Source organism: Loxodonta africana, chromosome 26 (assembly GCF_030014295.1).
Source record: "Loxodonta africana isolate mLoxAfr1 chromosome 26, mLoxAfr1.hap2, whole genome shotgun sequence".
NCBI lineage: Eukaryota > Metazoa > Chordata > Mammalia > Proboscidea > Elephantidae > Loxodonta > Loxodonta africana.
This window is the reverse complement of record NC_087367.1, coordinates 1,438,209-1,510,297: the sequence shown is the minus strand read 5'-3', so window position 1 is coordinate 1,510,297 and position 72,089 is coordinate 1,438,209. Positions and strand designations below refer to the sequence as shown.

General features: G+C 41.5%; 1 protein-coding gene across 4 annotated transcripts; it reads left to right on the top strand.

The window, feature by feature from the left end:
- The first annotated feature begins 23,821 nt into the window (after nucleotides 1-23,821).
- On the top strand, nucleotides 23,822-54,582 carry PAPOLG (poly(A) polymerase gamma). Of its 4 annotated transcripts, none has more exons than XM_064277012.1 (22): nucleotides 23,822-24,071; nucleotides 26,774-26,935; nucleotides 28,447-28,513; nucleotides 31,801-31,882; nucleotides 32,124-32,233; nucleotides 33,256-33,309; nucleotides 35,103-35,214; nucleotides 38,184-38,273; nucleotides 40,703-40,841; nucleotides 41,456-41,528; nucleotides 42,296-42,416; nucleotides 43,007-43,091; nucleotides 43,446-43,499; nucleotides 45,573-45,692; nucleotides 46,116-46,225; nucleotides 49,802-49,923; nucleotides 50,176-50,348; nucleotides 50,747-50,835; nucleotides 50,913-51,133; nucleotides 51,700-51,765; nucleotides 51,963-52,019; nucleotides 53,178-54,582. In XM_064277012.1, the coding sequence occupies exons 1-22, from the start codon at nucleotides 24,055-24,057 to the stop codon at nucleotides 53,274-53,276; spliced, it is 2,223 nt and encodes a 740-aa protein (XP_064133082.1). In that variant the 5' UTR covers nucleotides 23,822-24,054; the 3' UTR covers nucleotides 53,277-54,582. The 4 variants fall into 4 exon arrangements, with proteins under 4 accessions (XP_064133082.1, XP_064133081.1, XP_064133083.1 ...); XM_064277011.1 differs by having other exon boundaries at nucleotides 50,173-50,348; XM_064277013.1 differs by lacking the exon at nucleotides 43,446-43,499 and having other exon boundaries at nucleotides 50,173-50,348.
- Nucleotides 54,583-72,089: the final 17,507 nt, after the last annotated feature.

Here is a 72,089-nt window from a genome sequence, read left to right as displayed (position 1 = left end):
TAGTAGAAACACAATCTCCCAAATTGTTTCCTACAAGTGATTTATTTTTTTTAAGAGCCACCAATTCATTTTGAGGTAGCTTTATGAAAGGGAGATTAAATTGGAACCAACAATGATAAAAATCATTCCCTTTACCAGCAGGAATAACGACAGCTCAGAGTCACCTTAACAGGAAGGTTCTACAAGGCAGGCGAAGGAAGCAACAAAAACAACAGCCAAAAGAGAAGTCAGTTTCTACCTAGAACTCCGCAGTTTCCATGGTAATTGCTATCCATTCTACCCGTAAACTTCCTCAGAAAGCAGCAGACAGGGTTATACGCAGTCTCAGCTTGAAACTAATGAATTCATGACAAAGAAAACCACTAGAAAAATTAAGAGATTCTGCTTCAGGATGTTTGTATTGGATGTTAATGTCGAAGGTCAGACTCTGGGCGATGCCTTCGTCCAAATGGGACTGACAGGGAGATGGAGCACTTGGGTTGACACGGGGTCCAAATAAGAGGCTTCTGTTTACTCATTCTTAGGCTCCTTGCCCCACCTCTTCAGAACGTGTTCCAGTTGTTCTTCACCCATGAAGAAGACCAGGGAAAGCTGAGGGCAGCTGAGGGAGGAAAAAACAGTGCATGTATTCATCGATCCTCAGACAGAAACAAGGACTCTTATGGTTACGGCAATTTTTTAAATGCTATGCCCCCTTCTTATTTTAGCACAAGCCTTTACTTTCAAAGAAAAGACAGGCTCATAAAATGTCAATAGTCACAAAATCATGATACATGCCTGCAGTAGCAGAAATGCTTAGAACTTGCCTAAACAAAATTCTACAGTCCCTGTGCAGTTTGAGAGACCTGCAGCTCATAGATTGATTAGATTTTTTAAATGTATTGAGGCATGACACAAATACAGAAAAGTGCACTAATCATATGTGTGCTACTCAGTAAATAGTAAAAAGTTGACCACATCTATGTAACCAAGAAACAATCTTTCCTCAAAAAGTTGAACAGAGGATTACCTTTCCACTCCTAGGTATCTGCCCAATAGACTTAAATGTAGTGACTCAAACTGATATTTGTACACCAATATTCATTGTAGCATAATTCACAACAGCCAAAAGGTAGAAACAACCCAAGTGTCCATCGACAGGTGAATGGATAAACAAAATGTAGAATACCCATGCAATGGAATATTTTTCATCCATGAAGATAAATAAAGTTCTGATACATGCTATGACACGGATAAATCTTGAAAACTTTATGCTGAGGGCAATAAGTCAATCACAACAGAACAAATACTGTAGGGTCTCACTTATATGGAATATCTAGAATAGGCAAATGCACAGAGACAAAAGTTTATTCTTAGTGGTTACTAGAAGTTAGGGAGGGGGCAAATGGGTAGTTACCGCTTAAGGGGCACTCAGTTTCTGTTAAAAGTGCTGAAAGTTATTGGAAATAGTGGTGATGTTTGCACAACACGGTTAATGTAATTAGTGTCACTGAATCGTACACGTAAAAATGGTCGAAATCAAGAAAATGATACCATTTACAATAGCCCCCAAAGAGATAAAATACCTAGGAATAAACCTAACCAGGTGTGTAAAAGACTTCTACAATGAAAACTATAAAACACTAGTACAAAAGACTAAAACCTACATAAACTGAAGGACGTCCTGTATTCATGCATTAGAAGACTTAATCTTGTGAAAATGTCAATACTACCCACAGCCATCTGTAGATATAATGCAATCCCGATCCAAATTCCAATAACAGTCTTTACTGAAATGGAAAAATATATCGCCAACTTTACATGGTAAGGAAAGAGGTCCTGAATAGCCAAAGCAACATTAAAGAAAAACAAAGTAGAAGGCCTCACACTCCTCCATCTCAAAATATACCATAGAGCTAGCGTAATCAAAACAGCCTGGTATTGGTTCAACAACAGACACACAGACCAGTGCGACAGAACTGAGAACCCAGAAATCAATCCATCCATCTACAGACAACTGATTTTAGACAAGGAGTCAAAGTCCATTCAATAGGGAAGAGACACTCTCTTTGAACAAACTGTGCTGGCAAAATTGGATATTCACTTGCAGAAAAATGAAACGACCCATACTTCACACCATACACGAAAACTAACTAAAAGTGGATCAAAGACCTAAATGTTGAAGCTAAAACCAAAAAGTTCTTGAAGGAAAACATAAGGACAAAACTGTTGTTGTTGTTAGGTGCCATGGAGTCCGTTCGGACTCACGGTGACCCTACGTACCAGAGAACGAAACGCTGGCTGGTCCTGTGCCGTGCTTACAAAATCATTATTATGCTTGAGCCCGTTTTTGCAGCCACTGTGTCAATCCATCTCATTGAGGGTCTTCCTCTTCTTCGTTGACCCTGTACTTTACCAAGCATGATGTCCTTCTCCAGGGCCTCATCGCTCCTGACAACATGTCCAAAGTATGTAAGACATACTCTCATCATCCTTATTTCTAAGGAACTTTCTGGTTGTACTTCTTCCAAGACAGATTTGTTCGTTCTTTTGGCAGCCCATGGTATATTCAATATTCTTTTCCAACACCACAATTCAAGGTGTCAATTCTTCTTCAGTCTTCCTTATTCACTGTCCAGCTTTCACATGAATATGATGCAATTGAAAATATCATGGCTTGGGTGAGGAGCACCTTAGTCTTCAAGGTAACATCTTTGCTTTTCAACATTTTAAATAGGTCCTTCACAGCAAATTTGCCCAACACAAATGTGTCTGTTGATTCCTTGACTGCTGCTTCCATGGCCATTGATTGTAGACTCAAGTGAAATGAAATCCTTGACAACATCTGTCTTTTCTCTGTTTATCATGATGTTGCTCATTGGTCCAGTTCTGAGGATTTTTGTTTTCCTTATGTTGAGGTGTAATCCATACTGAAGGCTGTGGTCTTTAATCTTCATCAGTAAGTGCTTCAAGTCCTCTTCACATTCAGCAAGCAAGGTTATGTCATTGCATAATGTAGGTTGTTAATGAGTCTTCCTCCAAACCTGATGCCCTATTCTTCCTCATATAGTCCAGCTTCTTGGACTATTTGCTCAGCATACATATTGAATACTTATGGTGAAAGGATAAAACCCTGACTCACACCTTTCCTGACTTTAAACCCCGCAGTATCCCCTCGTTCTGTCTGAACAACTACCTCTTGATCTATGTACAGGTTTCTCATGAGCACAATTAAGTGTTCTGGAATTCCCATTCTTTGCAGTGTTATCCATAATTTGTTATGATCCACACAGTCGAACGCCTTTGCACAGTCAATAAAACCCAGGTAAACATCCTTCTGGTATTCTCTGCTTTCAGCCAGGATCCATCCGACATCAGCAATGATATCCCTGGTTCCACGTCCTCTTCTGAAACCGGCCTGAATTTCTGGCAGTTCCCTGTCCATATACTGCTGCAGCTATTTTTGAATGATCTTCAGCAAAATTTTACTTGCGTGTGGTATTAATGATATTGATCAATAATTTCCACGTTCGGTTGGATCACCGCTCTTGGGAATAGGCATAAATATGGATCTCTTCCAGTCAGTGGGCCAGGTAGCTGTCTTCCAAATTTCTTCGCATAGATGAGTGAGCTCTTCCAGCGCTGAAACATCTCAGTTAATATTCCGTCAATCCCTGGAGCCTTGTTTTTTGCCAGAGCCTTTAGTGCAGCTTGGACTTCTTCCTTCAGTACCATTGGCTCCTGATCATATGTTACCTCCTGAAACAGTTGAACATCGACTAGTTCTTTTTGGTATAATGACTCTGTGTATTCCTTCCATCTTCTTTTAATGCTTCCTGCGTTGTTTAATATTTTCCCCACGGAATCGTTCGCTATTGCAACTCAAGGCTTGAATTTCTTCTTCAGCTCTTTCAGCTTGAGAAATGCCAAGTGTATTCTTCCCTTTTGGTTTTCTATCTCCAGCTCTTTGCAGGTGTCATTATGATACTTTACTTTGTCTTCTTGAGCCGCCCTTTGAAATCTTCTCTTCAGCTCTTTTACGTCATCGTTTCTTCCTTTTGCTTTAGCTACTCGACATTCAATAGTGAGTTTCAGAGTCTCTTCTGACATCCATTTTGGTCTTTTTTCTTTCTTGTCTTTTTAATGACCTCTTGCTTTATTCATGAATGATGTCTTTGACGTCACCCCACAACTCATTTTGTTTTTGGTCATCAGTGTTCAATGCGTCAAATTTATTCTTGAGATGGCCTGTAAATTCAGGTGGGATATACACAAGGTTGTACTTTGGCTCTCATCGGCTTGTTCTAATTTTCTTCACTTGAACTTGCATGTGAGCAATAATGATCTGTTCCAAAGTGGCCTCTGGCCTTGTTCTGACTGGTGGTACTGAGCTTTTCCATCATCTCTTTCCACAGATGTAGTCGATTTGATTCCTGTGTATTCCATCTGGGAAGGTTCATGTGCATAGTCACTGTTTATGTTGGTGAAAAAAGGTACTTGCAATGAAGAAGTCTTTGGACTTGCAAAATTCTGTCATGCTATCTCCGGCATCCTTTCTATCACCAAGGCCATATTTTCCAAGTACAGATCCTTCTTTGTTTCCGCTTTTCACATTCCAGTCACCAGTAATTATTACTGCATCCTGATTGCATGTTCAATTAATTTCAGACTGCAGAAGCTGGTAAAAATCTTCAGTTTCCTCACCTGTAGCCTTAGTGGTTGGTGCATAAATTTGAATAATAGCCGTATTAACTGGTCTTCCTCATAGGCGTATGGATATTATCCTATCACTGACAGCGTTGTTCTTCAGGATAGATCTTGAAATGTTATTTTTGACGATGAATACAACACCATTCCTCTTCAAGTTGTCATTCCCGGGATAGTAGACCATAAGATTGTCTGATACGAAATGGCCAGTACCAGTCCATTTCAGCTCACTAATGCCTAGGATATCGATGTCTATGTGTTCCCTTTCATTTTTGATGATTTCCAATTTTCCTGGATTCATACTTTGTACATCCCAGGTTCCGATTATTAATGGATGCAGCTGTTTCTTCTCATTCTTAGTCCCCCACATCAGCAAATGAAGGTCCCAAAAGCTTGACTCCACCCACAGCATTAAGGTCGACTGTACTTTCAGGAGGCAGGTCTTCCTCAGTCCTCTTTTGAGTGCCTTCAAGCCTGGGAGGCTCATCTTCCAGCACTATATCAGGTAATGTTCTCCTGCTATTCATAAGGTTTTCATTGGCTAATTCTTTTCAGAAGTAGACTGCCAGGTCCTTCTTCCCAGTCTGTCTTAGTCTGGAAGCTCAGCTGAAACCTGTCCTCCATGGCTGACCCTGTTGGTATCTGAATACTGGTGGCATAGCTTCCAGCATCACAGCAACATGCAAGCCTCCACAATATGGCAAACTGACAGACACGTGGAGGAGGGACAAAACCATGGGACCCAATTTTTTAATTTTTTGTAGATTATCAAGCACAAATACACAAGCAGCAAAAGACAAATTAGATAACTGGGACCTCATAAAAATTAAATACGTATGCTCATCAAGAACCTTTATCAAAAGAGTAAAAAAAACAAACTACAGACTGGGGAAAAAAATCTTCAGGAATGACATATCCGGTAAGCATCTAATCTATAAAATATACAGAAAAACCTCAACAACTCAACAACAAAAAAATAAACAATCCAATTAAAAAATGAGCAAAGGACATAAGCAGATATTTCACCAAAGGGGACATTCAAGTGGCCAACAAACACCTGAAAAGTTGATGTCTGTGATCATCAGCCATTACAGAGATGTAAATCAAAACAACAATGAGATATCACCTCACCCCTTTTCAAATGGCGCTGATAAAAACAGAGAACAACAAATGCTGGAGAGGAAGTGGGGAGGTTAGAACCTTTATCCATTGCTGGTAGATTTGTAAAATGTTACAACCATAATGGAAAACAGTATGGCACTTTCTCAAAAAACTAGAAATAGAGCTACCTTGTGATCCAGCAATCCTACGCCTAGGTATATGCCTAGATATCTAATAGCAGTGACATGAATAGACATATGCACACACATATTCATTGCAGTATTATTCACAATAGCAAAAAGATGGAAACAACCTAAGTGTCCATGAACAGATGAATGGATAAACAAGATGTGGTACCTACATGCAATGGAATATTACACAGCTATAAAGAATAATGATGAGTACTCAAAACATGTTACAATGCAGATAAATTTGGAGGACTTATGCAGAGTGAAATAAGTCAATCACAAAAGTACAGATTTTTTAAAATTGTACTTTAGATGAAGGTTTACAGAACAAACCATCTTCTCATTAAACAGTTAGTACACATTTTTTTACACACATTGTTTTATGACATTGGTTAACAACCCCATGACATGTCAACACTCTCCCTTCTCAAGCTTGGGCTCCCCATTACCAGCTTTCTTGTCCCCTCCTGCCTTCTAGTCCTTGCCTTGGGGCTGGTATGCCCCTTTAGTCTCATTTTGTTTTATGGGCCTATCTAATCTTTGGCTGAAGGGTGAACTTCAGGAGTGACTTTGCTACTGAGCTAAAAGGGTGTCCAGGGGCCATGCTCTCAGGGTAGTACAGATGTTTTTTGATCTCACTTTTATAAAAAGGTAAGAGTAAGCATATATGCAGAGACTAGTATTCATTGGTGGTTACCAGAAATGGCGGTAGGGAGGAGAGGGGAAATCACTCTCTAGATAGTAGACACTTGTTATTTTTGGTGATGGGAAGAGCAACACTAAAAATGGATGAAATGTGCACAGCCTGACTGAGGCAAAAGATAATCACTAAGATACACACAGGAACATAAGGGATCTTTTGGTAATTGCTATGGCATCTATAATTTTGCAACAACAGCAACAACAACCAAAAAACATACGTGTGCCTATATGTATGCATGCATATATGTGTATAGGTATGTATGTGGGACGATGTATGTGGGTGTATACAGGTGTGTGTATATGTATATGCAGGTATGTGTGTGCATGCTTATATGTTCATGTCTATAATAAAGCAGATAGGGTGCACAGTCACAGACACACTTCACAGGTTTGGTTTTCTGGGCTTGAAGGCTTAGGTCCGTGGTCTCAGGGGACAACTTCTTTAACCCCACCCAGACACTGATGGCAGATGGGCCTGGTGATCATCCCTTCCCCTTTCTTTGTGCACATCCTTGTCATGGGCTCCCAAGTGGCTGGGAGTGCTCGACGTCGAGTGGCTTGAAGAATTCCACCAGAACCACACGGGCTGGGTCACCTCCTTCAGAACGGGCAGCACCTTGACTGTGCAGGTGCTCGCGTGTGACCTGTGGTAAAAGCGGGTGGTTATGGGAAGTCCTAGCTCTGTTGCTGTTGTTGTTATCCGTTGCCATTGAGTTGATGCTGACTCACGGCCACCCACCTCCAGTAACGTTTTGTGTTGTTGAAACATTAGATATTTAGACGCTGGGGAAATTTCCATTTGGGTTTTGAAATCATTCGGAGCATTTTAAAAACCAATCATTGTTAAAACTCTCCTTTGTCCCAAATTCTGTTTTCTAACCTGTTTTAATGCATCATCTATCATTATTATAAATATCTGTTTATTTAACATTTATGAATATTTTAAACGGATAATTATTTTAGAGAAAACAGCATACCTAACCAAACTCGTTGCCGTCGAGTCAACTCTGACTCCTGATGACCTTGTGTGTGACAGAGTAGAACTGCTTCACAGGGTTTTCTTGGCTGTGGTCTTTACAGGAGCAGATTACCGGGCCTTCCTTCCATGACGCTGCTGGGTGGGTGTGAACTGCCAACCTTTAGGTTAGTAGCCGAGCAGAAACTATTTGTTCCACCCAGAGACCTAGCAAGCAGTATAAAAGGCAAGTAACAATCTTATTTCAGTGTTCTAATGTTTCCAATTTATTGATCATAATATTTAAAAATCTATCTAAAAACAGCTTAGAAAGATTATTGACATAGCTAATGGGAAGGAATAATAATACATTCTAGTATTTTTCTAGTTAAACCTAGCCTCAGAGCAATCCATGAGACCAATTCTTATCTACCTGAAGATACTATACTAGAAAGTGGTTAAAAATATAATGTGTTATTGTGGCATACTATGGTTATATATTGGCATGGTCTAGTTCGTAAAGTTCATGTTCTACACCCTAGTCTGTGAGTAGTGTCTGGGGTCTTGAAAGCTTGTGAGCAGCCACCTAAAATACAGCTATTGGTCTCTACTTGTCCAGAGCAAAAGAGATAGAAAGAAACCCAAGACTCAGAGAAGAAACTAGTCTGCAAGACTGTCTACACAAACCAAGTCCTCATCTACCCTGAGACCAGCAGAACTAGATGGTGCCCAGCGACCACCACCTATCATTCTGATTAGGGCCAAAATAAACAGATCCTGACAGAATGGGAGAAAAAAGTGGAACAGAATCTCAAATTCTTAAAAAAAATCCAGAGTTACTGGACTGGTTGAGACTAGAGGACTCCCCGAGACTACTGCCCTGAGATACTCTTTAAACCTTGAACAGAAACTATCCCCTAAGGCCACCTTTTAGCTAAATAACAGATTGGCTCATAAAATAAAGAATGGTTATCCGTACAGCGATCCTATAAAAGATCATCTATGTAAGACCAAAAGGTCAACAATTGTTTAAAAAAGAAAAAACATGTAAGAAGGTAAAAGGGCAAGGAAACTAGAGTACTGGAAAAGGAGCATCCAGAAGGGAAACAATGAGAATGTGAAGCCTATAACCAATGTCACTGAACAAATCGGTGTAGAAATTGTTGAATGGGAACCTAATCTGCTGTGTAAACCTTCACCAAAAACACAGTAAAATGTTTTTCATAATGGTTGAGGATGTTTTGTTATATATATTCTACCACAGGGAGCCTGATGGGACGTTGAAAACGTTCCCTATCTAGATGCGGGTGACTGTTATCGTGAGTATTTACGTATGTAAAGATTAATCAATATGTACATTTAAGATGAGTGCATTTTGCTATATTTCAGATACAATTCAATTAACCTAACAATAAAAATTTTTAAAGGATTGGTTTTGCCTGGTTTTGGACTTTACAGAAGTGGAATCGTAGAGTTATCTGTTCTTTTGCATCTTGCTCAACAATGTTTGGAAAGTTCATCCATGTTGTCGTGTATAGTTTCAATGCCTTCATTTTTATTCCTGGTAGTGCTCCATATACCACAGCTTATTTAACCGTTCTACATTTGAGTTGTATCCAGTTTAGGACTAACATGAGTCATATTGCTGTGAACATTCCTGTACATGTCTTTTGGTGTATGTATGTATGCATTTCTGTAGCACATATGTTTAAGAGTGTAATGGCTAGGTTTTAGGGTGTGTGTAAGCTAGATTGGATTTGCTGCCAGATAGTTTTCCAAAGCAGTGGCATCAATTTGCATCCCCACCATGAATGTTTGAGCGTTCCACTCACTCTATTTCCTCTTCAATAATTGGTATTGAACATTTCTTAATTTTAGGCATTCTTGTAGGCATGTAATGGTATTTCACTGTTGTTTCAAGTTTAGCTTCCTTCGTTACTAACGCATCTGAATACTTTTTCATATGTTAGTAGTCATTTTGTGAAGTCTGTTCAACTTGCTTGGCCATTTTTCTAACAGCTTAGTGGTAAGTGTTTGGCCGCTAACCAAAAGGTCAGCAGTTTGAATCCACCAGCCGCTCCTTGGAAACCCTATGGAGCAGTTCTAATCTGTCCTTTAGGGTTGCTATGAGTCGGAATCGGCTCAGTGGTAAGAGGTTTTTTGTTTGTTTTTTGTCTGTATTTGTCTTACTGATTTATAAGAGCTCTTTCTTTATTCTGGATATAAATCTTTGGTTTGCTTTTTCACTCTCTTAATGGTATCTCTTGATGAACAGAAGTTGCTCGTGTTAGCTTAGTCCAATTTACCCATCTTTTCCTTCACGGTTAGTGCACTTTTGGTGTCCTGCTTAAGAAACCTTTTTTTCTTTTTACCTCAGGACCACGAAGAGGATCTCCTATGCTATTTTTGGAAGATTTATAAATTTAGATCTGCAATTTCCCAGAATTTAATTTTGTATGTGATACAGATACCAGGTTTCATTATTTTTCCACATGGGTTTCCAATTGTCCCAGCACTGTTTATTGAAAAGACCATCTTTCTCCACTGCTCTGAAGTGTCACTTTTGTCACAAATCAAATGTCCGTGTGTGTGTGAGCCCATTGCAGCCACTCTGTTCTATCCAATGGTCCATTTACTGATGTTTGCACCAGTATCATCCTGCCTTAGTAAGTGTAGGGTTATAACAAGTTTTGCTACCCAGAAGTGAATCCTTTTACTTTGTTCTTTTTTTCAAGATTGTCTTAATTATTCTTGGCTCTTTAGATTTCTATATACATTTTAAAATCAGTTTGTCAAAATCCACCAAAAAAAAAAAATCTTGAAAAGTTTTGTTGGGGCTGCATTGAACCTATAGATCAATTTAAGGAGAATTGTTTTCAGTCCATTAACATGCTGTTTTCTTCCATTTACACATTTCAGGGTAGATTGCAGACATGATGACACTTTAAATACTTCACTGAGTATTCTGTAAAAGCAAAGATATTCTCCAGATAACCACAGCACACTTATCAAAAACAGGAAATTAACGTTAATACAATATTATTACCTGATCTTCACACCTCATTCAAATTTGGATTATCTCAGTAACATCTTTTGTAGCAATAGGAAAAAAAAAGTGTTTTTTTTTTTCCTGAATCCAGGATCAAATATTTAGCTGTCTCTTTAGTCTCTTTGCAGGCAAAAGATGTGGCAGTCTGCTTCCGTAAAGACTTATAGCCTTGGAAACGCTATGGAGCAGATCTACGCTGTCCAATTGGACCGCTAACGAGTCAGAATCAACTCCACAGCAAAGTGTTTTTTTTGGGGGGGGGCAGGGTTCAGCCTCCTTTAATTTGGAACAGTCCCTCAGTCTTTCTTTATCTTACCTCACGAGCCACTCATTTCCTTTCTGTCTCCTTTGCTGGATCCCCACTCTCTGCTGGACTTCTACATTTTAGAGTGCCTCAGGGCTGTCTTGGGCCTTCCTCCTTCCTCAGCCACACTCTCTCCTTAGGTGATCATATTAAGTTCTACGGCCCCAAGTACCATCTGTACACTAGATTCTGACTTGACATCTAATAGGCATCCCAAACTTAAGATGCCCAAAATAGAAGTCTTGGTTTTATTCCCAGTATCTCTTCCTCACATAATCTTCTCTGTCTCAGTAAATGACTTTATCATCCACTCCATAGCTTAAAGAAAACATCTAGTTAACCCCCAACTTCAGCACTGTAGTGTACCCCTTCACTTCATCCTCCTTCCGGCACAGCCACACAGTGGAGTCCCACAAGCTTGTCTTCACACCAATCTCTCAGAGATCCTCTCTAGAGTTTTAAAAGATGAGGAAGAGCCCCAGTGGGCTTGAGAAGCGAGTGCCACTGAAGGTGAAGGTCCTCAGAAATGCCACTACCCGCTTGGGACAAGTGGACAGATCCCAGAAAGCATCTTCAGGCCAACGTGCCACGCTGAAGTTCTTTCCTCCAGGCCTCAAACATCTCCCCAGTGAGGGCCTCCTCTCAACCAGGACTGTGTGAGGGGCTGGTAGCACAGTAAGAAAGAAAGAAGGGGCCCTCCAGAAGGAGCTCGTAATGGAAATGCATCTGTACACTTGTCAGGACATCATCCAGAGGCTACAGAGAACATTCAAGGACTCTATGCCAAGAAGTGGAAACCCTGGTGGCGTAGTGGTTAAGTGCTACGGTTGCTAACCAAGAGCTCGGCAGTTCAAATCCGCCAGGCGCTCCTTGGAAACTCTATGGGGCTGTTCTACTCTGTCCTACAGGGTCGCTATGAGTTGGAATCGACTCAATGGCAGTGGGTTTGGTTTTTTGGTATACTAAGAGGTATCATGACCAGGTTTGCACTTTAGAAGGACCATGGCTATGTCAGAGCCATGCTATCCTCGTCCCTCACTGCCAAGAATAATGCCTACTCATTTGCAGTATGCTTACAGATTGTCTATTGCAATCTATTAGGCCGGAGCGGGGTTTCTTTGGTATGAAACCTACTTGAGCAAGAACCATCAGGGCCTGGCTTGTTTACATACATGCTTGTTTACGTACACGCTTGTTTACATACATGCTAGGAAGCACACACCGAAGGCAGCCTGCGGTGGAATGTTCCAGTCTCTTCCTCAGTCAGAAGACAGAATTAGAGATTGGAGTAGCAACGCTCTCATCTTATAAAGACCTTACTCCAAATTCTGAATTAATTTTCACCATTCCAACAGGCACTGGCTGTTTTGTTTCCCTTTGTTGTTGCCGTTGTGTGCCATTGAGTTGATTCCAAGTCATAGCGACCCTATAGGACAGTGTAGAACTGCTTCATAGGGTTTCCAAGGAGCCACTGGTGGATTTGAACTGCCAACCAAGGCTCCTAAAAAAAAAAAAAAAAAAGGCTCCTAGCTATGAAAAATGAGCATTGCAACATCCTTTGTAAAATACTCTGCAGTGTCTCTGACTTATTAAAAATGTCATTTGGCAACAAAATCCCCCTACGAAAATTCCTACCAAGGCGCTAAAGCATTTTCACTATCTCCTTTTGTGGACTCCAGACAGGCAGCAGTGCGCCTGGCAGGACGGTCTTTTCCAGCACCATCACCTAGATTGGTCAAAGAAACTGTACACCTGATTGACTCAGAAAAACAAAGCAATGGAACTGCCAGTGACAAGACAGCCAAGTGATTAGAAGAAGGCTGGTTGAAAATTTAAACACCCTTTTTACTCATTAATCTCCAACTGCTAAAGACAAACAAAATGCAAAGTTAGCATGATTGTAAACTAAGCATCTGTGCCTGTGGCTACCGTTTTGCCCTGCTGAGCGAGAATGAGTTGATCAAAGCAAGCGAGATGGGCGGGTGAGAACTGTGGGATTAATGAAGTGGCACAGCCAGAAGCCTTTACCTGGCCTGTTTCAGGAACAGGTGAATACCATAATTAATCTTGCCTTCAATTTGGAGTGAAGCGAGGAACCTACCTGCCCTGTCCACTGAGCTTCTGTGTTAATCCTTGAAGTCCTGGGGGAAAAGTTCTCAAATTGGCATAAGCACTGTTTCTGCCCTTCAGGATCTGAAGAGAAGAAACGGTTAGGAGGGGTTGCTGAGTTCCCTAGCTTTAGGCAGTTAAGACACCTCCCAGGAAAGCTGTGGAAAGCATCAAGCCTTGCTCAGTTTGACGCAGCTAAGCACACAGAGCAAAGGGGCTTCCAATGAAACTAGTGGGTTTTTAAATTCCGGAAAATTTTAAAGACCCAGGGAGACTCACCTCACAAGCACAAACCACGGAAATCCAGATACTTGGAACTAAAGGTTGCTCTCAGGGCAAATTCATCTCATCAACAGGCTCTTGATCACTTAAAGGATGCCCTGGGCTTTATATATTCTTCTAGGCACAGAAAAATGAATGAGCTCCTGGCTTGTCCCCTCCCTTGCACGAAATCCTCATTTGGAAACCACACGCACACAAACAAGAAATTGTACGAACAAAATATCTGCAACGAGCAATGGAAATTTCATATTAGAGACACTGAGGGCTTTATGATAAAATTCAGTGCTGATTGGACCAAGTAGCAAAATAAAACCAACCCACAGAAGGCAGTCCTTCCTTTGAGAAGGGACAGTAAATTGTGGGTGTAGGCAGAGACATTAGACGGGCCCTCTGACACCTTACCACAGACGGTATAGACCACTGTCCCCAACAAAGCTTCAAACCGGTTCGTTCCAGTTTGAACCCCTGCTGAGAATTTCCATCTCCACCCCAGATACACAGAATCAGGATCTACAGTCTAACGAGATCCCCAGGGGATTCTTATGTATAATAAACTTTGAGAACCACTGCCCTACTTGTGGTTCTCAGAATTGGTCCCTAACCAGCAGCGTTAGCATCCCCTGGGAACTTGTTAGAATTGCGAATTCTCAGCAGGGGTTTGAACCAGAAGAAACCCGTTCAAAGCCCTGGTCGCAGAAGGCTGAAAAGAAAAGCAGGTTAAGAGACCTGTTAGGATTTACAACACTTGAGTGGCCTTCTCCCTCTTCCAACCCCCTTAGTGGTAGGAGACCCCAAGACAGCTCAAACTGGCCTTCCAAGAACAAAACCTTAGAGGGTAGAGGTCCTTTTCCTAGAGAGCCTACCCACTTTGGTAGAGAAGTGACTTCAGCTATGACTCTATTTTTCCCACCTGTTCCTCCCCTACAATTTTATAATAATACATTACTATATTCCAAAGTGTCATTACCGCCAGCTCTTTTTTTCTCTTTCTTACTACTGCTAAAAATATCCTACTAAAAATTTGGTTGGGGGCCCTTATCAATTTCTGACGATATCCAACTCAACTTTAATTTGTTCAGAATCAACTGGGTAAGGCTGGGCATGAACCAGTGGAGAGCAAATTCAACCATGCAGTTTATTTTCTTTTTGTTGTTTAACGTGGGTGGGAAGTACCTTCATGACTCCACCTGCTGTGCAATGGGCTTGGGATGGGCGCCATAAGGTCAATCAGCTTGGGTTAAGAACCAGGCTTTAAGGGAGAAACTTACAAGCCAGGGTCAGCAAGAGCAGGTGGTGTGGTCCCAGGACCCCCACGTCATCCCAGAGAGAGGGGTATATGACCAGGTGCTGTGTGCTCCAGGGAGGGGAGTGTCCCCCAGCATGATACCTTCTTAGAGTACAAGTGTGGTGAAGCAGCCTTGTCACGATGTGGACAAAACCAAAAATCCCGTTGCCATCGAGTCAATTCCAACTCATAGCAACCCTATAGGACAAAGTAGAACTGGCCCAATGGATTTCCAAGGAGCAGCTGGTAAATTTGAACTGCCAACCTTTTGGTTAGCAGCCAAATTCTTAACCACTGTGCCACCAGGGCTCCAGAATATGGACAGAGAGACTATTTACAGCCAGGGAGACTGAGTTTAGGTGCCAGTTATTTATAAGAGTTGGCTGGGAAAGCCAGCTACCCAACACCTGGGGACCTCAGATGCCCCTAGGAAGTTTGAGCCCCTGTGGGAAGCCATCCTGTAGGAAGCTAAGTTTGGGCGTATCCCCTGCTGCTGGCAGAAGGGGGATCACAGGCCCAGTTAGCACAATGTACAGATAGGCTGCCCATCGTTAGCCCCCTGCCTGAGGCACCAATTCTACTTCACTCTTTAAAAAATGCTGGCCAGACTTATTGGTCTGAGGGTGGCAAATAGAGGAACTCCCAAGACTATGGCCCCCAGACACCCTGCTAATTCAGAACTGAAGCATTTCCCGACATCCACCTTTCAGCCAAAGGTTAGACAGTCCTATAAAACAATAACACAGGTAAGAAACATGCTTCTTAGTTCAGTCAAGTGTGTGAGACCAAATGGACAACACCCGCCCAAAAGCAAATGCAGGAGGGACAGGAAAACTGGACGAATGGACACTGAGAACCCAGGGTGGAAAGGGAAAGAGTGCTGACACATTGTGGGGATTGCAGTCCATACTGAAAAACAATCTGTGTTTAAATTTGTTGAATGGAAGATTAACTCACACTGTAAACTTTCACCTAAAACACAATAAAAATTTTTTTTTAGATAATGGCCATAACATACTCTATTCACCTGCTAACGACCACTGTGAACAACACTGCTACCATCTGTTCAGGAAAAAAGGAAATTCTCTAAATTAATGAAAGGTTGTCCAAAGATGAAAAAACACAGTTGACAAAATTTAAGTGAGGCAACTGTATAATTATCATGTTAGTGAAGACTATCAAATATACCGTGGACTGCTAGAAGAACAAACCAATCTGTCCTGGACGAAGTACAGCCAGAATGCTCCTTAGAAGTTAGGACAGTGAGAATTTGTCTCACATACTTTGGACATGTTATCAGAAGGGACCAGTCCCTAGAGAAGGACATCATGCTTGGTAAAGTAGAGGATCAGCAAAAGAGAGGAAGACCCTCAAAAAGATGGATTGACACAGTAGCTGTAACAATGGGCTCAGGCATAACAATGATCATGAGAATGGCACAGGACCAGGTAGCATTTCGTTCTGTTGTACATGGGGTCACTGTGAATTGACTCGATGGCACCTAACAACAACAACTGTATAACATTTAGCTGCATGAGAATATTAAGTTAGTGAGACAGGAAGCAAACTTGAGATCTACTATAAATTTTGAAAAGATGATGAGATCAAAAGAAGAGAGAAAATACAGTTGAAATAAATTCATCCAAAAAATATATATTGAATATCTGTGCTAAGCTCTGAGGATGAACTGTGAGCAAGATGGATATGGTCCCTGTCCTACAGACATGTAAACAGACAAGTAGATCTTTAAAAGATCTTAAAATAACGAGTTGCAAAGATGTTTTCCTGAATTGCTTGCACTAACATTTTAACTTTCAAGTTACAATTCTCTTTACCTGAGTTAATGCCAAAACAGAGAGAGAGGGAAAGAACAGACTGATGGAACAAAACATTAATAATTTTTAAAGCAGAAAAAAAGGTCTTATCCAATGTTGGAAAAAAAATAATAAAAAGTCAGAAAGAAATTTGAGAGTGTTTATTTTGTTCTAGACACATTTTAGAAAAGACTCGTTCAAAGGCCTCATGGGGTGGAGTTTTTAAACTTCAAAAACAAGAATCTCACAAGCATCTAAGCCTCGTCCTGTGATAAAAGAGCAACATCTAACAAGCTTTGAAGGAAATGCTATCACTTAGTAGAAGGACACTTTAAAATATGGCAGAATTTAGAAAATATACCCCTTCCAACCAACCTATTTTAAGCCATTCTAGAGCAGGAGATGAATCCAAAAAAAAGAATGAGAACAGGCGGGTTGTAGCTGGAAGGGCCTGGCAGTGATCACGGAAAGCGGTTCGCTCAGAAGGACACACCCTGATAATTGTGGTAAACACAGCTATACCAACAGAAAAATGGACAAAAGACATGAATAGGCAATCCATAGAGTACGAAATATAAATGGATGGTAAACTATGAAAGGTTATCACTTTAACCATTGATCAGGGAAATGTAAGTTAAAACCACAAAGATACACCAGTTTCAATCAGATTGATCTTTTTTTTTTCTTTAAAGATTGACAAAGGAACTGGCTTAAGAGAGGCACCCATTGGCCAAAGTCAGGGAAATTTTAGCATAAAAAGACTAATGATTGTAATTGAAACACACTGACTACATAAAAACCCATTAGGCCATGTGATACTTTTTAAAAAGCGGAAGAAATAAATCAAACAAGCAAATAAAAAAAACTTCTTTGGAGGCTGGTGTTACACCAAGTTTCAGCTCTGAAAGGGAAAGAATTGTTTTTCCTGTTTTGTAGGAACTGCATCGCAGGGTAATCAAATAGTCCCAGGTGATGGGGAAGAGCTCTTCTTTCCAAAAAAAAAAAAAAAAAACCGTCAGTTGTAAATGTAGACAGAATGATAAAATTGGAAAACCATGATATTTGACCCCTAAAGGAGCCCTACTGGTGCGGTGGTTAAGTGTTAGGCAACTAACCAGAAGGCTGGCAGTTCGAACCCACCAGCTGCTCCTATTTCTACTTTGTCCTGTAGGGTCACTGTGAGTTGGAATCGACTCGATGGCAAAGGGTTTGGCAACGGGTTTTGGAAAGGAAAGAATTATCAACCGATGCTGAAACCATTAGGAGAAAGGTCGGTGGGGTGCTGGATACGGACCTGGTGCCAAAGTTATCACCCCGAAGATTACTCCCTTGTTCCAAGATGACTGTCACCATTTAAACCTGTGATCAATCTTAGTGACAACGACCATGAGACAACTAGGGCTTCATCATATTCCTTCCGGTGTGATGCAACGTGAAGTATACAGCATCCTAGCAAGTGTTCTTGTCAAAACGCTTAGCCTGAGTCTAATCAAGCCTTTACATCCAACTTCCAATTCGAGAAAATATGGACGTTATTGTTCACTGACACTGCAAGGAAGTAGCCGGAAAAACACAGAATTTGGGACATTGTATGGAAAAGGTAGTCTAGTCTCTCCAAGTCAATGTTGTAGGAAAAATTAAAAAATTGGGGGCGAGGGAAGGAGATAGTTGAGACACAACCACCAAACACAATCATGGTTCTTGATTGGATCCTGTTGTTGTTGGTGTTAGGTGCCGTCGAGTCGGTTCCGACTCATAGCAACCCTATGTACAACAGAACGTAACACTGTGCTGTCCTGCACCATCCTTACAATCGTCGTTATGCTTGAGCTCATTGTTGCAGCCACTGTGTCAATCCACCTCGTTGAGGGTCTTCCTCTTTTCCACTGACCCTGTACTCTGCCAAGCATGACGTCCTTCTCCAGGGACTCATCCCTCCTGACGACATGTCCAAAGTAATGAAAGATGCAGTCTCGCCATCCTTGCCTCTAAGGAGCATTCTGGTTGCACTTCTTCCAAGACAGATTTGTTTGTTCTTTTGGCAGTCCATGGTATATTCAATATTCTTCACTAACACCACAATTCAAAGGCGTCAACTCTTCTTCAGTCTTCCTTATTCATTGTCCAGCTTTCACACGCATATGATGCGATTGAAAATACCATGGCTTGGGTCAGGCACACCTTAGTCTTCAGGGTGACATCTTTGCTCTTCAGCACTTTGAAGAGGTCCTTTGCAGCAGATTTGCCCAATGCAATGCATCTTTTGATTTCTTGACTGCTGCTTCCATGGCTGTTGCTTGTGGATCCAAGTAAAATGAAATCCTTGACAACTTCAATCTTTTCTCCGTTTATCATGATGTTGCTCATTGGTCCAGTTGTGAGGATTTCTGTTTTCTTTATGTTGAGGTGTAATCCATACTGAAGGCTGTGGTCTTTGATCTTCATTAGTAAGTGCTTCAAGTCCTCTTCACTTTCAGCAAGCGAGGTTGTGTCATCTGCATAATGCAGGTTGTTAATGAGTCTTCCTCCAGTCTTGATGCCCCGTTCTTCTTCATATAGTCCAGCTTCTCAGATTATTTGTTCAGCACACAGATTGAATAGGTATGGTGAAAGAATACAACCCTGACGCACACCTTTCCTGACTTTAAACCAATCAGTATCCCCTTGTTCTGTCCGAACAATTGCCTCTTGATCTATGTAAAGGTTCCTCATGAGCGCAATTAAGTGTCCTGGAATTCCCATTCTTTGCAGTGTTATCCATAGTTTGTTACGATCCACACAGTCGAATGCCTTTGCATAGTCAATAAAACCCAGTGCAAAAGACATTTTAGGAAAAATTGGGAATACTTGGCTGTGTTAATATTATCGTAGTCATGTAGGAAAATATCCTTATTTAGAGACGCATATCAAAATATTTAGGAGTGAAATGTTGTGATATATGCGTTTACTTTAAAAGACTTCAATAAAAAACAGGTGAAACATGACAAAATCCTAAAGATAATTAAATCTAGGTGTTTATCATACTATTCTCTATGCTTTTCTGTACATTTATATACTGTCATAATATAAAAAATATTGGTAACATCCAGCATTTGTGAGGGTGTGAAGAAACAGACCATCTCATACTGTTGGTTTAACGTGTAAATTCTACTAATTTACACATCTAAAACCAAAAAAACCGAAACCCGTTGCCTTCCAGTTGATTCCAACTCAAAGCCACCCTATAGGACATAGTAGAACCGCCCCTACGGTTTCCAAAGAGTGCCTGATGGATTCAACCGCCTGCCTTTTGGTTAGCAGCTGAGCTTTTAACCACTGCGCCACCACGGTTTCCAATTTACACATCTAAGAAGAGGATAATTCGGAATATATAGATTTTATTTTAAAACATGCACGCCCTTGGATGCAGTAGTTCCATCAGAAGGATGTGTGTGTATTTAACATATAAACAGATTTGAGACAATAGAGAAATGGATAAAAGAATTATGAAAATGCATATTTTATCTATGACAAAGAATGCAATATTGCTGTTAAAAAGAACAAAGTAGGTATGTAATTACTCACATGGAAAGATGCCCATGAATTACAGGCGGAGGCGGGAAGGGAGCAGAACAAGATGTATAGCATAATCCCGTTTTTCCAAAATTAGAAAATCGTATGAAACAAAAACTCCGGTACATGTTCACATGTAGTTTGGGGAATACTGAAAACATTCTGGAAAGATAGTAATGGTTCCCTTGGGAAACAATAGTGGAGTGGAAGATGGAAAGGAGACAGATCCCCACTCTTTTTATGAGCATGGGTTACTTTTGTAATTTGAAAAATTATTGCTTAAACAATACAGCTACAAGTATACTACACACACACACACACACACACACAAAATGTATCCTATTCTTCCTTGAAAGAAAGTGTCCATATTGAAATGTTACCGCAGGTAAACTTACAACTACAGGAAATTGGGAAGTTAATTAAAACAATGACAACCTATCAAATTACACAAGAGGGAATAAAAAGGTATTGTTCTGATATTGACTTTAATTAGGTAAACATAGGTTTAAGGCTGTCTTTCAAAGCCAAATCTTTAAGATTTCACTGAGCTAGTAGAATTAAAAGCAGAGTTTACCTTCCAAATTACTGCAGCAGATAATAGCAAACCAAGCATTGTGCACAGGTAAAATAAGAATGATGAAAGGAAGTATTTCTAAAATAAATGCTTAACAAAGAGAAGAAAGAAGATAACGTTCTAGCTATCAGTGTGAATCAGAGTTAAATTCTTGAGTCCTTTTTGTGCCCAGCACTGTGCTAAGTGCTCTACACTCTGCAGAAAACAGGATGGGCCTAAAGTCTTTCTGGATTTTGTGTCTGAAATAAGGCTAAGCCCTGAAAAGAACTCTGTGCAGCTAGCAACGAATGTATTGGTTAGAAACCTCAAGGAAAGGAAGCTTTCTGTCTCCCAGACTGGCAATATCCCCTAGGCTCTGAGGGAGATGGAGGCAGGGGATTAGAACTACTAACTACACTGGTGATGAGCAGAGAGGACCAGCTATTTAAAAAACAAAAAACAAACAAACAAAAACAGCTGCTGCCAAGTCAATTCTGACTGATAGTGACCCTATGAGACAAAGTAGAACTGCCACCTAGGGAGGGTTTCCAGGGAGCAGTTGGTGGATTCGAACCAACAACCTTTTGGTTAGCAGCCAAGCTTTTAACCACTGCACCACCAGGCCTCCAGAGTGGACCACCAACCAAAAAAACCCATTGCTGCTGAGCCAATTCCGACTCATAGGGACCCTATAAGACAGAATAGAACCGCCCCATATGGTTCCCAAGGAGCACCTGGTAGATTCGAACTGCCAACCTTTTGGTTAGCAGCCATAGCTCTTAACCACTACGCCACCATTTGAGAAAGATTCCTGAGCCCCAGGCATGGCTAGAAGGCAGCAGAGAACCAGATAAACACACTCTGCCCACACTGTCCCCAATGCCTAGGCACCTGCCCATGAATTAGGGGAGAAGGGAACCCAGGAAAATCAAGATCGTCTTGTCTACCAGCTCAGAAGAATGAGGGACTCAGTCAAAAAGTAAATTAAGTTTTAGGAGGCAAAGTGATCTTTTTTGCATGTCTTAATTTTTTGACTGAGAACCATACTGGCTATTCATACCCTTCTCATTTAATTCTCCTACAGTCTTACAATCCTCTTCATCTTACAGATGAGGAAAAAGGCTTTTTACGGTGCATTATCCCGAGGACACGGAACTATTACGTGGCATAACTAGAACTCAAGTTTGGGTCCACTTTGCAACAAAGCTGGTGCTAGCAAATACCTGCGCCACCTGGAATAGGTTCTGCCTTCTCCCCATCACTTGCACCTAAGTCTTGCTAATTTAGGCAACATCCCCTCTTCTAGGAAGTCACAATTGAGCCCCTCCCTGCAAATTTAGGTAACCCTCTTCTTATCTCCCACAATACCCTGACCATACTGTATCATACTGACCATTGTTGTTGTTGTTGTTTGGTGCCATTGAGTCGGTTCTGACACATAGCAACCCTATATACAACAGAACTAAACACTGCCTGGTCCTGCGCCATCCTGACAATCATTGTTATACTTGAGCTCATTGTTGTGGACACTTTCAATCCATCTCCTTAAGGGTCTTTCTCTTTTTTGCTGACCCTCTACTTAACCAAGCCTTCTCTAGGGATGGATCCCTCCAGATAACATGTGCGAAGTACATGAGATGAAGCCCCACCGTGCTTGCTTCTAAGGAGCATTCTGGCTGTACTTCTTCCAGGACAGATTGGTTCATTCTCTGGCAGTCCATGGTATATTCAATAGCCTTCACCAACACCATAATTCAAAGGCATTAACTCTTCTTCGGTCTTCCTCATTCATTGTCCAGCTTTCGTATGCTTATGAGGTGACTGAAAATGTCAGACCATGCTGTATCCTAATGGTCTATGTAATGTCCTTCTCCAGGTGGGCGGTTGGACCCCACCCAGAGGTGCCTGGGGAGATAGGCTTGGTGATCTGCTTCCAAAAGGTCACAGCCATTGAAAACCCTATGGAGCATTCTACCCTGCGCACGTGGGGTCGCCATGAGTTGGAACCCACTGGATGGCAACTAACAACAGCAAAGGAATATCTATTCTCCACCGAACTGCGATCTCTTGAGGGTGGGAATTTAGTACCTCCAGTGCGTTGCAGTCTGCCTGACACATAGTAGGTGAAGGATATCACTTATATTCATTGTCTCCCTACTAATCCCTGAACTTCCTAAGGTCAAAGAATACATCTGGCTTTGTGCATCATTGAATCCTTGGTGCCTAACAGTGCCTGACACCTCTCCGGTCTTCAATAAACACGTTTGAATTACTGAATAAGTCGGTAAGTAATTTTCTCCACTTACTGTGACTCTGAGTCACATTCCAAAATGAACCCGCTTCTCGACATCTTTTGACTTATAAAACGAGGAATTATTTCCACCCTTTAACATTTTCTAGATTCGTCTTTGTTTTCCCGTCTGTACCCTCACACTCGCAGGGCGCGATCTCCAGGAGGAAGCGTGAGAGGACTTCGAGCCAGCCTGGTGGGCTGGGGCCTCCCGCCGCAGGGGTCCCTCCGAACCTGCCCGCAGACCGGCCGCGGACAGCCAGGGGTCGGGGGCCCTGGAGGGTGAAGTGGACGCCCAGGCCCCAGCTGACAAGCCTGCTTCCCCTGGGATCGCTGGGTAAAAGCCGCAGGTCCCCGGCTACGACCCTCTCCCGAGAAGTCTCCGTAACGGGTGGGTGCGTTGCTTTGCACAGGGACGTGGGACTGCGGCTAACTGGGCCGAAGCGCCGGGCTAACGAAGGGCTAAAGCAGCTCGCGTCTGCTAGGCAAGGCTGCGATACTTCGTCGGACACGGGACAGGTGCCCTCATCAGGGGCACGACGCCGCAAGCCACCTCCCAGGCCGTCCGCCTACGGGGCGGGCCGGGCGCCGCCGGGTCGGGACTTCGCAGCCCCAGCCCGGGCCTGCTGGGCGCGGCCGCCGGGCCTCTGGGGAGCCGCGGGGCGGGGCCGACCTCGGGGCCGGGGCGGGGCCAGCGTCGGGGCGGGGCCAACGCCCGGCGGGGCCAAATTCGGGCGGGGCCAACCTAGGGGAGGGGCAGGGCCGACCTCGGGGCGGGGCGGAGCCAACGTCGGACGGGGCGGGGACAACCTCGGGGGCGGGGTCAGGCCAACCTAGGGAACGGGCGGGTACAACCTCGGGGCGGGGACAACCTCGGGCTGGGCCGGCCTCCGGGCGGGGCCAACTTCCGGGCGGGGCCGGGCCTCGGGGGCGGGGCCGCGGCGGGCGCGAGGCAGGCTGGGAAGCGGCGCCATATTGGCGTCGGCTGCGCTGTATTGTCACAAATAGACCGGTTCTGTGGTGTTTTCACTGCTCGGTTGGGTGCCTCGGCTGTAGGAAGCGAGGAAGCGAGCGAGCGAGCGAGCGAGCCACAGCGAGCGGAGGAGAGCGGACGGGGGAGAAGAAGGAGCAAGGAGAGGACTCCGCAGTGAGAGACCCTCCCGGAGGAGGAGACGCAGGAAGCGATGAAAGAGATGTCTGCGTGAGTGGCCGGGGTGCCGAGGGGGAGAGGAAGGCCGGCGTGCCGAGGGGGAGAGGAAGGCCGGGGTGCCGAGGGGGAGAGGCCCGGCGGCTCGGCCCGGTCCGCATTGGCGCAGACGCCGGGCCCTGACTCCCTCGGCGGCTGCGGGCTCCAGGGGGCGACCTGTCGGGCAGCTGGCCCCGAGGACGGCCGTGTCCGCCCCCTGTCCTCCTGTCCTCCTGCCCTCCTGCCCACTTGTCCACCTGTCCTCCTGCCCACCTGTCCTCCTGCCTCCCTGCCCTCCTGCCCACCTGCCCCCTGCTCCCCGCCCTCCTGCCCACCCGCTCTCCTGCCCCCTGTCCTCCTGCCCCCCGCCCCTCTGCACCCATGCCTCCCTGCCCCCCTGCCCACCTGCCCACCAGCCGCCAGCACCCACGACTCCCAGAGCAGAGCCGCACGGAGAGTGTGCAGATGGACGTGTCAGTTTGGAAAGGATTCGGTCGTCCCCCCGGCCTCCCAGGGCCTCCCCTCGCCTCCCAGGGCCTCCCCTCCTCAGCCCCTGGTCCCCTTCACCTCTGTCTGCAGTGGGCCCCACAGTCCTGAATTCCCTGTTTGTTATTGTCGCCTGTCTTCTCCTGTCATTGCTCCATGTGCAGATGGCCGTCAGTAACTTCGGCCTTGTTCCACTTGTGTCTGAACTTTGTGTACCTGTAAGTAGCACGCTTGTCATCCTGCTTCGTCTTTAGAGCATCAGGGTGTCTTTGCTTTGTCCATGTTAATGCTTTCAGCTCTAATTGCTATTAATTTATTCCGTTGTGTTCTCGTATAGGCACACACCCTAATTTGGTCCTTTTCCTGAGTATTTAAGGTTGTGTCTAACTTTTTAATGTTACAGTGTGACTGTGGACATTCTTGTATCTGTCTCCTTGTAAACGTGCACACACATGCTAGACTTTCTCCAGAGCATTTAACCTATAAGTGCAGTTGATGGGTTGAAGGGAATGTGGGATTCTGTTTTTTACTTCTTTTTTTTTCCCCCTGTCTATATGAGGAAGGTTCAGAACCCTAGATGTAGAATTTTAGGGCCAGTGGGGATCTAGATTGCCAACTTTTTCAGCATGTGGATGAGAAAGTGAGACCCGTGAGCTGTACAGTTAATGCCAGAATTAAGTAGTTACTGAAGGAGAATGGAGTAGTGGAAAGATCTTGAGTTTTGGAGTTCAGACTTTGTGTCTGCCTCTTGCCTGTTTGAACCTTGGGTGCGTATCTGTAAAACAGGACTTATTAAATACCTGGCTCACAGGGCTATTGTTGAGAGTAAATGAGTGATTATATATAGTGAATCAGGCGTTCTTATGCATTTACCTTATTCACATAAACATACACAATATCAAAACACCTCTGTAGCTTCCTTAGAGGTAAAAAACCAAGTCTTTTTAAAAAGAAGTTACAACTTCAAATACAACTTGAAGTTAAGTGTTTGTCCTACATTAAAATAAATGCCAGAAAGAAATTAAAGTTATTCTTTTTGATGTTTCACTTTTGTTTCTTTGAGTCATTCCGGAAGGCAGCATATAGGCTGGCTATTCTATCTGCCATTTGATTATTCCTCCTTACCTAATGAGTTCTTTAGCCAAAGAGCGTGCCTTGGGGGGTAGAATTAGTAGTGATAAGCTAACCGTATGACCAGTTAAAATTCAGAAACAGCTAAACAATCATTATTGTAATTTTGTGTGTTATTGTTTGCAAGGCTAATTTACTCACTTTAAAAAACTTCTCTTTATTCTGAAATTACGTTTTCACTGTTAGTGTTAACCCCCGTTCACTTTTGGATAGTGAAGAAGGTTGTAGGGTTGGTTGGTTTGTACGTTTGTTTTACTCTCTTAGCGAAATAAAAAGTCTTACAGACCCATGTTGGTCCCAAAATTTATTTTGAAATTAGTGATCTGTGAATACCCAAAGTCTCAGAAATTCTGTTGAACTTTGTTCAAGACAGTAATTTCCTATGGCTAGGGCCTTTGGCAAGTGGCTTGTATTGTATCCTATAAAAGGTTACCATTTAGCATAAATGATTTGATAATTATTCAGTGTGGAAATTTTACATGTTGCCTGATTCTGATGAAGAGAACAAGTATCTAAAGCCTTCAGAACGTAGAACTGTGCACGCCGATTCAAGCAAAGGATGCTAGTGTAAGTTTCTCAAGGTCAACTCTAGTTGTGATTTGTTTTTTAAAGCCAGAATATTTCACAAGGACCTTCTCATGGGATGTTTTTATTTCTATCTTGGTGGGGGAAAAAACCATTGTTCTTACTTAAAGGTTTCTTTCAAGTGGTTGACTGCTTTTCAGAGATGCTAGGATCTGGATGGTCCTTGACTTAAGGCTGCAGGGTGCAGCGGAGGTGGCCCTGGCACAGCTCCCATTCAGGCGTTGTGGATTTGAGCTGCGTGGTATTGGTACATTGCTGTCCATGTGCCAACACTTGCTGCTTTTGACTGGAAAAGACATCCTAACCATGAAAGCTGGAGTCAGTATGAATAGCCCCTCATAAACACAAACACAAAACACCCGTTGTTCTTTTTTAAGAAAGTGCCTGTCCCTGACTGCTGGTGCTAAGTAGGCTGTTAAGGTAGCTAAATTAGCACGCACTCAGTGGAGGGATTCCATGTGTTGGTTCCATAGGATACTTTTAAAGTTTTCTGCTATTTCATTTCTCTTGAACAGAAACACAGTGCTGGACAGCCAGCGTCAGCAGAAGCATTATGGAATCACCTCTCCAATTAGTCTGGCATGTCCTAAAGAAATCGATCATATTTACACAGAGAAATTAATTGATGCCATGAAACCGTTTGGAGTATTTGAAGACGAGGAAGAATTGAACCACAGGTATGTCACTTAAAACTAAAATATTTAGCAGTACATTATTTAATCATTATATCTACAAACATACTGAGTATCTACTGTGTACCAGTCCTGTTAGCTGCTGGGGTACAGAAGTGACAAGAAAGAAAAAAGTCTTGGCCCTTATAGAGCTTACATTTTACTTTCGGTAAAAGTATCTTTTGGATATTTTTGTATCTCAAAAGTGATTGACTCAAGATACAACCTAATGCTGTAGATTGGGTCCTGTGTCATTAACATAGCTGCTTCTAATCCTGCCTCATTAACATTATAGAGGATTTACAACATATAGGATAATCACATCAGATCACAAAAAAGTGAACAACCACACAATACTGGGAATCATGGCCTACCCGTATTGACCACATTTTGGGGGCACACAGTTCAATCCATAACAGCCTCTTTGAGTAGGTGACATTTGAAGGAAGATTTGAAGGTGAAAGAGAGACCATGTGGATATTTGAGAAAGAGCAGTCTGGCACAGGACTTGAGGTGGGCGTTTATCTGGTATGTTTGAGGACTATATAGCAAGGTAGCCTGGGTGTCTGGAGCAGAGTGTATGGGGGTGGGAGGTCAGGAGGTAATGGGCTTAAAGAAAGTGAGGGGAGAGGGACTTGGAAGGCAAGGTCACTGAGAATCTTGTAAGCCATTATAAAGGTTTTACTCTTGAGTGAAGTGGGAAGTGATTAGATGGCCTTGAGCAGAGAATTGACGTGATAAGACTCATGTTTTAACAGTTACTCTGCTGCTGTGTTAAGAATAGTCCAGAGAGGGGTGCACGTGCAGACACAGGGAGACCAGTTAGGAGTCTGTTACAATAACTCGGGGAGGGATGGTGGCTGGACAAGGGGCATGGCAGTGGAGGGGTTATACATAGTGGGAGTGTGGATATATTTTAAAGGTAAAGTTGCTAGAGTTTAGTCACTGGAATTTAAGAGAGAGAGGTGCCAAGGGTTTTGGTCTGAGCACCTCGAAGGATGGAGTTCTACTACCTGCGGAAGACTGAAGTAAAAGCAGGTTTGGACAGATCGGGAGTTCAGTTTTGGGTACTTAATCTTTGAGATGCCTGAACTAATTATTATTTTTTTTAATTTGGCTTTGGATAGGCCACTGACTACAAGTTTTGTTTTAATACCAAACTGGTTTATTAAAAATTACCTAATAATTTATCCATTTTAATTATCCAAAGGCCTATGACTAACGATGAGAGAACGCTAATCTCTATTACCATGCTGAATTGGTTTAATTCCGTAGTAAGGCCAAGAAAGTTTGACAAATCACCTGGCCTCTGCAACCTCATGCAAGATAATTTTATGGTTTTATTAGGCTTTTTGAGTTTTGAAGATAGCTCAGAGACCCCAGCATACCATCTGTTGACAGACGTGACCCCATTAGCTCATACAGTGTGCTTTCCCTAGGATGACACAGTGGCTGCAGGTGTGTTTGATTTTTTTTTTTTGACTAGTGTTTTTTTTTTTTTTTTTCCTTAATTATAGGCTGGTGGTTCTTGGTAAATTGAACAATTTAGTAAAAGAATGGATTTCTGATGTCAGTGAGAGTAAGGTAAGACACTAAATTAAACTACGTGGAATTCTTAGGTTCATTATGTCCTGGTCGTTAGTCCTGGCAGTAACATGGAAGACTTCAGAATAATCTGAAATATGTTAAAACTTGGCTGTCTTGATATGTTTGGAGGTGACTTGTTCTAGACAGTTGAGTTTCCAGATAGATGAGGATTTACCCCACAGGTAGCTAATGTCTAGCCATAAGACCACATTTGTGTCTTGTTTGAGCCACATGTGTTGGGCCAAAATTTAAATAACGGGCAATTTTTACTACAAAGCCAGATTTCAGACTTCCTGTGAAATACCAGACCTGATAACACCGGGCCTGCTTTTGTGCAGGGCAGGAAGAGGCTTGAATGGGATTGTCCTCCAGTGCCGCCTCCCTGTTCCCCTGACACAGCAGATGCTGTTGACCAGTTTCTGTCTCTCGTGTGTGTGTCTGCCTGGCCTGAGACCCAGAAGCTCACACATCCCGATTTATGCAGCTCTTCCCCTCCTGCAGCTTAACTGTTTTTCCTCTAAAGTTGATTACTTTTTTTTTTTTTTTTTTGCACTTTTAAGAGTATTTTGAAGGTAATCGAGTTTTCCGCATTATTTCAGAATCATCCTTTATGAATATTGTTTTACTGGCCGTCCTTGAGGGAGATAGAGCTTGTTCAGTTGGACAACACTGTTCGCATTTTCACGAAGTAGCCCAAACGATTTGAAGTTTTTAGTGTGTTTTTTTTATAGTTTTCCCATTTTTCTTAACAGCAAACAGTTGGGAGTTAATGTGTCACAGTTGTCAGTGTGTCTATAACAGCCCGCCCTCTTAATCTGCATAAGTTTAGAAGCTGGATAAACATCTGTTAGAATTTATTCTTTTACAGTTTTTATTTCTGTACAGTGATTTAATTAAAAAAAAATGAATTTTTTTAAGAATTTATTCTTTTACAGTTTTTATTTCTGTACCGTGATTTAGAACTATAGAATTCTGTATTTAGAATTATTTCTTTTAAATAATGGACTCCGAGGAAGGTTATGGGGGACTCTCCTAAGACGACAGTCATTGAGCTTGACTGTGTGGTCGCTCTGCTGTTCACTTTAGCTGCTCAAAGGCTTTCTGGCTCACTTCTAAGCTCTCAGCAGGGTTATCAATAGTTGAGGTTATTGGAGAAGTTGAATTTCGAGCAGTGAAATAATGCTAGTTGTGAGTAATTAAAAAATTAAGTTAGTTTTAACATTTTGTTGAGTGGATTAGGTAATTTGTCATTTTCTGACTGTGCCAATTATAATTCCTTTTCACCTATGTGTATTTTAATTTGGAAAATACAGTGAACTTATGAGAGCCGGAATTCGATGGAACTGCCTTGTTTTTCCAGGCCTCAAAAGTTTCCCACATTTGACAGGGTATAGTCTTGCCAATTTTCTGTCTCTCTTTTTAGTGGAAAGTATTTGCGTTTTCCTTCTCTGATGAGTTACTGCGTTATATAGGATCTGGTTTTTCACAAGTTTTACTGTAACTGAAGAATTTGAGTTCTATCAAAGATCATTTGCATATTCTACACACAGTTGGAATACTGAAACAATCTAGAACTCCAAATGAAATGATTTTAGTTAAATGCTGTGGTTTGTAGTGAAGGTGTTTTACCCTGTGACTGAGCATATCATTTTCTCATAAATATGTAAGAGTCATGCTTTTCAAAGTAGGAAGGTAAACTAAAAGATTTTTTAAGGTCCTGGGTTCTCTATCTTTCTGATTCATGTTAGTCATCAATAAATTTACAGACTCCCATCTAGCTGTAAAATTATATCTGTACTCTTGAAACATTCATAGCCATTAAAGAAAGCAAGTTACAAAATTTCCTGTTATAAGATACTTCTGTTCAATCAATCAGCAGATATTATTCTTTGGGACCTGGACTGGGCATTATGGGGAAATACAGAGAAGCGGTAGACCTAGTCCTCTCATCCTCATGGAATTTAAATACAGCTGAAGACATGAGACTTATATCCAAAAAAAAAAAAAGTCAATAAAGGGCACGGTATAAAAGATCTTAAAGATGATTATGGTAGAGGAACCCAGAGGGGTGATTACAGAAGGTTTCATGGAAGAGATAGAGCTTGAAGTGAACCTCGAAAAACAGATGATATTGAGATACCCAGAGAAGAGAAGCGGGCATTCCAGGCAGAGGCAGTGGCAAGTGCGATGGATAAAGTATGATGTTGGCAGTTGGAACTTCAGAAGGGAAGGTCAGGAGAAAGGAAGGACGACCCATAGGAGCATTTTCTGGAGATATTCTGTAGCAGGCCTGAAGGTCCTCATGTCGAGTCAGAAAAGAAGGCCTTGGCAGGCTGTGAGCAGAGAAATTATATGACAGAATAAGAACATGAGCTAGTGAACTTTGTACAAAATGGATTAAGAGAAAAGAAAGATTTAGGCAAGAAGTCAGCTTAGGATACTCCAAGTCTAGAATTAGGGAGGTGGTAGTTGAATAGAAAGGAGAAGACAGATGTGAGGGATATAAACTAAGAATTGGTAAGTCAGAAAGAATAATAATAATTATAAGTCTGGGCAGTAAGAAAAATGAGGAACAGAAAAAGGGAACTCAGGAGGGTTGCCTGGTTTTTAATGTAGGAAGAATTGTTCATTTGTTTCAGGCATGGATATTGAAGTGTATCAGGATGTCTCAGTAAAAATATCTGATGGACAGTTAGAATCAGCTCTGGAGAGAGGTGAAAAGTAGCATTGTAATTTTGGTACAATCAGAATGATGTTAATTAAAGCGGGTAGATTAACTCTCATCAGGAGATTATGGCAAGAATGACCCCGTTTAGGTTGACTGTGAATTTATACAGCAGAAAGGTTGTGGAGCTAGAATCAAGAAATGAAGCGTATCTGCCACAAAAACTAGAGGGGAGATGGGATTGGTTAAGAGTGTCGTGCTTGGGAGAGCCGGTAGCGTTTTGAGTTCGGTAGTTAAGGGTTTCTCGATGACTGCTGAGAGTGAGGAGCCAAAGACAAGCAGCTAGAGGGGAAAGGAGGGCTGGTGATTAAACACTGTCTCAGGCAGAAGATGCGTGTATAAAGAGTGGGCGTGGATTCTTCTGTCTTCCCTCTGGGAACAGCCTTGTTACTTCAGGTTGCAACAGAAGGACCCATGAAGTACTTGTACAAATCTCATCTTAACAAGGTTGATAAATGTGATATATACCATTTGCTCAATAAGAGGCAGTAAGCATCAAGGTGATTTTTATGCTAGATAGTTTGAATGATTGAATACCTTTTGCTTAATTTTTTTTTAGAATCTCCCACCTTCAGTTGTGGCTACTGTTGGTGGTAAAATTTTCACATTTGGATCCTATAGGCTTGGAGTACACACCAAAGGTAAGTGCTTTTTTACGTTCCAGCAGTAAGAACCTTCAAAACACCCTTATTTGTTTCCATAACTAGAAAATACAGAAGAAAAGCCCCACGATCTCACTCGTCAGAGCTAATGGTTGTTAACGTTTTTCCGATGCTCGTTTTAAATAGTTTCTTCTGTCTGTCCACTGTGTGTGTATACTTCGGCAGAATATAAATGCACACTCAGTGTTCTCCTCTTGACAGCATACACTTTGATTTGCAGGTGCTGACATTGATGCACTTTGTGTAGCTCCGAGACACGTGGAGAGATCAGATTTTTTTCAGTCTTTTTTTGAAAAATTGAAACATCAAGATGGAATTAGAAACTTAAGGGCAAGTATCCTGTGGTATTTAACGTTTTAGACTCAGTAACAAGTAGTTGTAAAAGCTAGAGCTTATGATTAGTGAAATACCTAAGAAGTTACTGTGTCTCGTTAAAAATAATGCATGCAATTAAGAATGAGGGCTTTATAGTTATACAGAACTGAGTTTGAACGTAGAATCCACCACGTATTTGCTTTTTGACCTTGGTCAGGTCGCCTGTTCTGTCTGAGCCTCAGTTTGCTCATCCGTAAAATGGAGATGGTGATAACTTTTTTATAAGGTTTTTTTGAGGATTGATGAGATAATTTACATAAAGCATGTCAAGTGATGGCAGCTATTAAATGCAGGGTTCAGTCAGGAACTCTTTAAATATGTAAGTCTAGCCATTCATTCAGCAGGTGAAATCTGAGCTCCGGTAATCCATCAGATACTGACCTTAGTCACAGAAAGACAGTAGTAAACAGGACATCCTACATGTGGTGGTGGGCGGGCTGGGGACCAGAGGGGGAACCTCATTGAATAAAAAATAGGAAGGTTTAATGCAATCTCAAGTGCTAGGATAAGGTTACGCTCAAAAGATCTGCAATATTTCAGAGAAGGCAGCTAAGAATTCATTAGGTTGGGAGATAAAGAGAAGCTCAAAAAGGTACTGTTTCTACTAAATTAATCCAAACTGTATTGAACGTATCATTAGATTATTTTTTCATAGGTTAGTCATGAGCTCTGGTTATTTTTTAGTTTCTAACACTAATGTTCTTTCTAAATAATCAGTTTTCGAGTTAGGCTCAAGAAATAGGAAGTACCTGAATGATAGCGGCTCTGCCCTGCAGTTTCTGATGCGTTTCCTTAGGTGTGTGTCTTAAATGGTACAAGTTGAGGGAAGTAGAAGTACTTGACTGTTAAGACCAAGAACATTGTTACTTTGTTCATTTAGACACAAGTTGGGAGCAAAGGTATTGACATTATTGCTGGTTAGAAAGGGTGAAGAAGGGATTACACGGATGAGTTATCATTGTTTTCCTCTCTTGTAGGCTGTAGAAGATGCCTTTGTACCTGTTATAAAATTTGAATTTGATGGTATTGAAGTAAGTGTTGTAAATTTTTTTTAATTTATAATTGAACTATTTAACCCATAGTTTTTTTTTAGTTTTTTTAGACTTAAATGTAGGTACAGATAGTCCCTGACCTTCCTCTCTCATCTGTTGACTTCTCATCATGGAAAATGAACCAGCCACCTTAAACTTGTACACACCCTTTTCATTCCCCTGGTCTCCTAAAATAACTACATCATATCGTAATTTTGGCTGGAGCAATATTCAGTGTTCACATTATAATCTTACAAATAGGCTTCAGAGCTGAGCACAAAATATACTAGATTACCATTCCTTGCTGTGTGACATTTTGTTTTCTCAAGAGTTAATAACTAATTGTTTTGGTTTTCTTGGTTTTCATACTTATGACTAACTCAAACCGGGTCTCTGTTAGTTGGCTAAATCACATCTAGATAGGTTTAGATCCATCAAGTATTCTGTCGTCATCATCCTGAGAAAACATCTCCAAGAGTCCCCTTACGCGTTCTGGTACGAGCTGACTGCTGCCCAGGACTGGTGTACAGCTGTGCCTGGCATCTTCCTTTACGATCATGCTAGGATTTCATTTTGCTTTCCTAGAATTTTATTCTTCTCTCTTGATGATCTCTAGTTTTAGTGGAGCTCACCCAATAGCTTCCTGAGAAAGAATGCAGCTTTTTGTGATCTTGCGTGTTTTAAAACGTCTTTGTTCTTTCCTCACACTCTCTTGATAGTTTCGCTGAGTGTGGAGTTCTAGGTAGGAAGTAGTTTTTCTTTGGAATTTTGAAGGTCGTGCTTCCTTGTCTTCTAGCTTCCTTGCTGTTGGAGAAGTGTGATGCCGTCTTGATTCCTCACTCTTTGTACGTAACCTGTTTTGTGTTTCTGGAAGCTTCTAAGATTTTTTTTTTTTCCTTCATAATTGTGAGATCCATGATAGCATACTTTAGTTATAGGGTCTTTTCAGCGGATATTCCGGGCACTCAGTAGTCCTTTCTCAATCTGGAAATTCATTTCCTACAGTTCTCGGAAATTTTATTGAATTCTATTTGATTTTCTGCTTTCATTTTCTCCTTTCTGTGACTCCTAACATTTGGATGTTGGACTGGTCTTTTTTTTTTTCTTCTTTTAGTCTCTTCCTTTTCACTTATTAACCATCCCTTCATCTTTTTTGTTCCGCTTTTGGGGTTTTCTTATCTTCCAAACTTTCTCTTGTTTCTCATTTCTGTTGTCATATTTTTAATTTCTGTGGATACTGTTCTAATTTTCCTTTTTCTTTGTGATGTATTTATTTGCAGCCTCCTGTCCTTAATTTCTGGATGCAGCGTTTCTCATCTCTGCTTTCTTAGATCTGCTGGGTCTGCTACCACTTGTTGCACAGCTTTCCAGCTGCCATGCTTTGTGCCTCTTGTTCTCCTTGCCCTAATGCATCACACCTTTAAAAACAGTAAAACTAGATCTAAAAAACTAAGCAAAGATTTACTGCTCCTGTAGCGAGGCTTTAAGGGGGAGTGAGTGTAGATGCGTGTGGGACCTGTCGTCTTCATCTGGAAACCCACCCACGGGGTTTTGATGTGTTTTCCCGTGTTTGGCGTATATGCTGAATTTCAAATGCTTTCCCTTAATATGAAAAGTTATTTACCTTAACAAAACTTTGCAGTGATTTTCCTATGTGGATTACCTACACAGTCATTTTGAAGTTTTGGTAAAACTTCTCAAACTAATAATTAGAACTTTTTACATTTTTGAGATGGGGAAGGATGGACTGGAAAAAAGTAATGTGTTTTCTCTTTTTCTGCATCTTTCCAAAGATCGATCTAGTCTTTGCAAGACTGGCAATACAGAGCATATCAGATAACTTAGATCTAAGAGATGACTCTCGTCTGAGAAGCCTTGATATAAGGTGTATTCGCAGCTTAAATGGTAAGCTCTTGAAAAGAAATCTCAAATACCTGCTTTGAAGACAATCAGACAAATAGAGATTTTTTGCAGAACTGACTGTTGTGGACCTTTTTTAGGAATTCAGACTAACTCAATTGAAAATGGTGCTCTAATTATCTTTATCCCAACAGCAGCCCCAGGTTATTTGGATCTACTAAGTGTTAACACATATGACTAACCTGTCTTTATCTGGCATCCCTGAAGGCTCAGGTCCACCCAGAGGGGCCTCAGAAGAAAGGCCTGTCGATCTGCTGCCAAAAAATCAGCTGCTGAAAACACTGGAGCGCAGCTCTGCTGTGAGGCACCTGGGCCACCCTGAGTCGACTTCATCGAAGCTGATTGAGTTTAACTATCTTTATACAGATAATTGGACCACATATAAGCATCTTAAGACCACATGTTTATATGAAAGGTTGTTTATGTTTATAGTAGTGGTTCTCAAGCTTATGGTCACAGGATCCCTTTACACTCTTAAAATTTATTGAGGGACCCCAAAGAGGTTTTGTTTCTGTGGGTTACATCTGTCGACAAGTTAGAAATAAAAACTGAGAAATTTTTGTTTTTTTATTTAGAAATAACAAAATAAACCCATTTTATATTTTTTTGTGTGAGAAGAATGGCACTTTTTTGCATTTTTACAAATCTTTTTAATGTTTGACTTAATGGAAGACAGCTGTACTTCCTGCTTCTATAGTCAGTCTCTTGTAATATGTTGCTTTGGTTGAAGTCTAGAAAAATCTGGCTTCCTTAGGAGGTGAAAAGCTTTTTCAGGTAATCGTGGATATTCTTTGATGCTATGCTTAAACTTAACCAGTGGCAACTTCTTTTTTCTTTCAAACACCTTTGTTGAGATATAAATACATACAATAAAATCCATCCATTCTGAGTATACATTTCAGTGGTTTTTAGCACACTCACAGCTGTACAACCATCACTATAATCCAATGTTAGAAATTTTCATCACCCCAAAAAGAGCCCTCATCCCCACTTGCAGTCATTCCCCCCTTCATATCCCAGCACCAGGCAACCACCAATCTGCTTTCTGTCTCCATAGGCATCGTAGACATTGAAGGCGTCTCTGTACGTGTCCTGGACAGCTGATACAATATGCCGACTTGTATGTCTGGCCTCTTTCACTTAGCATAATGTTTGTGAGCTTTACCATGTTTACAGCATGTCAGAGGTCCGTTTCTTTTTATTGCTGAATAATTAACAAAGGGATAGTTTCTTAAAGTTTAATTAGAATATGGCATCTGAAACTTACCAGTGAATTCTTATACTCTTATATTAAATCCCATTGGTCTGTCTTCTTCTTTGAATGTATTCTTTACTGTTTTGTGCTACTGTGCCTTGATCCTTTGGAAAATAGTGGTTCACTAAGTTATTTGTGGCACAAATAGTCACGTGCTCGACTACTAGCCAAAAGGTCGGTGGTTCAAACCTACCCATTGGCTCCACGGAAGAAAGACCCGGCTGTCTGCTTCCCCGAAGATTGTAGCCTAAAACACCTACCCATCGGCTCCGCGGAAGAAAGACCCGGCTGCCTGCTTCCCCAAAGATTGTAGCCTGGAACACCTACCCATCGGCTCCGCGGAAGAAAGACCCGGCTGTCTGCTTCCCCGAAGATTGTAGCCTGGAACACCTACCCATCGGCTCTGCGGAAGAAAGACCTGGCTGTCTGCTTCCTCGAAGATTGTAGCCTGGAACACCTACCCATCGGCTCCGCAGAAGAAAGACCCAGCTGCCTGCTTCCCCGAAGATTGTAGCCTGGAACACCTACCCATCGGCTCCGCGGAAGAAAGACCCGGCTGCCTGCTTCCCCGAAGATTGTAGCCTGGAAGACCGCATGGGACAGTTCTCCTGTCACATGGGGTAGCTGTGAGTCGAAAATGACAGTGCCCAACAACAAGTCATTTGGATCTCCCGAGTGTTAACACATTCCATTGTACAATATTAAAAAAAAAATTTTTTTTTTTTGTTATTATCACCACCAGCCCCATTAGAGAAGTCTTAACATATCAGGAAACTGTCAAACTCACAGTGGCGGATACAAGATTTCCTAAATTTAAGTTTTCACTTGAAAGCTTGAGTTTTATTGGCAGTTAATTTGTTTGTTTTCCTTGAATCGAGAGGCTCATTTTAGAAAATTCTACTGAAAACCCAAATATGAATCACCATGGCTTGTTTGTCAGTCGTTCTTGAAGTAAAACCGGTTTCCTTGAAAAAAGTAGCTCGTTCAGCTTACAACTCAAATAATCACACAACTTTTTTTCCTCAAGATATTTAAAGCAAAATTCTGTTTTTTAATGGCCAGCGTGTGACTCTGAAGAATGTATTGTCTACTTTGTTGCCGCTGCCTGATGAACGCATTGCTAAGACACCGAGAGTCCAATCCACACTGCGTTTGTACTCTCGGTGCAAATGTGAACACAGTGAAAAAGGCAAAAAAAAAAAATGCTTCAGTGTTATAAAAGCAGGTTTATCCTACAGATTCCCAGGGGTCCACAGCCCGTGCTTGGAGAACCACTGGTTTATAGAACCCTGTTTGACTTAATCCTTGAGTTTGCTGTGCTTCCGGATTACAACAGCGAGTCACACCGTTTCTATCTAAGGTTTCAGTAAAGCACTAAAAATTTTATAACTTGGCAGTATTTGATTAACAGTAAACTCACATGTGGAAGAAAGCTCAATAAAAAGATATTCAGACCCATCTGTTATTTTAATACTGGATTTTATCACCCATGTGCTTTTTAATTCTTTAAAAGTAAAGTGATTTCATATATATATGTATGTGTATGTATGTATATACATATGTATCTGTATGCTGAAATTCAAATACGTGGAATCCTGACTTCCATATTTTTAGCATTTGAGAATCTGGAAGTTAGTAAGGCATAATGAATTAACTGGGTTTTGTGCATAATGAAAATTGAATTCTTTGTCTTTTTCAGGATGTAGAGTTACTGATGAAATTTTGCACTTAGTGCCAAATAAAGAAACTTTTAGACTCACCCTGAGAGCAGTCAAGTTATGGGCAAAACGTGAGTACCCAAGCCTTGTGTTTTATGTCTGCATTACAGAACTATGATCCAGGTGCATGGGATAGAATCACAGAAACTCCGAGAGCTGTTCATAGTGTTGGGGATTGAGATTCACTACATTGGAGAAGCGGTTTTTTTTTCAGTTGCAGTGGTTATGGTTCTCTGCTGGGTGACTCAGGGCTTCGAACCCCTGCCGAGAACCTGCATTTCTGACAAGTTTCCAGGCTATGCTAATACTGTAGGTTAGGGACCAGTTCTGAGAACTACTAGTAGAGCAGTGGTTCTCAAAGTCTGTTATACATAAGAATCACCTAGGGACCTTGTTAAAATGTCACATTCTGATCCAGTGTGTCTGGGGTGGAAAGGCAAATTCTCCGCAGGGATTCAAACCAGAAGGAAGTGTTTTGAAGCCCTAGTTTGACTCTACTTCCTTTTGTCTTAGGTAAAAGCCCACTGACTTTCCATCCTAGGTTTCAGCCAGGCAGTCAGAATGAGGCAGACCCATTCCATAAAGTGAAGCCCTCTGGTCTCTGAGCTTCCTGTGGATAGGGCCATCTTAGTCCTCCTGCCTACACATCATCCGCAGAGAGTCTGGCTTCTAGTAGGTGTACAGTGAGCTTATTAACTAAAGAGTCCACAGGAGTAGTCTTTTTGTTTTTACCTTTCAACACTTCTAACAAAGCCTGGAACTGCACTCATTCACATCTATAGGGTATGGTTCATAAAAGTCTCATAGCTCAGTTTTGAGTTGGCAAAGAGTATTTTGTATTATTTGTGACTGTGTGTAAGCAGTGTTTGGCCTCTGGCGCCAGGTGTTGCTGTCCAGTAAACGTCTGTGATGACAGAGATGGTCTGTGCCTACGCTGTCCAGTACCGTAACCACAAGCCTCATTTGGCTGTTAAGTACTTGGAATATGCAACTGAGGAACTGAATTTTTCTATTTTATTTACCGTAAATAGTACCAAAGGGAAATGAAAGCATGTCCACACAAAAATTTGTACATATTTTCATAGCAGCATTACTCATAATAGCCAAAAAGCAGGAACAACTCAAAATGTCACCAGCTGATAAACGGAATATTATTTGAAATCATGTACAACAGACTCTTTGGTCATAAAAAGAAATAAAATGCTAATACATGCTACAACATGGATGAACCTTGAAAACATGCTAGGTCATAAAAGCCAGTCATATAAGACCACATAATACATTATTACATTTATATGAAATGTGCAGATTAGGCAAATCCACAGAGACAGAAAGTAGGTGAGTGGTTGTCAGGGCCTGGGGAGAGGGGAGAGTGACTGCCAAGGTGTAGGGTTTTTTTTGGGGTGATGAAAGTGTTCCAGAATTGGTTTTGGCAGTGGGTGCCCCACTCTGAGCACCCTGAAAACCACTGAATTGTATACTTTACATGGTGAATTTTACGGTATGTGAATTATATTTCAATAAAGCTGTTAAAGGAAATTAAGTCACCACATATGGCTTGTGGTTATTCCAGTGCAGGTCTGGGAGGTCCTTAAACAAGTAGAATGTGTCTTTGGGCTCAAGTGTCTCGTATAGTCCGGGTTGGCAGTGAAGGGGTGACCCCAACAACGTGTCTTTCCCCACAGATTAAATTAAATGCCATGTTTCGTCAAGTCTTAGACACATGTTTTTCACGTTTTAACATCTCTGAAATTGGTATCTTGTAGGTTTTTTCTCTTGCTTGCCTAGTGGGATGTTAAAATAATGCCGCATGACATAATTGAAGGCATCTTATTATTAGGTTTGATGAACTATGGTAGTTTTTTTTGTAGATTGCCGTAGAGGATAGGTATATGAGAAATGAATGATATCAGTGGTGTATTCTACTTCATGGAAAGGTATCCGAGGGAGAAAGATGTGGCAGTCTGCTTCCACAAAGATTTACAGCCTTGGAAACCTTGTGAGCAGTTCTGCCCTGTCCTGTAGGGTCACTGTGGACTTGACGGCAGTGGGTTGGTGGTTTTCTTTTTTTGTTATCCAAATTGTGCAAAATACTGAAGTTAGTTAGCTTTACACCTGTTTTTAGAATACCCGTGAATGTGATTGCTAACTAAAGTTCTCCTCCAAAATACCTTTCCTCCATCCTTTCATTTCTCTCTCAATTCCAAGTATTGAAAGGTGGGAAATTTCAGTGTAATGATATTGGTGGAGCCCAGGTGAGCAGTTGTAGCTGAGGCAGGGTTCTGTGTTGCCTGTATTGGAGGGCAAGGTAGGGGTGAGATGAGCAGCTTATGGTGGGACCAGCATGTAGGCCTGCCTGTCGATTTCAGTGTGGTTTCTATAGGGGAGAAAAGTTCTAAGCAACAACCTTAAGGAATGCAGTTATCTTGCTCTTGTGGTGGAGTGAGTGCTATGGGTAGTAGGCCCTAACAGTAACTAACAAATGCGTTAATTTTGCCAGGACGCGGTATTTATTCCAACATGCTGGGATTCCTTGGTGGTGTCTCCTGGGCAATGCTGGTCGCAAGAACTTGCCAATTATATCCAAATGCAGCGGCTTCCACTTTAGTTCATAAGTTCTTTTTAGTTTTTTCCAAGTGGTAAGTATTTATCTGCATACTTGCACTCTTTACTAACTTCTGCCTGCATATAAATTTGGTAATTTAAGACCTCTGCATATGCTTTTTCTGTTGTCTCACATACCGTTTTTAAGTTAAAAATTTAAAACCATGTCAAGTGTGAGGCGGTGGTGGGACATCCAGATGTGAGCTGTTCTCTTAGGGGCATGGTCACACAGGTCTGGCTCTGCTAGTTACTGACTGCGTAGTGGGTGGGTAAGTCATTTAACCAGTCCTCCTGTGTCAGGCGGCTGTGATATACGGTAATGGTAATCATCACGTGGATTTGTTAGTAGTGTTTTCAGTACCTGTTAGCTTTGCATCTGTTAGTAAATTATGGACGTTGAATCCATGAGCGCAACTGAGAAAAGATTCAGGTGTAATTACAGTTAACGGGCAAATCAGTCTTTGCCTTTTCACAGAACCCTGCTTTCAAATAAGCAGCCTTTTCCTTTACATACTTCCTTCCTTCCCCGTTTCTTTTTTTAAAATACCAGATAGCCAGAACATTTGCTCTGGCAGGTAGGAATGATGTAGCATTTCACAGAGTGCCAGCGGGGAGTCCTGCGTGAGTTAATGTGCCTCCTTCGTGTTAGGGAATGGCCAAACCCTGTGCTGCTGAAGCAACCAGAAGAAAGCAATTTGAACCTGCCGGTCTGGGATCCGCGGGTATGTGACTCTGCAGTTTGATTACACCTTTTAGGAAAAGGACATTTCTCTAAATTAGAGTCTAAGGAGAATCCCTCCTGCCCCACTCATCGTTCTTCTCTGTCCCTGCTGTAGGAGTCCTTTTCCTCCCTCTGCAGCTTTTCTGGTGCAGGTTTGTATCTCCAATCTGACCCAAATGTTATGTCATTAACAGTCCCCCAGGTAAAACCAGATGAGGCAGTATATCAACCAAGATGCCATAGTCTTACAAGTAGTTAGTTATTAATAACAGGTAAAGTCCTGAAGTGTATCGAGGATCTGCTTTGCAATGCGACTTAAAGCAGATTCAGGGTTCCTAGACAGCATAACTCCCCCTCTCTCTCCCCTTGCATTTTAAGTGAGTGAGTGTTCATTTCTCAGAGTGACCAAGGGGAGGTCATCTATTGAGTGGGTGCAGAAAAAGGATCAAGAACCTTTGACCAGAAAACGCTTTTTGCAGCTATGCTACTATATTTCCTTGATTCTAAAAGACCGCTGTTTAGAAGATGAGCCATCAATTTAACATCTTTTCAGGGGAAGATAAACTTCTGTAAAGCTTTCTGTGATTTGGACTGTCAGACACACCTGACTCCAGAAACACATTTAGTTGGGGAGGGGAAGTAATACATCTTAGAAATGAGGAAATGCAGTATTACGTTTATATTCATATTCTGCAGAGCTTTGGGGAAATGAAGTGAGAACAGCTGGAATAGGAACCTAGGTGAGTTATTCTCTTTCTCATTCCACAGGTCAACCCGGCAGACAGGTACCATCTCATGCCCATAATCACCCCTGCCTACCCGCAACAGAACTCTACGTATAATGTGTCCACGTCAACGCGAACAGTGATGGTGGAAGAATTTAAACAAGGTAAACGTGCTGGCCCCGTCCTTTACTTATCCCCACAAGTGTGTTTTTGACAGCAGTTTTACTCTCTATTACGTGTATGGATTGGCATTTAGAGTGTATATAACAGCCTGGTTCTAAAAATTCTTTCAAATGTGTATTTTTTCAGTAATTAGTTTTCCAAAGTATATGAGATTAAGGCCAAAAATGGAGCCAGCCCGGTCTGGTTAAGATTGATTTTTGTGTTCAAAGAAAACTATATAAATTTACTTTTTTTTTTTTTCACTCCAGAATTTGATGGGATTAGAGGTTTTGAGATACAGGGTGTTGCAGAAGTTAATAATAAACAAATAGAAAAACCCAAACCCACTGCTGTTGAGCCACTTCCAACTCAGAGTGACCCTACAGGACAGAGTAGAACTAACCCTCAGGGTTTCCGAGGCTATGAGTCTTTATGGGAGCAGACTGTCACACCTTTCTCCTGCTTGACGGGTTTGAACCACCCACCTTTCGGTTAACAGCCAAGCTCTTTAACCACTGTGCCACCAGGGCTCCTTGGAGCTAATAATACACTGGTCCATTTTCAAAATCTTTCTTTCTTTTTTTTGCTTTAGGTCTCGCAGTCACAGATGAAATTCTCCAAGGGAAATCAGATTGGTCCAAACTACTTGAGCCACCAAATTTTTTTCAAAAGTATAGGTATTTGAAATTTTGTAGTTTGTGTGTGCTTGTGTGTGTTTTAAGAAAAACTTATAAGTTAATATATATTAGGTGACAGCTGTCACTTCATATTTTCAAGTGGAGAACAGCGTGGAAGAAATCTCAAGTAACGAGACTTTCTGTATTCTAGTAGTACCTGATCCAGCGTTAGTGATTTTGTTTTAGTGAGCTTATTTTTAATTGCAGGGTCAGAACATGTTTTTATTTTCATAAACTGCCTGTATTAGCTCTTTTGCTCATGCGGGACGGGGAGGAAAAAGTAATGATAGAAAAGCAGAACCTAACAATGTTTGTGGCTTCTTTTTTCTGATTGTTGCTGAAAATTCTTAATAGACATTACATAGTCTTGACTGCCAGTGCGTCAACAGAAGAAAACCATCTAGAGTGGTAAGACTGATTATTTTAAGATCCCTACCTACTATGTAGTGATAACGGCATATTTATATGGTGCTTAGCCTTGAAAGGAGCCCTGGTGGCACAGTGGTTAAGCACTCAGCTGCTAACCAAAAAAGGTCAGCTGTTCGAGTCCACCAGCTGCTCCTGGAAGCCCTTTGGGGGGCAGTTCTGCTACGTCCCATGAGGGTACTGTGAGTCAGAATCAACTCGACGGCCACAGGTTTGGTTTTTTTTGGTTTAGCCTTGAAAACATACGGAGCAGAGTTCTACTCTGCACATCTGGGGTCACCATGAGTCGGAATCAACTTGATGGCAACAGATTTGGGTTTTTTTGTTTATAAGACACTTTCTCACTTGACTTTCAAAATTGCTAGATTGTGTTGGTGATTGTAGTACATTACCATGGAGCCATCAGTGTTTGAAGAAATACCATCAAATGTCTCAGATGCAGAGGTGACACGAGACAAGGATTTATGTACAGATCTTCCCGTTTGGTCATTTCTGAATCCGATTTAGGCAAAGCGAGGCAGTTGGAATGATTCTGATACCCAGCTTCTCCTTCCTGCGGTCTGCACCCTTGCTGTCGTGCGGTCCCCATCAAATATTTGGAGGGAGGAAAAATCTCCTTTTGATCCTTTAATTCAGGGGATGGTAACATGAAAGACTTCGGAAGTTTAGGCTTCTGTCAACAGATAGGAGTTATTTTTGGTCAAGGAGCAGCGAATCCTTTCTAGTGCACCTGAATTCACTCTTCTGCCTCCGGTGTATCCGTGTCTGTGGCTCCATCTGGCAGGAGCTGTTACGGCACCGGAGATGGTTTTGCTTTCCTCAGGTCCGACTTCTGGAAAAGTAAAACATGACAATACTGTCTTATTTTTGCTTCAAGGGATTAAAACTTATTGATACTGGGTTTTTTTTTTTTTTTTTAATTGAAAAGAACCTTTTCACTAAAAAAGTGTTTCATTTGTTAACCTGGATCAGGGGTCAGCAAACCATGGTCTGGCCTAAAGCTCTGCTGGAACACAGCCATGCTTATTTGTTTACGTATTTTCTGTGGCTGTTTTTTGTGCTAAATGGCAGAGTTGAGTAGGTGTAGCAGACATTACGTGGCCCAGAAAGCCTAAAATATTTACTCTCTGGGCCTTCCCATAAAAAGCTTCCTGTCCCTCACTTAGACAACACTGTGGAGTAATTCATTGTTTTGTATACCTGCTGTCACAGCACACACAATTAGAATAGCTTTTTCAAGTGTTTGAAAAATTAGAAAAAAATGTTTTTCTTATTGCATGTTGTCGAGCCAAATCCGACTCTCATGACCCTATAGCACAGAGTAAAACTGCCCCATAGGGTTTCCTAGGCTGTAATCCTTACGGGAACAGATCACCAGCTCTTTTCTCTCTTTAGAATCACTGGTGGGTTTGAACCACCAAGCTTTCGGTTAGCAGCCAAGGGCTTAACCATTTAAGTTAGTTCCTTCTGATTCATAAAGTCGTCAGTAAGTTGATGTGTGTGATGGCTGACAGTGGAGACGTTTCTAAGCTTAGTGAGGTAGAGAATAGGGTTGCAGAAATCGGACAAAACTTTCTGTATCTTAGTTGATTCGATTTTAATGAATCCTTTTTTAAAATGCAAGGTCTCGTATTAGTTTTGTGAAAATCAGAACTTGTTTGTTCTATAACTTACGTGCCAGTATTAGCTTTTTTGTTGATGCTGTTTAAACGTAGACGCGGGTTAAGTGGGAAACGATTCAGGACCAGATTAACCAGCAGGTTTTGTTCTTGCTCAAGGAAAGCTTATTTTATGGCCTTAACCCCAAAGCAAGGCATTTTAGACTCAGGAAAGTGTTAAATAAAACAGTTCTACTAAAAAAAGGAACAATAGACAAAAACTAAGTAACTTTTCGTTTACCTGAATGTATTTTAAACAGAGTCCTTAATATACTGAACTGAGTTTTTTCCAAAATGGCATATAAAGCATCATATGTTGTTTGATTTACTTGAGTATAGCTTCCAAATTTAATATGGACATAAAAAAAAAAAATCTTGTTCCATTCTTTTATTCTAGGGTTGGATTAGTAGAATCTAAAATCCGTGTCCTTGTTGGAAACTTAGAACGGAATGAATTTATCACTCTTGCTCACGTCAATCCCCAGTCATTTCCGGGAAATAAGGAACATCATAAAGAGTAAGTTAATGGCTTTTTAGTACTGTGTTTCTTAAATAATGTTGTTTGACACATGCATTGTTTAGGAGCAGTTATAAGATTGTCACTTTATAGGCGTTGATGAGGGTGGTACATTATGTGTTTGAGTATGAGTTGCCTGTTTGTTAAAACTACGTACGCACACTGTTTGGTAGCTCTCAGACTCCAGCAAAAACCTCATCGTAATAGTCAGGGCGTCTTTAAGTGCATATTCAGTAAGTCCTTTTCTAAGCCATTCTTTAGAACAACACAGGGTAACTGACCAGTGTTGTAGATTTCAGTTTTAAGGATTTGGCCAAACCACTGAGAACTGTATTTATGCTTACATAGCAACCAAGTTTTAATTACTGAGTAGCTTTTGTAAAATTGTAAAGTTAATGGAAATTCTTAAATTTTACCTTAAAGCAACAACTACGTATCAATGTGGTTCCTTGGAATAATTTTTCGGAGAGTGGAGAATGCAGAAAGTGTCAACATAGACTTGACGTATGATATCCAGTCATTTACTGATACAGGTAAGACTTTCTCAACCCTGACTGTAGCTCAGTACCATCTGCCTAAGATGTGGCCAGCTGTATTTTCTAAAGTTCCACAATTCGTTAAGTGGATACAGTACATCCATATTGTATAACCAAAGCATACTGTGCTGCCATTAAAAAAAGAAAAGACGTGAAGAAGCAATCCCTAAGATATTTAAATTCAAGAAAAAGTTTAAACACAGAAGAAAATACTCTTTGATGGTTACGAGGGTAGAGAGGGAGGGAGAGGGGTATTCACTAATTAGATAGTAAGAACAATTTTAAGCGAAGGGAAAGACAACACACAATACAGGGGAGGTCAGCACAACTGGACTAAACCAAAAGCAAAGAAGTTTCCTGAATTACAACCAAACACTTTGAAGGCCAGAGTAGCAGGGACGGGGGTCTGGGGACCATGGTTTTAGGGGACATCTCGATCAATTGGCATAACAAAACCTTTTAAAACATTCCGTATTCCACTTTGGAGAGTGGCGTCTGGGATATTAAACTCTAGCAAGTGGCCATCTAAGATGCACATATTGGTCTCAACCCACCTGGAGCAAAGGAGAATGAGGAACACCAAAAACACAAGATAAATATGAGCCGAAGAGACAGGAAGGGCCACATAAACCAGAGACAGTATCAGCCTGAGACTGGAAGAACTAGATGGTACCCAGCTACCACCGATGACTGCCCTGACAGGGAACACAACAGAGAATCCCTGATGGAGCAGGAGAGCAGTGGGATGCAGACCTCAAATTCTCATAAAAAGACAAGACTTAATGGTCTTAACTGAGACTAGAGGGACCCTGGAGGTCATGGTCCCTGGACCCTCTGTTAGCCCAAGACTGGAACCATTCCCAAAGCCAGCTCTTCAGACAGGGATTGGACTGGACTTTAAGACAGAAAATGATACTGGTGAGGAGTGAGCTTCTTGGCTCAAATAGACACATGAGACTATGTGGGCAGCTCCTGTCTGCAGGCGAGATGGGAAGGCAGAGGGGGTCAGGCTGGCTGAACGGACACAGGGAATACAGGGTGGAGAGGAGGAGTGTGCTGTCACTTCAGGGGGAGAGCAGCTAGGAGTACATATCAGGGTGTGTATAAATTTTTGTATGAGAGACCGCCTTGATTTGTGAACTTTCAGTTAAAGCACAATAAAAAAAGTTAAAAAAGTGATTTTCATTGAAAATGGAAAGGTGGCATTTTTTGCTTGCTAAAATTTATTAACTCGGCAAGTAATATACCACATCTGCTTTTGTGTACTGATTTTTCTCCATCTGCATTTGGAAAGAGTGGGGAGAGCCCAAAAAGAGCAACTTAAGCCATGAATGTAAAATTGCCTATCTTAAAAAACAACCGTAACGACAATATAGCATTTTCTATAAAAATCCTAGAACTATTTTCAACATGTCCTGTGTTGCGCAGAGAGGGCCCTGGTGGTCCAGTGGTAGAAGTCTCCCCCTCCATGCAGGAGACCGAGCTTGATTTCGGCCTGGGTACCTCATGCGAGCGACCGTCCATCTGTCAGTGGGGGCTTGCGTGTTACTGTGATGCTGAACAGGTTTCTGCGGGGCTTCCAGGCTAAGACAGACTAGGAAGGAAGGCCTGGTGATCTGCTTCTGAAAATCAGCCAGTGAAAACCCTGTGGATCACGATGGTCCGATCTAGTGGTAGGTGGGTCGCCATGAGTGGGGGTTGACTCCGTGGCTACTAACCACAAACGACAACATGTTACATAAAAGCTTGGGAGAAAGGAATTAAAGCAGCTGGACTGTGATTCATTTATCTCCCGAAGAGAGTAAAGTGTAAGTAAGGAAAGAAATAGGTGCATATACTGTCTCCAAATGGATACATAGCTAAATAAAGAAAAACACACAACTGCTTGCTTCTGGGTCAGGGAACCCCAGGTATCTGGGGAACAGGGGCGAGGAGACTTTGCTGGATACTCTTGGAATTCTGTACCATGTGGAATGTATCATCTGTGTTACAACAAGAAGAAAAGCCCCTCACCGGATTCCACAGGTGACTGCATGTACGGCCAGGGTTTGCCCACGGTCGTGAAGACGCCTGGCTCTGTATGTCTTCAGTAAGAATCACCGTTGGCGCGGGCTCGCTGACGTGTTTCGGTATCAGTGAGAAGAGTCTCTTGCGTATCTGGCCCCCTGTTAATATCTACCTGAAGTATCTTAGTATGTCTGTGGGATAATTTCTTAACAATCTACATTAGGGTACACTCATACTATGAATATTTTTGGTTTTGCTCATCTGAGTTTTTTTAATTCTTTTCAACAATCGCTCACATTTATTGTAAAAAATACAGATTCCTGAGCCATCTTCAAACCACTGAATCACATTATTAGGGGTGGAGCCAGGGAATCTGAGATTTTGAACAAGCGCCCAGAATGATAAAGCAGTCTGGAACAAAATCCAAAACCAAACCAAACCAAACCCTTTGCCATCGAGTCGATTCTGACTATAGCAGCCCTGCAGGACGGAGTAGAACTGCCCCATGGGGTTTCCAAGGAGTGGCTGATGGATTTGAACTGCTGACCTTTTGGTTAGTAGCCAAGCTCTTAACTGCTGTGCAACCAGGGCTCCTGGCATAAAAACAGATAAAAATTTTTCCATTTTAATTTGGACTTTTCAAAAAGGAGATGGATGCGAAGGTCTGTTTATTAAAGGTTCATAAAATGTGTCACAAATGGGGACAGTGAAGCTCACGATAGTCGCTGTGGAAGAGAACCCTCCAACATCTGTGTCTTCGTGGATTTATAACCTAATGGGGAATTCACCACTAAAATACATGAAGTAATTTGTGTGATTCACTAGAAAAGGACATCATGTTTGGTAAGTAGAGGGCCAACGAAAAAGAGGGAAGCCCTCAGTGAAATGGGCTGACACAATAGCCTGAACAGTGGGCCCAGCCGTACCAAGGGCGGTGAGGTGGTGGCGCAGGACTGGGCAGCAGTAGGCTCTGTAACACAGAGCACCACAGCGAGCTGGCGCTGACTCAGCACAGCTGACGACGACAGTTTGTACAGTAGTTACTAAAACGGATTTTCTTACAAAGTGTGAAAAGCACAAAGAGGGAGTTTAGAGGTGTGTGTATTTTGGCTCCTGGCAAGGTGTGCAGGGCTGCCGAACCTCATTTCCCCAGCCGTACAGCATGGTCGCGCTTCTAGATGGCTTCTGAAGTCTGCTGGTCTGTGATTGGTATGGGCTGCAGAAGTCAGAAGAAGCTTCACAGAGGAGCCAGAGCTTGAATTGCTTTTTGGAAATTTGGTGCCAGAAATTAGTTTTGGACAAGTACTTATGAGAAGATTGCCTTTTAGGAAAATAGCAGAAAAGAAGGTCTGAAAGAAATTTTTTTTCATACATTTATTTTGTTGAGTAGGTGGACATGGAAAAACTAAACAATTTTCTAACAGGATTGTGATGTGGAAATGTTTTAGAAATAGTCTGTAACGGTTGTGTGTGCACACTAGTGGGGAGATACTGAAAGTGCACGCATGAAATACAAACAGGCCTTGGTTCTGAAGAGCTTCCGTTAACGTGTTGATGTTGTTACAGTGTACAGACAGGCAAACAACATAAATATGCTAAAGGAAGGCATGAAGATTGAAGCCACGCACGTCAAGAAGAAGCAGCTTCATCACTACCTTCCATCAGAGACCCTTCAGAAGAAGAAGAAGGTCAGTTTGTAATCTTTCACTTTGCAGTATGGTTCCATTCAGATGAAAGATCCGGGGACCAAGTTTGTATTCTCACAGTTCCCAAACCTATGGAGAAGAGAGGGGGAAGGTACAGAAAGTTCAGTCTAGGACCAAAATCTTAACCTTCATTAATCACAGAAGATAATTTGCTTATAAGTACTTCAGAATTGATAGCATCTTCATACTCTCATTTGTGTCTTGAAATCCATGAGCTTTCCCTTCTTTCAGCAGAGTCTTTCTGATGTCAGTCGGAGTTCAGGGGGACTTCAGTCCAAGAGACCATCCCTGGATGGGAGCTGCTTGGATAGCTCCCGAGACACGGACAGCGGAACACCGCTCACCTCCCCAGTGTCTTCAGTCAAACCTTCCAAGCCCGACAGTCCTCCCATGGGAGAGACAGAAAGGTCTGCTTTTCAAAACTGTCCTTGCAGTCTTCTATTTAGTTTATTTGAGGATAATGTAAACTTTTCTATACTTTTGCTAAATGCCTTTTTTAACTGTTAAACGGTTGTACCAGCTGCTAGTTTCTTTCTTGCTTAGAAATCGTTGACAGTTTGTGATAATCCGTTGAGAGACAGCTTAGGTTTATGACACTTGGGACTAGCTAGTACACAGAAACGCACAGGTTTTCTGTTTAAGTTTTTATTTTACTTCTCACTAGATCATCTGCCTTGTTCTCCCCTTTTCCTTCAACAAAATGTAAAAATAGAGTGCTTTCAAGAAGTAATATTAAGTGCTAAAAGAATTTTTTAATGAATTGTACTTAAGTCACTTAATGACGACAGTTTAATACTTTTAACAGGAGCAGTGCTGAGCCTGCTGCTGTGGTGGTGGGGAAGCCATTGAGTGTCCCAGCAGCTCAAGGACTGTCTATTCCAGTCATCGGTGCGAGTAGGTATCTAAGCAGCTGTCATTAACAGTTCTACGACTGTGTGTTGGATGACTGAAACCTTTTTTTTCCCCTTCAGAAGCCGACTCCACAGTAAAAGCCGTGTCGCCCCCAGCCGTGTGCACCATTCCTACAGTGGTGGGGCGAAGCGTCATTCCCAGAGTCACCACACCCCACAACCCTGCCCAAGGGCAGCCTCACCTGAACGGAATGTCCAACGCAACTAAGAACGTTATACCCAAGAGATCCCATTCCCCCTCCGTGGATGGCTCTTCTAAGAGGTTGAAAGACATAGAAAAGGTATCAACAGCTTTAGTGGTGATTCAGTAGTGGATCTATAGAAAGTTAAATAACATGAAAAGGTAACTCAAAATAGTACTGAGGAAACTCTAGATTCTTGTAGCTATCTTAGCGTTCCATTAGGATTTGGGTGTTTAAAAGAAGGTTTACAAACAAAGCATATGAATATTACCCACACCCTAAAGGAACAGGACTAATTTTTCATCCTAAATTCAAATTACTAATGTGTCTGAAAACTTGAATGATTCATCTGAGTTTCTCCTTGATTTACACAGAAGTCTTAATTGATAACTAAATAATGGTATTGTGTGTTATGTGGATCTACTCTGCCTCCAGTAGGTGGTAGTAAAACTCTGTCTTATTTGTTAGAATCTGAATTGATTTAACCAAAAAGATCACTCAAACTACAGAAATAAAGGGTGCCAGTTGAATTCAATCTGATTTAAATTCTCTTCCCTGCTAACCCATGTTTGTAGTAGTGATAGCCTAATGACTAATCAGTCTCCCAGTTTAATAGATTTTTTGTAAATACGTGATAACAAGTCATTTTAATGTTTATTTTTTAGTTTATTCGACTTGAATCAACATTTAAGGACGCTCGTGCTGCTGAAGACAGAAAGAGAAAATCCGTGGTAACTATATTAGTGTGCTTCAAAATATTTACCTTTAAAGAGCCATGTGTAGAAACATACGCTGTTAGAAAGTAGGTCAAATTAGATCTACTGTCAAGTTTTGGTTATGTTTTATTTCACATAGGAATTGAGTTCTGGCCACAGCATTTGCATATAGGAAAGAAATTCTCACTTGTGTGTAATTCTTCTGCTCTTAGGACACCATTAGAGGAGAGTCTATGCCTATTCCAACAATTGATACATCACGCAAAAAGGTAATAATCCTATTCACAGGTAAAGTACAGTGCACTTACAATCTGCAGGTGCAATGCTTATTAAGAGCCTAGCTCTGGGCTGATTTTCACTTATGAAAACAAAGTGCTTCTCATGGCAGCCACCTGTTAACCTGCCAGGTTTCCCAGTGTGTACTGACCATTCTAAAACAAAACAGACGCAAATGGAAAGTGACCTCAAGAGCTATTAGTTGTAGAATTGGTAAAACTTGTCTTTTTTGACATAAGAGCGAGTTAACAAGAAATAAGAGTATATAATTACATTAGGATGGGAAACCCTGGTGGCGTAGTGGTTAAGTGCAACAGCTGCTAACCAAAGGGTTGGCAGTTTGAATCTGCCAGGTGCTCCTTGGAAACCCTGTGGGGCAGTTCTACTCTGTCCTATAGGGTCACTATGAGTCGGAATCGACTCGACAGCACTGGGTTTAATTATATTAGGAGTGATAATGGAAGAAAAAAGTTTTGAGATGTTTAATGAAATGACATAGCGTTAGATTTTGCGTTAAATATTTTAAGAATAAAAGTTAAAGGGGTAAACCAAACAAACAAAAAAAAAGGCGAAATTTTAATAGTGGCTGAGCCATGGTTATGCCATCATCAAGGTTACCTAGTCTGACTCAAAGCTGAGTTTTCCTGAAAACTTAAATATCTCCCAGGTTGAGTTAACAGCGTTCTTCTCTGTGAATGTTTTACAGACACCCCTGAGGGGTGTCATCTCGGACACACACACACACCTCTCCCCAGCCCTCCCCACTCCTTATGAGTCTCCTGTGTAGTGACCATGCTCTTGTATTTCTGTCACAGCTACCCAACTTGAAGGAGGACTGTTTTCTTTACACATTTCTCAGTGCAGAAGTGCAGCTAATTAACAAAAATCCTTTCCTGTACACACTCAGACTCTGCCTTCCCTCATTCCTCTGGTTTTCACCTCTGTCTTTAAAAAAAAAAAAAAAAAGTCCCCAAAGTAAGAAGTGGACACAGATACCACTCAGCACAGTCTTCAGTGTTTAGGGACTAAGGTATTTGGAGAAAACTTTGTGACTGATTGAGTAGTGGAATCTTTATTATGTGTGTGTGTGTATATATATATATATATATGTTTTTCCTTCTCTGTTTCTGTTTTGTTTTGTTTTTCACTAGAGATTACCCAGTAAAGAACTACCAGATTCTTCATCCCCAGTTCCAGCAAATAACATCCGTGTCATCAAAAATTCAATCCGACTGACCCTTAATCGGTAAAAGCAGCGCCTCCCCACTCTGGTGAATATGCAGTCATTTAGGGGCATAGAACCAGCCACTCTTTTTAAATAGAAGCGGCTGTCACACATCACCTGGTGAAAGCTGCAGTCGTCAGCCTCATGACCTGGAAACGGGTGTGAACCCTTACACTTTGACCTGCAGATGCTGTAGCGTTCTCTCACTGATACCACGTACCCGTCTCTGAGGGCCGCCCGCCTGCTGTCAGATCGTCGTCCACAGTATTACGGCTTTGCGTTTGGAGGTTACTGCCTTAACTCAATGCTTGCTTCTCTGTTATGGGAACCAGTTCTTGGCCACTTGGACACTGATAAAAGAAGTCCTGAACTCCTCGCTCGTTTTTTTTTTTTTTTTTTTAAGTCTTATGTTGTAATCATTGTATAGAGCTAAAAAAGTTAAAAAAAAAAAAAATTGTCTTGTAATTTTCCAAATGTTAACACATGTACTTTAGCATTGAAGCCACTTTGCAAAACCTGAGATGAATGAATGTGAGGTATCTTTTCTGCTTTCCTCATCCGTGTAGATGTACTTATTGTCTGTTCTGTCGATTTAAATTATTTTTTTCCAGATTGGCACAAAAGTGTTTAAACTTTCTCGGGTGTGTGCCTTTCTGTCCAGATGTTGCGTAGTTATCAGGGAGGTTAGTCCAGTGATTAGGTACAAGAGTGGGGCACCATGAATTCTTTATGCTTTGCCTCCCATGGAGGCCTCTGAAATGCATCTTTATTAAAAATCAAAATGTCACCAGGACACTGAGAGTCAGCGTGTAAACGGTGAGATTGCCACGTGTCCTATCTCATGCCATTCTTGCTAGTTGACTGGTATTTTTTACTGAGAAGCAGCTCATTCCAGCATCAACAATAATATAGCATTAAGTATGAGAAACTTGTATTTTTGAGGTATAAAATTAACCTGGCATGAAAATTCCTTACCATTACTCACCCACCACTTGACACCGTTTCTTCAGACTAGGCATGCAGAGATAAGCAGTGGGCTTTATTGAAACCTAGAGGCGTTTTTGAATGACATTGTTACCAACCATTAATTGGCTCAGGACCTTTGTAATTTTTATTTAACTATATGAGTTGTCTTTTTTTACACTGCTTTTTTCAGTGCATTTCTTAATATTTTTTAAGTTTCATGACCGCATGCTCAGTTTATTAAAATCCATAACCATGTAATTCTTGTAATGTTTGAGTGTTTTGTAAATGAAGTCGTATGTATTTTCAGAGTATTTTTGTATGTACTGTAAGATACCATCTTTTCAAAGAGAAAACTTTAAAACCTTTGTTGTCTCTCTTTAGTCTAATTTTTAAAATATGGATTATGCTTGAATTATTCTTAAAATGAAAATGTACAGATGGCACTGTTCAGAATGCCAATAGATGTTACCTTCAGCTTTCACTCAGCATTTACTAGGCCTAGTGGAAAAACCCAAGGTGGCACATTTGAACACTGGGTGGAAAACTCTCGCTTGTGTATTTTGTAGGGCTCGTGGGACACACCTCGCTGGTGGGTAGTAGCGGTCCATATTCTCTTGCAAGCCCCTTGCCGTGAAGTTGGAATCATTGAACCTTGGTTGTCACAGAGCAGGATCGTCTTGTTCCCCGGCCCCCGTGTCTCTAAAGTGGAAATTCTACTGTTTAACTTGTACAAAGGATAACATGAAAAAGCTTCTTAGAAGGGAAGAGAGCAAGGAAAAATAACGGTGGTCCACTTTTACATTGTTATTTACTTTTTACATAACAAAAGGCAAAAATGAAATAACCCAAGTTGTAGCTACCTTGGCAAAGCTGTTCTCTTAGCTTTTCCTTTATTCAAATATTTTGGGATTTGTTCTCCAAATACTCTACTTAAGCAAAAAAGGAATGGTTATGAAAGGATTGAATAAATGTCACCTGACTTCAAACTTTGAAAAATCCTGTAGTAAGGGATTTGCCTGAATTTTATATATTTGATGTGTTTGCATTTCTGTATTTTAATGTTGTAGCTATTTTCCCTGCTTTTAAAGCAGTCTTCACAGTCTCCAAGAATTTTCTGCATATTCAGGCTTTCCCTAGTACATAAAGCAGATTGTTTGGAGTAACTAGTGGAGTTTTTCTTTAGTAAGAAAGCAGTGACACCTCTGTTAGGATAGTCATTTCTCTTGGTTTAAGCATCCATTCAACCCAGGTTAGGACATAACCATGGTTCAGTGTTAGAATCCTCAAAAATAACATTCTTCAAGCTGTTTGGTAACTCAGCCATTGATTAAATGCTTTTGAGATAGTGGGTTTGGTCAGAAATGAAGTGTTTCCAGGACAACAGGCAGAAAATGTTCATTATATCTTGTCACCACAGTATGGGGACCTCCGCTGTACTGGCTGCAAGTAAGTACAAGGAGAAGGTATGGTTTGGGATTGCATGTTATGTACTGAGGTATAAAGTGCATGTGTTTGTATTCAAGTGTACCTAGAAATTTATAAAGTCACATTACCCGTTCTTCAAAGTGTAGATATGTGTTCATTTTCAAAAGCCTGTTACATTTAATCTGCTCGTTATTCACTGACTCGCTATGAAGAATAATACGTATCAAGGGAAAACAGTTCACTGTTAGTCTAAACTTTAAGGGCTTAACCGATTTGAAATACAGGGTACAACAGCTTAAAACCTTGTAAAATTAGGACAGGAGAATGAGTTTTAAAAGACTATGTTGGTGCTTAAAGTAACTTTGTCTTAGCATAACAAGAAACATTATTAAAATGCTTAATTTACTATAATGGCAATTAAGTGAAGATGGGTAATGTCAAAATGAGCTAAACTTACTTTCTGCAGCGTCTCACAGTTTGGAAATAGGAATTCCTAACTTGGGGATAACAGCCTTAGGGAACCCTTTGCAGTTGTAAATAGTAATGCTTTGTGTACATCCGCTTTTCTTGGGGGGAGTGTATACCTGTCATCAACTTCTGAAAGAGGTCCATGGCCCTATAAATGGCTCGGGACCACAGCTGTCCAGGACTGAATAATCATCAACTATTTGAAATATCTCCCAATGTGATGTTTCTGCAGTATATTTCTGAAAATGTACTGTGGCTCTTAACTAGTAAAACGGGCTCATGGGGGGCCCTGCAGCACTGAATTTTTCTCCAGGGTCCTTCATAGACTTCAGAAGGAAAACTAGTGCATCGCTATTGGAAATACGCTTACTATTGGATTTACAAATATCTTCATGTTAATTTAGATTCATTAACACGGTAAAACTTCACAACAAATTCAACCTCAAATGAGTAGAATAACTTAGAATGATCATTAGAAATGGTAGAAAATAGAATTAATCGTTCGAGACCTAAAACACTTTGAGTTCAGTGGTATCAAAATTCCCATTTATTCCTCCATGTTTGTGGGTCAGGCCGTAACACACTGAACGGACCAAGAAATAGAAGAGCTATAGTTCAAAAATAAATTTTTTGTATAAATAAAGTTGTGTGTGTTACAGAACTACCTGTTAAATTTTCCAAAGCTTGGACTTTACATCATGGTGAGAGTATTAAAAAACTGCAGGCGGTGGAAGGAAACACAGCTCAGTAATGGTAACTCCTTCCTTAGAGTTTTTTAAAAGAATTGTACATCCTTCCCAAATCCCTATTTTTTTCTGAAATAACTATTCTGACATAATTTTATACCAAAAATTAGTTGAACATAAGATTACCATCAAGCTTGCTATAATTTTTAAACTTTTGCTGCATTTTAGCAAAGATCCACGTAATTACCTTATCAAGTACTTAGGATCTCTCTGAGATAAATGGTGCTGTGTCACTCGACAGTGTTATGTAGATGATGCAGCCACTGTTCCCTTCTAGATAGATATGTAGTTCATCTTAATTTTCGCTGCCTTTTTGGATTGTCTTACCTCTTAGTTGTACACTTGAGCCTCATTATTTGTGTGGAATAAATAATCAAATAAACTTGGTTTAATAAATAGGTGTTGATGATTGAGTGATATTCTTTGGGAATAATTCAAAAATACCAGAAATCTGCAGTTATTTTTCAAACTGACAACCTGTTCAGCCATTTACAATTCAGACTCTTTAAGAGCCAGATAGCTGTATCCACTAATAGTCATTTACCATTGAGACTCTTTACCAGTCAGATAACTGGATCCACTAAGAGAAGCTGGCAAGTGTTAGCTGCTCCCCCACAATTTCAATACCTGCTTAATATGAAAGCGAAGCTCCCACTGTTTCGCCTCACCTGTTAGATGCTGTCCAGTAGGCTCTGACTCACAGCAGCCCTCTGCACGACAGAACGAAACACTGCCCAGTCCTGCGCCATTGCCACACTTGTTGCTATGCTTGAGCCCATTATTGCAGACGCTGTGTCAATCCATCTCCCTGAGGGCCTTCCTCTTTTTCCCTGACCCTCTACCAAGCCTGATGTCCTCCAGGGACTGATCCTTCTTGACAACATGTCCAAAGCAAATGAGACGAAGCCTCGCCATCCTCCCATCTAAGGAGCATTCTGGCTGTACTTCTTCCAAGACAGATTTTTTCCTTCTGGCAGCCCATGGTATATTCAATATTATTCAACACCACAATTCAAATGCATCATTCTTCAGTCTTCCTTATATTTTCTCATTTACCGTGATGTTGCTTACTGGTCCAGTTGTGAGGTTTTTTGTTTTCTTTATGTTAAGGTGTAATCCATGCCTCACCTAGAGTCACTTATTAAACAGTCACTGGCAGCAATAACAGTTGATGCAGCCTGCTTTCTAAGCTTAAAGGAGCCCCAGCTCTCTGTCCTGTCAGGTGATCTGACTACACCTGCATGAAAGGGTCACTCGAGGCAGACCGTGTTCTGGAGGTAAAGTTCTGTCAGGCTTGTAACCAGCATCAGCTGACCAGAATCCCCTACTAATGACTGGACACAGGTCTGCTAGCAATTAAGCCTCGGGCGCTATCCCTACAAGTACAGGTTACAGGGCTCGTTGCATCCTCACACTTCCTGTAAGAACGGTCAGTCGCTCATTTTTAGCCAATTTAACATCTAGCACTGACTTTACAAAGGAGAGCCTGCATCTCATCCATTAAAATAATTAAAAGCCACGTGCTCCACCTGCTATTTAACAAGGCAATTAGCAAAGCCTCCTGGGTTCCTGTACTGACTGGGCTGGGGCTTCTCGCAGTCACCTCTGAAGTGTGGGCTTCCTAACTGGACTGACTGCTGACCATGCCTGCAGCATGCATTCTGACGGGGCTACTGGCTGCTCCTAGGATGTAACTCACAGTAACACAGTAACACACTGTGCTGAAAAGGTTTCAAATAAACATTCTAACAGGTTCTTCGTGGACCCATCTTTGCACCATGCAACAATGAAGAAAAAAATTTAAAGGAAAAATCAGAAAAAAAAAAAAACAAGAATTGGGACATTTGGATGGTGTTCATTTTACTTTGTTTTTTTTCTTTTTTTGACTAATAATAGTATTGGTCAGTTGGCCTCAGTTAGCTAATGGACTTCAGCAATCGCTAGAAGCTGAAGTAGGGGTAAATGGAAGGATGACAGGGCATTTTAGCAACCAAGATTAGCTCAGGTGAGATTCATAAATTGCTAATTTAGAAAAATCTCTTGTACACAGCTCTCTTAGCAACATCCTAACATGGTCCAGGGACACAAAGACACTAAAGAAAATGGGCCCAATAGTAAAAGTATTACCACCTCCAGGGAGTTCTAGAGTGTAATTATAAACATATTTAATGTTTACTAAGCATTTATGATGTGTCCTTTAAAACATTATGGCACTTAATCTTTATAATGACCCTACAAGGTAGCACTATTATTCCTATTGTACAAATGAGGAAATCGAGGCTTAGCAATCATACAAGAACAGCTCCATATTGCATAACAAGTGGCAGACTCAGGAAGTATGATTCAACATCCAAGTGCTCTACCGTAGCTCCCATTTACGAAAGAAGCTAGATGGAGGTAAGACTCAAGTCCCCACCACCTTGCACCCTTCCGTGGGGTCTGGAACCTTGGAGGGGAGCCCGGCCAGCAGCAACGAGGGGCATCGGTGCTGGGCTGCAGGGGGCACTGTGGCATCCTGCAGAGAATCTAAGGCCGAGGGTCAGGAGACGAGTTCTAGCCTGGCTCTGCCACTCCGTCTGCGTAGCCTTAGCCGACGCTGAACCTCACTGCGCCTTGTTCTCTCCCCCCAAGCCTCACAGGGTAGCTGTGACGTGAAAGTTGTCCAAAAGATCACCAGGGCTGTACAAATTTGGATAGATAGATGAATGGACAGAGAGACAGACAGATAGTTAATCTCCCAGGATAACAGCTATGTACCAAGTCCTTAGTAATTAGTCCAGATTGGAGCAGGAAGACAGAGGGATCCAGGAGAAATATTTCCAAGAAAAAAAAAAAAATTCACCTGATATACTTGAGCACAGAAGATACTAACACTCTACCAGAGAGTTTAAGAATAATCAAGTTTCTTGAAATGACGTGTATTAAACTCTGGGGGAATCAAAAATTAAATACAAAGAAAATGTAACTACAGTATATTACATGGCTCAGCTGTGGATATTTATAATAATGTAAATAGGAAATATTGAACTAGCCCCAAACTGTAACTATATTGGGCAGGTTGGAGGAGAGAGAGTAGGAGCCTGGGTGGCACAGTGGTTAAAGTGCTTGGCTGCTAACCAAAAGGTCAGCAGTTTGAATCCACCAGCCACTCCTTGGAAACCCTATGGGGCAGTTATACTGTGTTCTATAGGGTTGCTATGAGTCGGAATCAACTTGACAGCAACAGGTTTGGTGGGGAAAGGAAGCGAGGGGGACAGATTGTAAGAGTGTGAAATCGTCATCTTCAGTGGTTAGTAAGCAGACGATCTCTAAAACTGAAAAATCTAGAAAAGTATGAGCATGTAATTTAGAAATATGAAGGTAAATAATAGTAGCAAATCTCAAAAAGTATAAAATGTTGTCTCTAGGGAACAGAAGGAGCCCTGGTGGCACAGTGATTAAGAGCTCAGCTGCTAACCAAAGGGTTCGGCAGTTCCAATCCACCAACCACTCCTTGGTTGCCCTATGGGGCAGTTCTACTCCGTCCTATAGGGTCGCTAGGAGTTGGAATTGACTTGACAGCAATGGATTTGGTTTTGGGGTTTAGGAAACAGAAATCAGGAATGGAGATAAGGAAGCGAAATGACATTTTCCTTTTGTTTCTTCTCTTTTTTAAAATAAGCCTTGTAGAGCTACTTGACTTTTAAAGAAGTGTATCAGCTGTCTAAGTAGTGTAGGGTAAGAGAATGTCACAGGCCTCAGGGCGGTTAGAGCTGTGTGGATGCCTCAGCTCCATGTCTTACGGCTCTTGGGGCCTCTTTGAGTTCAGTGACCACAGTTCACTCATCTGCAGAGGGGACGTCGACACCGGCTTCACGAGAGAAGCACAGTGAAGTGTTCAGGCAGCTCCGCAGTTGGACTGCCCTGACTCCGATTCCAGCTCTGGCACTTACTTACAGACTCTGAAAAACTGTAGAACCTGCTTAATCTCTCTGTGCGTCAGTTTTACCTTTTGGAAAATCTTGACTATAAAATAGAACCCGCCTCAAAGAGAAGGAGTCCTGGTGGCACAACAGTTAAACGCTCTGCTGCTAACTGAAAGGTTGGCGGTTTGAACCCACCAGCTGCGCCGTGGGAGAAAAGATCTGGTGATCTGCTCCCGTAAAGATCACAGCCTAGAAAACCCTATGGGGCAGCTCTACTCTGTCCTGTAGGGTCACTATGGGTCTGAATCAACAGCACCTCAGAGAGTTGTTACATGGATTAAAGGAAACAAAACCAAAAAGCCAAACCCGTGGCCATTGAGTCAATTCTGACTCATAGCGACCCTATAGGACAGAGTAGAACTGCCCCATAGGGTTTCCAAGGAGCAGCTGGTGGATTTGAACTGCTAACCTTTTGGTTAGCAGCCCTACCTCCTAACTACTGTGCCACCAGGGCTCCCTGGCACATAGCAGGGTTCAGTAAACAATGCTGAGGCACCACGAAGATCAAGTGCACTGTGCATAGTGCTTGACCCATAATGGGCATCCCGTCTCCTAAAATCCATCAGCAGAATCAGAAGGCCAGTGTCTCTATCCCCAGCCAACTGCAGTCACAGAATTCCACCTCCCACGCAACAGTGGGGAGATACGTGGCCCTGGCCTGCCACCAAGCCCCTCTCCAAACATATTCTCAGAAGAGTTGTTTTACTTGGGGAATTAGGTAAGACATTTAATTCTTACAGAGTTTCACTGGATTGTTGCTTAGTCTACTTCAGGATTACAAAGATCAGGCTGAGAACCATTCCCTTGATGATAAAGGAAGCTTATCAAATCCAGAGAACAGGTGATGACCAACGTGTCGTGGATACAATACAGCTTAAACAGGCACCCTCCAACTGCAGATCAGACGAGATCTGTAAAAATGACCACACGTGGACAAGTGGCTATGGGAACACTCTGAAGCCACACCCACACCCAGATGCACCTGTATTTCATTCCTCCCACCTCTCCTGGGAGTGAGGCAAGACTTTCTAACCCAGATCCCAAGTCACTTCCTGCCAGGGCTTCACAAACAGTTCAAAGAACTTCTAAGTGCAGGTTCTTTCCAAATAGTTTGGTTTCTTGAAACTCACAAGAAGTCAAACACCAGAAAAGAGGGGATTTCTGAAAGCCACCCACTAGGGTGGCAACTGGTTCTTGGCAGTTTCAAATATTAAGAAAAAAAAAAAATCAGCGTTGATTAGGCAGTATCTGATCTCCCTGAGCGCAGGAAGTGAAGGCGATCTAGTCCGATTTGCTGGAGGCTCCTGGGTTGCACAAAGCAGCCCCTCCTCCAGTAAGGCCCACTCACCGCCTGCTGAGAGGCCTGCTTGGCCTGTCTCCAACTGCGTGCCCCAGAGGGAAAGCACCATTAAATTCCCTGTGAGCTCTAGAGCCAATTAGCTGCACCAAGGCCACCAGGTGAAGGAGGTGGGGAATGAGGGAAGGAGGAAAGTAAGGATGAGGTCTGTCTGACAAGGCCAAGCTGATATGGCCAGCGAGAGATGGTAGCATTGAGCTAGACACCTAGGACACAAATAGGAATTAAACTTGTCCCTGCCCTGAAGGACTTCTCAGACTAGTGGGAAGTTGGCCAATAAACATTGAGGTTACACTTCGCTGTGGGAGCACAGCTGATAGATCCCTTAATTCTGGCTCAGTCAGGGAGGGTGCTGGGGAAGAGTAACACTGAGGTTGAATGTTGTAGGGCAGTTAGGAGTTTCCCAGGCAGACAAACATTTGGGGGAGATGGAAGGGTGGAAAGAAATGCAGAGAGAGAAAACCTCATGTGCAAAGGGAGGTGGTAATAGGGCCATGTGAAGGGGGTGTGGACGTGGTAATAGGGCTGTGTGAAGGGATATTGGATGCATTTGGGGAAGAGGTATGAGAAGGTGCTGGAAATGTAGGCAGAGTCCTGTGGATGGGAGAGGGAGAGAGAGGCAGGGGGCAGTGAGGTGCCCCCTGATGTGGTCCAGCTACAAGAAGGGAGAGCAAAGTAAGGAAGCAGAGGGGCACATTTTGAGCACTTTCCCAGGTGGAATAGATAGCTCCCACTGTCCTCAGTTTGGAAGGTGGATTATATTGTCATTAATCCATTTTGGAAACACAGGGGGTAATTTGGGGAAGAGGGTCCTGAGTTCAGATTTGGTGGCATTGGGTGTGAGCTGCCTGGAAGTTCATTCACACGGAGATGTGCAGGAGGCAACGGGAAATACTGGTCTGGAGTCCAGCTGGATGTCCAGATTGCCCCATGTGGCAGGACCACCTTTAAAGATACTAGTAGTTGAGCTTAGCTGCTAACCAAAAGGTCTGCAGTTCAAATCCACCAGGTGCTCCTTGGAAAACCTGTGGGGCAGTTCCACCCTGTCCTATAGGGTCTCTATGAGTTAGAATCAACTCGATGAAAATGGGTTTTGTTTGGTTAGTGACAAAAAGACAAATATTGTATGACCTCACATATAAAAAGAACAGAACAGGCAAATGTTTAAAGCCAACATTTCCTAGTGGTTACCAGGGTGGGGGGGAGGGGTTCTTGATTATGGAGTACTGGGTTTTAATTTATGGTGATGGGAAAATCACATCGATTAAGGTAGGGTTGCACAGCCACTTATTATAAATGCCATCATCAAGTTGTACACCTATAAAAAGTAGAATTGGCAAAAGTTCTGTGATAGATATACAGGCAGTCCCCGAGTTACAAACATCTGACTTACATACAACCCATAGTTACAAACCAATCCCCATTAAGCCTATTATATTAAAAATCTGAGGTACATAAAATGGTTCATAATAACAAATGGGAGCCACTTTGTGACATGCATCAAAATGTTATTATTATTACTGTATTATGCTAAAGATGTTTTAGTGTAAGAAATCAGAGAAAAGAATGAATAAAACCTAAGAATTATGTGGGACAAAATCAAGAGCAAAAAATTGCATATGATCAAAGTTCCAGAAAATGAAAAATAGAGAAGACTGTTGAATATTTGTTGGCAGAAAACTTGCCAAATATCATAAAAGACGAAAAGCTGACCATGCAAGAAGCTCAAGGAGCCCCATATACGGTAGACCCTCCAAAAAAGTCACCAACACCTATCATAATCACACTCGCCAAAACCAAAGACAAAGAACGAATCCCGAGAGCAGCTCGAGAAAAACGAAGTCATTTACAAAGGAGAAATGAGCTCTGATTACGCAGCAGAAACTATGCAGGCAAGAAGGCAATGGGATGACATATATAAAACCTTGAAATTGCCAACCAGGAGTAAGATATCCTACAAAACTCTCTCTCAGATACGATGGCAAAATTAGGACATTTCCAGATAAACAGAAATTAAGGGAATTTGTAAAAACCAAACCACATTTAGAAGAAATATTAAAGGCAGTACTTTGGTTAGAGAACCAACAACATTCGACAACAACCAGAGTCTAGGCCACAGGAGAGCATCAGCCAGATCCTAAGCTAGGTAAAGGACTCTCAATAATACAGCAAAGCTAAATGCCTTAAAGCAGGAAAACAGAGACATCAATCTCTAAATGATGACAATGTCAAAACAATATAAGGGGGAATAAACTGTGTAGGTATAGAATTTCCAAATGAAGAGGAAGTCAAGGTGATATCAAGTAATAAAAGACTAGTTTAAACTTAGGAAGATAAGGGTAAATTTCAAGGTAACCACAAAGAAAGTTAACAAACCTACTTATCAGAATAAAAAATAAGAAAAACATAAAGTCTTAGTAAACACAAAATCTATAATACTGAAAGAAAAGAAAATCCACAAACAAAAGGAACACAGCACAGGAAAGTAAGAGAAACAAAGAAAACATCAGCACCACAAAAAAAGCACATCAATATGACAGTAATAAACTCATACTACTGGTAATCACACTGAAGGTAAATGGCTTAAATGCATCTATAAAGAGACAGAGAGTGGCAGAATGGATAAAAAAGCATGACCCATCAATATGCTGTCTACAAGAGACACATCTTAGATCAAAGACATAAATATATTAAAAATCAAAGGATGGAAAAAATATATCAAGCAAATAATAACCAAAAAAGGGGAGAAGTGGCAATACTAATCTCATATAAAATAGACTTTAAGGCAAAATTAACCATAAAAGACAAGGAAGGACATTATATAATGATTAAAGGGACAATTCACCAAGAAGACATAACCTTAATAAATATCTGTGCACTCTACAACAGGACTCCAAAATACATAAAACAAACTCTAACAGCACTGAAAAGAGAAATAGACAGTTCCACAATAATAGTAAGAGACTTTAACACACCACTCTTGGTAAAGAACAGAACATTTAGAAAGACACTCAAAGAAGAGCTAAAGGCCAAAACCAACCAACCTGACCTCACAGATATATATACGTAGAACACTCCACCCAACAGCAGCAAAGTATACATTCTTTTCCAACACACATGGAACATTCTCCAGAATAGACCACATTTTTGGCCACAAAGCAACCCTCAATAAAATCCAAAACATTGAAATAATACAATGTATTCTCTCTGATCACATGCCATAAAAGTAGAAATGGATAACAAGAAGAGCAAGAAAAAAAAAAAAAAATCAAATACATGGAAACTGAATAACATCTTGCTTAAAAACAATTGGGTAATAGAAGAAATGAAAGAGCAAATCAAAAAATTTCTAGAATTAAATGAGAGTGGAAACACATCACGCTAAAAACCTTTGGGATACAGCAAAGGCAGTGCTCAGAGGTCAATTTATAGCGATATACGCACATATCAAAAATGAATGGGCCCAAATCAAATTCTAGTCCCACAACTCAAACAAACAGAGGACAGCAAAAGTGCCCACAGCCAGCAGAAAAATGAAAACAATAATGATTAGAGCAAAAACAAATGAAATAGAGAACAGAAAAGCAATAGAAAGAATTAACAAGATCAAAAGTTGGTTCTTTGAAAGGACCAACAAAATTGACAAACCACTGGACAAACTGACAAAAGGAAAGCAGGAGGGGAAGCAAATAACCCAAATAAGAAATGAGATGGGGGACATTGCAACAGACCTAACTGAAATAAAAAGGATCATAACAGAGTGCTACCAAAAACTGTACTCCAACAAATTTGAGAATGTAGAGGAAATGCACACATTTCTAGAAACACATTACCTACCTAAACTAACACAAGCTCAGATAGAAAATCTGAACAGACCCATAACAAGAGAAGAGATTGAAGAGGTAAAAAAAAAAAAAAAACTCCCAACAACAACAAAAAAAGACTTGGCCCAGACAAATTCACCAGAGAATTCTACCAAACATTCAGAGAATAGCTCACACCAGCACTACTCAAACTATATCAGAGAATAGAGAAAGAAAGTATATTCCCAAATTCAGTCTATGAAGCCACCATAACCCTGATACCAAAGCCAGAAAAAGACACCACAAAAAAAGAAAACTACAGACCAACATCTCTCATTAATATAGGTGTAAAAATTCTCAACAAAATTCTAGCCAATAGAATTCAGCACCAGATCAAAAAAATAATAGAACACAATCGAGTGAGAGTTATACCAGGTATGCAAGGATGGTTCAACATTAGAAAATCAACAATGTAATCCAGCACATAAATAGAACAAAAGAAAAGAATCACATGATCAACTCAATTGACACAGAAAAGGCATTTGATAAAGGCAAACTCCCATTCCTGATTAAAAAAAAAAAAAACTGTCAATAGCATAGGAATAGAAGGGAAATTCCTCATCATAACAAAGGGTGTCTATACAAAACCAACAGACAACATCATTCTCAATGGAGAGAGGCTGAAAGCACTCCCCCTTAGAACAGGAACAAGCCAAGGATACCCTTTATTACCACTCCTATTTAACATTGTGCCTGAAGTCCTAGGCCGAAGGCAAGAAAAAGAAATAAAGGGCATCCAAATTGGAAATGAAGAAGTAAAACTATCCCTATTCACAGATGATATGATCCTATACATACAGGACTCCAAAGATTCCATAAGAAAACTACTGGAACTAACAGAAAAATTTAGCAGAGTAGCAGGATACAAAATCAACATACACAAATCAGTTTAATTCCTATACACAAATAAAGAGAACTGCAAAAAGTAAATCAGAAAAACAATACCATTTATAATAGCACCTAAAAAGATAAAATATTTAGGAATAAATCTAATCGGGGATGTAAAAGACCTATACAAAGAAAACTATAAAACACTACTTCAAGAAACCAAAAGAGACCTACATAAATGGAAAAACATACCATGCTCATGGATAGGTAGACTCAACATTGTGAAAATGTCAATTCTACCCAAAGCAGTTTACAAATACAAAGCAATCCTGATCCAAATACCAACGGGATTCTTTAATGAGATAGAAAAACTAATCATTCACTTTATATGGAAAGGAAAGAGGCCCCACATGAGAAAAGCCTTACTGAAGAAAAAGAACAAAGTAGGAGGGTTCATGCTACCTGATCTCAGAACCTACTGTACCACCACGGTAGTCAAACAAGCCTGGTACTGGTACAATGAAAGAGACACAAACCAGTGGAACAGAATCGAGTACCCAGAGGTAAATCCATCTACGTACTGTCAGCTGATCTTTGACGAAGAACGAAAGTCCATTAAACGGGGAAAAGACAGTCCTTTTAATAAATGGTGCTGGCAAAAGTGGATGTCCACCCGTAAAAACATGACACAGGACCCACACCTCACACCACACACAAAAACTAACTCAAAGTGGATCAAAGACCTAAATATAAAACTTAAAACAATAAAGATCACAGAATAAAAACAGGGACAACACCAGGGGCTCTAATACATGGCATAAATACAATACAAATCATAATTAGTGATGCACAAACACTAGAAGATAAGCTAGATAACTGGGGGCTCCTAAGAATTTAACACTTATGCTCATCAAAAGACTTCACCAAAACAGTAAACACCTGTGCTCACCAAAAGACTTCCCAGACTGGGGGAAAAAATTTGGAAAAAATATTCAAGAAGGGTCTAATCTCTAAAATCTATAGAATACTTCAACACTTCAATAACAAAAAGACAAATAATCCAATTAAAAAATGAGTAAAAAGATATGAACAGACACTTGACCAAAGAAGACATTCAATTCAGATGGCTGACAGACACAAGAGGAAATGTTCACAATCATGAGCCATTAGAGAAATGCAATCAGATACCATCTCACTCCAACATCACTAGTACTAATCACAAAAAAAAATGTCGGAGAGGTTGAGGGGAGATTGAAACTGTCATGCACTGTTGGTGGGAATGTAAAACGGTCACACAAGTAGACATATATGCACACCGTGTTCATTGCAGCATTATTTACAAATATTGCATGAGGCCGCTATTATAAAAACCCAAGAAAAAGTTTACACGCAGGAAAAATAAAAGACTTTGATGGTTACAAGGAAGGGCAGGGGTGGGGAGGAGAAATCACTAACTAGATAGTACACAAGTGTTAACTTCGGTGAAGGGAAAGACAACACACAATATGGAGAAAGTCAGCACAACTTGACCACGGCAAAGTCATAGAAGCTTCCTAGACACATCCAAACACCTTGAGGGACTGAGTTACTGGGCTGAGGTCTGGGTGCCATGGTCTTGGGGGACATCTAGGTCAACTGGCATAACATAGTTCATAAGAGAATGTTCTACATCCTACTTTAGTGAGTAGCATGTGGAGTTTTAAAAGCTTGCGAGCAGCCATCTAAGATGCATCTATTGGCCCCATCCTGTTTGGAGCAAAGGAGAAGGAAGGAAACCAAAAATACAAGGAAAATATTAGTCCAAAGGATTAATGGGCCTCTTTTTTACTAACTTGAACCCAGAAGAATTAGATGGTACCTGGCTACCGACCGCTCTGACAAGGATCACAATAGAGGGTCCTGGAAAGAGCAGGAGAAAAATATAGAACAAAGTTCAAATTCACAAAAAAAGACCAGACTTATTGGTCTGACAGTAAGTGAAGGAACCCCCAAGCCTATGACTCCCAGACACTCTGCTAACTCAGAACAGAAGCCACTCCCAAAGTCCACCTTTCAGGCAAGGATTAAACAGTCCTATAAAACAAACAGTAACACACGCAAGGAAGTTCAGTCAAGTATACGAAACCAAATGGGCAACAACTGCCCAAAAGCAGAGACAGAGAAGGCAGGAAGGGACAGGAAAACTGGACGAATGGACACAGAGAACCCAGGGTGGAAAGGGAAAGGGGGAGAGTGCTGACACGTTGCAGGGATTACACCTAAAGTCACAAAACAATTCATGTATAAAACTTTAAATGAAAAACTAATTTGTGCTATAAACTTTCACCTAAAACACAAATTTTTTTAAAAGATGTTTTAACGTATATGAAAGTTTCTTTAATGTTTTTTATGCATAGAACAGTACACAATATACTACATACTAAGACAAATGTTTGACTAACATTACATACGAATTGTACTCAACCGTTCCAACTTAAATACAAATTTGGTTGAAAGACAGACTTAGGAAGAGAACTTGCTCCTAACCCAGGGACTGCTTATATTTACAACAACAGCAAAAAAAAAAAAAAAAAAAGTAGCTGCTGAGGCTGCTTATGTACAACCAAACACCTCATGGGATTTGATTCCTCGGTTTGGAGGTTTAGGGTCATGGTTCCATGGGATATTCCAGTTAATTGGTCTAATAACGTGTTTAGTGCTTCTGTTCTACTTCCTAGTTCGATGTGTAGTGCCTGGAGTCTTAAAAGCTTGCAGGCGGCCATCCAAGACACAACAACTGGTCTCCATTAGCCTAGAACAACAGAGGAAGAAGGGGAGTCAGAAATAAGAGGAGGAACGTGCGGCTAATTGCCTCCATGTGCCTCCATGAACAACTGTCCCCTTTGCCATGAGGCCAGAAGAGCTGGATAGTGCCCGGCTGCCATTACTGAACATTTTGATCAAAGATAGTGTAGAAGAATCCTCATCAATAGGGGGGAAATGCAGAAGGAAATTTCAAATTCTCATAGAATCAATATTTTCTGGAGCCATGGAGGCTTGATAAATCCCCAAATTTATTGCCCTAAAATAATCTTTAAAACTTAAACCAAAAATATCCCCTGAAGCCTGGAGCAGCAGAGGAAGAAGGAAAGCTAGGAATAGGAGGAAGATATGGAATGTGTGGCTAATTGCCTCCATGAACAACTGCCTCCTTTGCCATGAGACCAGGGGAGCTGGATGATGCCCAGCTGTCGTTACTGCGTGTTTTGATCGAAGAATCTGTAGAAGAATCCTGATCAAAAAGGAGGAAATGCAGAACAGAATTTCAAATTATCTTGGAACCCAGGCCTTCTGAAGCCGTTGCCTGAAACTATTGTCTTGAGATAATCTTTAAACCTTAAACCAAAAATATCCCTGAAGTCTTCTTAAAACCAAACAGTAGTTTAGCTTAACTACTAAGGAATGCCCGCCCTGAGCATTGTACTCTTTTAAGATCTCTCTGTATGGGATCATATTGACAACAGCAACAAGAAAGATTAGATAGGAACCTTAGGGGGCAGTGAGTTTATGTTAACTAGGGAGGAACAACTAAGAAAAGGAGGGTGAGAATTGTTGCACAACTCGAAGAATGTAATCAATGTCTCTGAATAGCACATGTAGGAACCGTTGAGTTGGTGTGTATTTTGCTATGTATATTCTCAGCAACAACAACAAAAATAAAATTTTAAAAAAGATGTTTGTTAGGAGGACCCTCCAGTTTCTAGCCTCAGGAGAGGGCTCTGCTGGAGGAGCTCCTGGCCTCTGTGCCCCCATCTCTCCAGGCTCCCCCCAGAGGAGCTGCTTCTCAGGATGGTCGGCTAGGGAAGGAGCTGAGCACTTGCAGCCCTACCTCTTGGCGGCAGAAGCCTCTGCGAGGACGAGGACGAGGACGAGGACGAGGACGAGGACGAGGACGAGGACGAGGATGGTGTGGGCTCGTCCTAGAGCAAGCCAACTTGGGGTAGGCCCAAAGCCAAGGTCACCAGCCAGCTTTTTCAGTACAAAGCAAATGTTTTGCTCTATGTCTTGTCTCTCATACAAACTCACGAGGGAGTTGCTGAAACCCACTGTCAAACTCTCAGCAATTCATTTGTGTCGTTTGCTGTACTTTTCCCTCTTGGGCAGCAGTTCCCTTCCTGAGATGTCTTTGCAGGGCAGAAAAAGGACCCTAGTTGTCTATTCTTGGTGTCCTGGGTAGGGGCTCTGAGAGCCGCAAGAGGAAAGAAAAGAGATTATCTCCTGGGGCTAGAAGAGGGGAACTATTAGCAAGCCCAGAAGAACAGGGGTCTGAGGTCTGTGCTATGTCAGCTCACTGGAAAGGTGACAAGTCCAAAGAGAATGCTTGATTGGTGTGGTTAGGAAGGCTGGACCTCAGGCCAGGGCACTCACTTTGCCAAAGATTCCCCTGCTCCAAGCAGAGGACCACTGCACCAAAGGGACGGTGTGGCTGGCCCAGTGAGCATGTCAGCAGTTAACAGAGCATGTCAGCATTTATCAGCATGAACTGCTCTGGGGAAATGCCAACGGCTTTGTCTAGAAGAACCTCCCAGGGGTGATAACTTTGGCACATCCCTGGGTAGAAGGGGTGGGGGTATTCAATAATCACTGAGATTAATTTCTTGCCAGCTCAGTAGAATGAAGTCTCAACATCAGATATAAGTTGATTAAACAAAGTCAAGAAGTGACTTGTCCTTCACATCAAGACTGGAGAACTAATATTCACATCTGCAGCTGCAGTTGCCAGAACGGAGAACATACTCCTACCCTGAAGTGGCGATTCAAGGGGAGTGAGGCTGAAAAGTGTGGGCAAAGCCTGAAGAATCTCAGTTTAGGGGAAAGGGAAGAAAGAGGTGGCTGAGAAGGTGAAGTCAGCAAGGTAGGAGAAGCCAAAGAGGAGAGTTTCAAGTTGAAAGATATAATTAACAGCATTAAATGCTGCAGAGGTCAACTGAGATAAGGACTAATAGGTAGCCATGGGACCTGGCATTTGGTGGGCACTGATGACCTTAGCAAGCGGGGCTGTGGAGGTGGAAGTGAATGCAGGGGATAAAGGTCACGTTCTCAAAAGGAGCACTGGGAAAGGGACAGAGATCACAGATCAAGGTGGGGGTTATTTTTAACTTGGGAGATTCTGAGCATGCCTCAAGGTTGAGAGGAAGTGGCCAGTGGAACAATGGTGAGTACTTCATAGAGTTAGATCCT

Coding starts and splice junctions, on each gene's coding strand:
- PAPOLG (XM_064277011.1), top strand. Junction 50,349..50,746: donor CCCATGGGAGAGACAGAAAG/GTCTGCTTTTCA, acceptor TACTTTTAACAG/GAGCAGTGCTGAGCCTGCTG. Junction 52,020..53,177: donor TTGATACATCACGCAAAAAG/GTAATAATCCTA, acceptor GTTTTTCACTAG/AGATTACCCAGTAAAGAACT.